Genomic DNA, 52,317 nt, shown 5'->3' on the forward strand with positions numbered 1-52,317 from the left:
TCCCCATGTGAGAAGTTCCAGGACAGCAGTTACTTACAGGCCTCCTTCACACCCTTGAGTAAAGACCAGACGAGTCCCCGGTTCTATAGAGGCCAACTATATGCTAGCAGGCATTGTTATTCCAGTCGCCTATGAGTAGGCCACGCAGACAAAATACACAATATACAGTTAAATTTTAATTTCACGTAAACCACATAAAAAAATTTAGTATAAGGTGGCTGAGTCGATTGAACATCTGACTCTTGATTTCAGCTCAGGTCATGATCTCATGGTTTGTGAGACTGAGCCCTGCATCGGGCCCTGTGCTGACAGCATGGAGCCTGCTTGGGATTCTCTCTCCCCTCTCTCTCTCTCTCTGCCCCTCTCCTGCTCATGTGTTCGCTCACGCTCTATCTCAAAATAAATAAAATAAACATTAAAAAATGTTATAACTATGTCTCAAATATTACATGGAACATACTTATGCTAAAAAATTGTTTGTCATTTATTTAAAATTCAAATTGAACTGCACATCATGTGTTTTTATTTGCTAAATCTGGCAACCTTACCTGTGAAGTAGATCTGCCATTATATTGAATTATAGACAAGGGCACTCACTAGTGGATGGGTTGCTGTTCTGAATTTCTACTGTAAAAGGGCAGACAGTAGGTGAGAACCAAACTTTAGGCCTTTCCCTCCACCCTACCCTCTCCTTGCCACCTCAGGCTTGGGCTCCAGGCTGCAACTACCCACCTGCCCCTATAATCAGCTCAAGTAACTTCGGGCCCTCCCTGGGCTTTCTCACAGTTTTTGCAATTGTCATTGGTAGTTCTTAGTATCCATGCCTTCCATGTGTTTCTATAATTTCTTAGCATTGATCCTGAGGGAGAGAGACAAACCAGGACCAGCTGGTTGGCCATCTTAGCAGGACCTTGAGTCATGAATTGTTTTTAAAGGACACTGCGTTTATTTATTATGTATATGATTTATTAAAAGATGTTAACATGGAGGGCACCTGGGTGGCCCCAGTTGGTTAAGCATCCAACTCTTGATTTTAGCGTGGGTCACAATCTCATGGTTCATGAGATCGAGCTCCGCATCGGGCTCTGTACTGACAGCACAGACCCTGCTTCGGATTCTCTTTCCTCCTCTCTCTGCCTCTCCCCCCACTCTCTCTCTGTCTCTCAAAATAAATAAAACACATTAAAAAAAGATGTTAATGTGGAAAAAAGGATGAAAGCAAGTAAGTTAAAATAATAATAGTGATCGATTCTAAAAAGTGGGAATTTGGTAATTGCTCTTTTCCTTTTTGTACTTTTCTGCTACATGAAGATAAACATCCTCATTCCTACTCACACATATTTTTTAAATAAAGTAAAAATTAAATTTTACTTTATTTAAAAGTGAAAAATACCATTTTTATTAGATGCTTAATTTATACATTTTCTCTTCTGGTCATTGGTCTCTTTGTATGACCACACCACTGTAATTACTAACGCTTCCTATTCCATGATGCTTTCTAACCCAGCAATTTCTACTCTTTGTGTATTGTTTGCTTTTAATGTTTTCTGGTTATTCTTGAGCATTTTGTTTTATTGTAACTGTTACTGTCAGGTATCCCTAGGTACCTCCAAGTTTTTGTGATGAATGAGAACCCTTTCTTTTCTGTCATATTTTCTAATTACTGAAAGGCAGTGCATGAGAATTACTGATTTCTTTACTCACTTACATCACTAAACTTTATCCTGGTTATAGTGATGACGTTAAATGAGTAAGAAGTAGAACCAGCATCCAAGGAACGACCTGCCCCCTTTCAGAACCTGTCTCTTCGCTGGTGTTAGGGAGGTACGTGCAGTCTTGCCCAGGACTCCAGCTCCATCAGTTCCCCCTCTGGCCACAGGGACAGGTGCAGGAAAGGAGGAACCGACCTGGCATTCCCCCACCACTCCAGCCCTTCCTTGCTTTGCTCGCCCTCTGGTGGGGGTGCAACTACCCTGGGGTGCTGCCTCACCTAGTTGGGGCATCTGCCCCCATCTACCATATGATGACATCAGCTAGTGACATATTCACAGGCTGAGGGCAAACACCAAGCAGTGCTGCCCTTGAGCTTGAGAATCCCAGCCCACATTGGAAGGAAGAGGAATGACTGCTTTTGCCCAAGCTGGCAAGCTTACTGGTCTCTCCTCCCCCAGCTCTGGACTCCATCCAAGCTTTATTTTGCCTTGTCTTTTCCTGAGAGCCCTTACGAGTCTCTAAAGCATTATGTCCTCTACTCAGACTTTTCATTCATTCTTTAGTGATGAGGGAGTGATGAGTGGAATGTGACTGTCTTTAGCCAGTGTTACCCTTGCCTCAGATAGTGTCTTCCAAACCGTATATATGTCCCATGTGACTCAGCAACCCAGCAAAGTTACCCAGCCATACAGTTTAAGATGATCTGTGGCATAACTGGGTTGTAGACGCTGCAAATAATTTTTAAAAAGGCGGATACACATTAAGTTCATGTTGGATTCAATGGAATTGTGTGCTTACCTTTCAAAAAAGCCCCTCTTACTCAGAAGAGAGAGAACACCTCCCCCCCCACACACACACGTGCACACATGCACACACACACACACACACAAACCAGAAGGCAAGGACAATATGTGCAAAGTATGAAGGTGTGTGAGCCATGGCAGATCCACTTTGGAGAGGCCAAGTGGAGGTCGGTTCCTTCAAGGGGGAATTTTTAAAGATGTAGGAAAATCATATTTTAAAACTAAATCCTTAAATACCATGATGTCTAAAGAACCTTATCAGGGTACAGAGTATAGGTACTCATCTTATAGAGACATCAAATGCTTCGAAAACTAAACAAAACAAACAAAATTCCATTTGTTGCAGAATCACACCTTCTAAATCATTCCAGCAAGAATCTACAGAAACCTCACCCCTTCTCTGGAGAGAGGATTTCCCTGTTTACCATCAAAGCACAGAGGCCCTTTGATTCTGAGTTGAATTCTTCTCACTGAGGTTTAAGTGTATTCACTGGTGGCTCAAACAACAACCAAGAAACTGACTGGTCTCCTACCCTGATGTCCTTCCCTGATCCCCACACCTCCCATTTCCCAATTCCCTGCTCATATTCATTAGACTCTGGGCTCACTCCAAGTTGGTCAACTCTTGCTTAATAAACCAGTCCTCACGGGGGAAGGGGAGGAGGGAATGAAAAGCACTTTGGCACATTCCTTTAAAGGAGTTAGTGTCTCTCATTGGCCCCATGGGAGCATATCCAGAATACCTACTGGAGGAAATCACTTGGAGGCCGCTGAGACACCTGCCTGTGAGGTCACACCCCTTTTCAGTCCTTTTCCAGGAAGGGAGGTGACAGCAGTGTCCTGGCTGCATCACACACGGTGCTGGCCCATTCAGTGGAACCTGCTTCATCCCATTGGATTCCAGAAATCTGCCTGGTTTTGCACCCAAGAAGCCCCTCTGCAAAGCTACATATCAATCCATTGCTCTTTGAGTGCACACAAAGAGAGCCAGCTAATTCAGAGTCCTCCGCTGAGTGGCTCCTCAAAGAGATGAATTCTTTTGTAATAATGAGTCATTAATTGGGCCTAAATTTTCACCCCCTGTCTCTGGGCTTTTGAATGTTTACCCCTCTTAAAACAGAGCACAGAGAGATACCCACTCTCCAGTTTACCTTGAGTCAATCACTCCCAGGTTAATGGCTCTCGGTTTCCCGACATCATCATCATTGTCACTGTCCTCATCATCCGTGTGTGCTCACGTGGGGCCCACAGGTCAGCTGGATGTCAGGCAGCCCAGCATGACACACATCATGAGGCAGGGACACCTAGGCCACAGATGGATGCACCATGGGCCCGGCCCTCCAGAGGATGGTGGAAAACACAGTCCCACATCCAGAAGCTCCTGCCCATGGAAAGTCCCAGGTAAATGATGCATCAGAGATGTCTCAGACAGGAACACAGCTTTACAGACAAGGTGGGTGTGTGTTCAACAGATAAATGCAATCCCACCTTAAGTATCCATGGATGGATTCACTCTGTGATTTATCCATGAGAAATGTTAAACCAAGCCAGTTCCCCCAGCCTCTCCCTTCGTGCTCAGGCTGTATCCTCATGTGTGTGTGCCAGAAACGTGGCCTTTGGAGCCAACAGGGAGAGTAAGGCACATGTGAAACCCTCAAGGTCCATCCTGCGATCGATCAGGACACTCACTGTCTGGACCGCATTTTTTTAAATATAATTTAATGTCAACTTGGCTAACATACAAAGTGTACAGTATACTCTTGGTTTTGGGGGTAGATTCCCGTGATTCATCACTTACATACAACACCCAGTGCTCATCCCAACAAGTGCCCTCCTCAATGCCCATCAGCCATCTTCCCCTCTCCCCCACCCCCCATCAACCCTCAGTTTATTCTCAGTTTTTAAGAGTCTTCTATGGTTTGCTTCCCTCCCTCTCTGTCTGTAACTATTTTTCCCATCCCCTTCCCCCACGGACTGCATATTTTAAATTCTGTTATATGGCATCTAAGACGACTTTCACTGTGCCATATGTGTCCATCTTACCTTTCTCACAGCCCGAATTAAAATATTGTCTCCTGGTTTTGCAAGTTATCCCAAGAGGTCAAAATTTTATTTAAAAAATATAAACAGGGGCGCCTGGGTGGCTCAGTCGGTTAAGCCTCCGACTTCAGCTCAGGTCACGATCTCACGGTCGTGCGTTCGAGCCCCACGTCGGGCTCTGGGCTGATGGCTCAGAGCCTGGAGCCTGCTTCCGATTCTGTGTCTCCCTCTCTCTCTTCCCCTCCCCCGTTCATGCTCTGTCTCTCTCTGTCTCAAAAATAAATAAACGTTAAAAAAAATTTTTTAAAATATAAACAGAATGAAGATATTGTCTCCTGGTTTTGCAAGTTATCCCAAGAGGCTAAAATTTTATTTAAAAAATATAAACAGATTGAAGATATTGTCTCCTGGTTTTGCAAGTTATTCCAAGAGGGTAAAACTTTATAAAACAATATAAAAAGAATGATCTTCCTTGAAGCCCAGCAGGCCCCTGGGGGTGAGAAGCATACAGAACAAGGACTATATGTTTGGCACACAGGGAGCATTGTGGCCCAAGCTCTGTGTGGGGGGCAGGAGACAACAGTCTCAGCTCCAGCTTTACTCTCAATTCTTTATGGGACTCTGGGCCTCACTCTCCTTATCCAGAAATAGAGAACCTCTTTAAGGTGCACTTTGTGAGCTTTTCTGGAGCTGAAGGTGAAGAGCAAGGGCCTGGGATCTCAACCCCAGATCACACCTGGCCTCTGAGGAGGACGTGTCCCTACCAGGTGTCTCTGAGCTCCCCATGCACATGCTGCACCTACTCGTATGCATATGGTAACCCTCTGTCATAATGGTTTATTTCCCTGAAACAGTGCTGATGATGGCGCCTCCTTCACGGTCCTTTTCCAGGACCTCACACATCGTGGGTCCCCATGAAGATTTGTTGAACGAATAAATGAGCAAATGAACAGATGTATGTTGTATGAAGTCTCCAGTCAGTAGTGCCTCCCAGGGATCACTCGGGGTAAGAGAATGACACTAGAAAGCAAGAAGGAGGGAAGAGCTTCTGTAATGTCCAAGTTTATGAGATACAAAGGTGATGCCAAGCCCGGTATGGCTTCTGGCTGCTACTGCCCAGCAGATTACACACACCCCAGACCTCAATGGGCACCCCCGAGCCCTGGAAGGAGCCAGAGGATGGTGTCAACAGCCTCCTGCCATGCACCAGTATCACCCAGACCACCCAGCCTATGTCCACAGGCCAAGGCTGCAAGCCATGTCCATCTTGCCGGGGTCTCTAGGTATCGAGTTCTCTGTTCACAGAGGCCCAGGAAGAGCTACAGGGGTATTCCTTTTGTCCCCCACTTTCCTCTCGCAATAGTGTCCCTGTTTGGAGGCTCCTCTTCAGCACCAGCCAGAGAGACTTGGTGAAGCACCCTGATCCTGGGAACAAATGAAGCCATTAAAGTGGTCGGAGGCAGCTGGCCAAGACACACCTGAAGCCGTTCTTGTCTAAATCCCTTCACCTGCTTTCTGTGGGGGCCCACGGCGGGGGGGTGGGGGCCCTTGAGACGCTGGCATCACACCACTCCCTCCCTCCAGGAGGGGCCCCAAGTATGCTTCCCAGGCAACAGGTGATTTTTGCACTGGCTATGATGTGAGGGAAGCTCCAGGCAAATGTGAGCGTCCAAAGGAATCAGAATTCCAGCCTGGGTACCAAATGGCTGCATGGCTTTTGACAGTTCTTGCCCTGGGTTTCCTTCCTCATCTCTAAGGTTCCTTCAGGCCTCAAATGCCTGACTCTGCCCCTTCATGTCACTTCTCTACCCAGATGCACCCAACTGCCGCCATGTTGCATCTAGACCGTTGTTTTGTGAACATTCTTAAGACATGTGTGTCCATGTGTCCATGCTTTGCATGTCTGTTGGATGTGCCTGAAGAACTTGATTGTGGAGGGAAGGGGGCTGATCCATCTTCTCTCAGCCACAAGCTTGAATGAAAAGAACACCCCATTTTCTTGCTAAAATTGACAGAAGGGGACTTGAGGGCTGCCTGCCCACCTGCACAAGGCTATGCATCTGCCCATCAAACCACAGCCTGGTTATGTTGGCAGAAGGGAGCAGGTCAAATGAGGTTTTGTCCCAAGTGGATGTCCCAAGTCATGAATCTTGGTGATTTCTTAAGATTGACTGCCACATGCAGTGCCCTTTGGAGAGCAATTATTGCCACTGAATGCAGGAGCAAAGGGAGCCGTGGGGTGGAGGGTCTGACCACCTTAGAGGCAGGTCAGGTGGTGCCTCTTAGAGGTACCAAACATGAAGGAAGTCAGCTGCCCTGGCATGCATGAATAGCTAAGGTGGGAAAGTGTTCCTGCTTGCTTTGTCTCAGGCACTGCGACAACAGAATTATCTTTTCTCCTCTCAGCCCCTGGGGGCTGTAACTGGCAGAGCCACCTGTGACTGCCCCTGCAGCCTCAGCTCCCCTGTCTGCCTCAGTGTATACTCCAGGAAGAAGCGATTGTGCCTGCTTTGTTCACTGATGTACCTCCCATGCATCCGGCACGTAGTAGGTACAGGGAGCATCTGGCACGTGGTAGGGACTAATAAATAGTCATTAACTAAAGGTGAGACTCCCCAAGATAGTGGGAGTGGTCCATCCCAGTGTATTGAGCCATGGGGGCTGGGTGGCTTGGGGCCTGGGTCCTCTGATACTGTACGCAAGGACTTGGCTCTGTGCATCAAAACAGTCTGCCCTAAGGAATGACTTAATCCTCTCTGTCCCCATGCAGCCTGCCCTTCTCTGACCTTGGCCTGGTTGGAAGCCAAAGCTCCTTGGGGTGCCCCTCTCCCCACTCCTTTGGCCTTGGGAGGCCTGCCTCCATGTCTTCCTCTCCTTCTCTACCCAACTCCACAGCCCAGGTTGCCACCCCAGCCCAGTCTCCTTGAAATTCACCACAGCCAAGGGCCTCCGTGTCACCCAGGGGATGGGAGAGACCACCCTGAGCAGGATGGGCAGGGAACAGGGAAATCAAAGAGTTTGGCCTCCCAACCTGGGGCACCAGAGCACACACCATAGCTCTTGATCCAGCACTCCCAAAACTTCAAGAAAATTCCTCCGGACAGACCCAGTAACATTGAGTTGGAGAGACCCTGGAGAATCACAGAACAGAGACAAATATGTAGCTCTTCTCTGAACTAGAGAACCTAGGGGAGCCTGGGCAGTTCAGCGTCTGACTCTTGATTTCGGCTCAGGTCATAGTCTCATGGTCATGAGATCAAGCCCTGTGTCGGGCTCTGTGCTGACAGAGTGGAGCCTGCTTGGGATTCTCTCTACCCCCCCCACCCCTCTCTTTCAAAATAAACTTTAAAAATAAAAATAAAAATTAAAAAACTAGACAACCTAGCTTGGGTGAACTTCTGCCACATTCCATTTAGGGTGCTAGGAGGCAAGTTGGGGAGAAAGAAAAATACCCTTAACCCTCAGAGGTAAACCAGCCCCCAGATCACCAGAAAACCATAGCAGTGGAAAAATACACTGACCTGCAAGCCAAGCACAGAAGGTCTCAGGAAACAGGCATAAAGGGGTCAGTACTTGGGTGCAGTTTATCTGAGAAGCCTTCTTGGGGGTGAGTTTTGGGTGGAATTATAAACGAAGTGAAAATCAAAACAGAAAACTTCCCTTGGCAGAAAGGAAAGAAGACAGTATTAATAGTCTCAAGTTCTGAGGCTTTAAAGGGGACAGTGACGCAGGCCGTCAGGGAGTCCGGGGTGTCCTAGGTATTCATGTCAATGTTGTTCACTGGGGAAAAATGTCACACTGAAGGTCAAAGGTCATAGACAAGGGAGTGAACCAGGAAGAGAAGTGAAAGACTTATCCATTTCCTTCTATGTCACCAAAGTCAGTGAGCGAGACAGTCCAGCTCTGGAAACAACAGTCTGAGTAGAAAAATTAGAGAGAGGAGGAAGAGAAAGAAGTGGGCAGCCCTGGATGAGAGGCAAATGGAAACAAAATGTGAGGGCAATGCCTGGGAATAGGGCTCCCAGGAGAGAGCATGGGGAAGAAAGGAATGATCCAGGAAGGAAGGCAGATAGGAGTCAGCTCCCACACAGGAAGCGTGATGGGAAAAAGCAGTGGTGGGACCTGTTCCCATGGGCATGGGCTAGGCACTCCCTAAGCCCTGACCCTCCACCGGCCTTTGTTCCATGGAAAGCTCTAGCTCTGAAGGGCTTACTCAGCACAGGTCAGGAAACAAATGCCTCTTCTCTGGGAGAAAAATTATCATGCAATGAATACAGAAAACAAAGACAATTATTTTTTCCGCCCCAGATGCGTGCACCACCCGGCTGGGACCTAGGCACACTGGCAACCAGGTGAGAGAGCGCCTATGCTCCTCTTGCCCTGTATCAACAAAAGCTATGATTCATAGGTTCCCTGTGGAAACTGAGACTCTCAAACAATCTCTTGATGGAGGCGAGCCTCCCCCCCACCCCTCCCGCCTCAGCCCCAAGGAGGAAATAGCTCAGAGAACAGAGAGCCACCGCTCCAAGTGCCAAGCTGCCATTCCAGGCAGGTGAGAGTCTGCCAAGCCATCATCCCATGCGTGTCTCTGGAAGGACACTTGTGTGGGAAGATCATGGAATCTGGATCTGCTTCTCCATAGCTAGGCACCACAGGTTCTGCTCGATTTACCATTCAGGGGCTCAGTTTCAAGCAGACTGAATGCATTTCGGTTCCTCTCTCACTGTGCTATCTCTCAAAACCACTTCAAGTAGCAAGAAGCCAGCAAGATCAAAGAAAATCGAACAGTTTCTCTGTCTGGCTTCCCCCTGCGGTAGAGGCAGGGAGATGAGGCACAGGAAAGGAGGAGATAAGGAGCTTGGAGACTTCCTATTGGTTTAGACTGACGGGGAGGTGCAGCTCGGTCAACAAGATGAACAGGGGAAACAACACAGGTGTCTTGGGCCCCCTCCACACTGCAACCACTGGAGCTCTTCTGGTGAAGATTGAGTGCCAGGGAGCAGGGGCCAGTCTGGGAGGCTTCTGGAATAAGGCAGCCTCAGACAGAGCTGGGGGGGGGGGGTAGAGCTTTATAAACACCTTTATTGAAAAAGCACCTTTTTATACATTAATGTGCTTCAGTTCTGTCTTCCCAGCAGGACCACGGGCCTGTTACTAAAGAAAAAGAATGTATATTGTGTTCCTTTTGAATCCCCACCAGAATTGCCATGGGATGGGCTCTCCTCTCATCTGTGCTTGATGGTCCCAGAGGGAGAGAAGACTCACCAAGCATTCACTCAGCATTTGCACGCCCCTAGGCCTTGCAGAAGCTGTTTTCGCACATGAATCCTCATCACAGACCCCACTTCACAGACACCAGCACTGAGGCTCGGAGGAGGTTCGTGACTGGCCCAGGGTGTCACAACTAGTAAGTGGCGGGCCGGGATTCAAACCTATCTCGGTCCACCCACAACCTTCCCCAGCAGACAGAGGGTCTGTTCCCCAGAGCACCATAATGGAACAGACAGGACGTACGTGTGCGTGCACGCACAAGCTCCTGCTCCAGAAGGTCAGGTGTGACCTGCACAATGGAGAGGGCAGCTTCTGAGGAAAAGAAAGGGGCAATCAAAACCGGGTGCCTTCCCAAGAAAGATGTGTGCAGTGGGCCTTTCAGGACCTGGAAGGCCAGCTGCGGGAGGGGGCGCAGGCGGTACTTCCCGAGGAAACGCTCAGGAACAGGACACCGGGCCAAGGAAGAAGGCCTGGGAAACGGGGAAGGGGAATCGCAGTCACTTGTTTTGACACACAATGTTTGCACAGGAGGGAGTGGGTCCCAGGCCTAAGAAAGCGGTTTAGAAATGAGGTGGTGTTTTTAAAGCCCATTAGGAGATGCATGATTAGGACATGACTGAAAGCAATTAGCGTGCCTCTCATTCGTCTGCTGATCAAGTTGCGACTGGAAAGCAGTTTCCACGTGGGGGAGGGATGCCAGGGGAACCAACCAGTGGCCTTGCCGGCGTTTCCGAGGGGCGCTGAGGGTGAGCTCAGGGTTGGCGAATGCCTGGGGGATGCCATCAGAGGCCTCCATCAGCAGTGCCCGCCCCTCCCCGAGACCCATAAAAGCCCGGGCGGCCCGGGGAGCCCCAGATGCCCGGTCTCTTCCATCCCCCTTCACGCGCACCCGTGTCGGGAGCTCTCGTTGCCAGCCTCGCTCAGCCACCATGTCCAGGCAGTCCAGCATCACCTTCCAGACCGGCAGCCGCAGGGGCTTCAGCACAGCCTCGGCCACCACCCCTGCCACCGGCCGCTCCCGCTTCAGCTCCATCTCCGTGGCCCGCTCCACGGGAGGCAGCACGGGGCTGGGAAGAATGAGCAGCGCTGGGGCAGGCTTCGGGAGCCGCAGCCTCTACAACCTGGGGGGCACCAGGCGGGTCTCCATCGGGGGGTGCGGCGGCAGCTTCCGGAGTGGCTTTGGTGGCAGGGCCGGCAGCGGGTTTGGGGTCGCCAGTGGATTTGGCAATGGGGGCGGAGCCGGAGGAGGCTATGGGGCCTCGGGCTTCCCCGTCTGCCCCCCTGGAGGCATCCAAGAGGTCACTGTCAACCAGAGCCTCCTGACTCCCCTCAACCTACAAATCGACCCCTCCATCCAGCGGGTGCGAAAAGAGGAGCGGGAACAGATCAAGACCCTCAACAACAAGTTCGCCTCCTTCATCGACAAGGTGAGGGGGGGGCGCTGCATCTGTGCCATTGGGTCCGGGTAGCAGGAACTCTTGGACAGGCCCCCACCAGCACACCCTATGGAAGAGCCGTCCGCTGGACAGGTCCCGTGCGAGTGGGGCCAGATCACCCCACAGGTCCTTGTGGAAATTTCCCTCATCCTCCCTGGGAGCCACCTGGCTGGTTCAGCCAACTCTGAAGGAAGAGTTAACTTGTTCTCCACGTGAAGTTTCCACTGAGCAAACTAACCTAACCCAGAGCAAGTGTTGTCCAGACCCTCAACCCAAGAGTAGAGTCTCCCCAAAGAGACCTCTGAGCTGAGCACACCAGTTCTATGGAAGCCCCAGAGAACTGTGGGGGTAGCTTCAAGGGCTCTCTCATTTCCTTTTGGAGATGTCAATTATATAGCTGACAGATGGGTATCAGGTAAAAAGCATATTTTTCTTCTCTCCCTTATTAACTGGAGGGTCTGGCTCTGCCTCCCCAGTTTCTCAAGATTTCCTGCTCCCTCCCTGCAGGTGCGGTTCCTGGAGCAGCAGAACAAGGTCTTGGAGACCAAGTGGGAGCTCCTCCAAGAGCAGGGCTCCAAGACGGTGAGGCAGAACCTGGAGCCCTTCTTTGAGGCCTACATCAATGACCTCCGCCGGCAGCTGGACAGCGTCACCACTGAGAGGGGCAGGCTGGACGCTGAGCTGAGGAATATGCAGGATATTGTGGAAGATTTCAAAGTCAGGTAAGTGGGAGATGGGCTCCTGGTCACACACAGTCATCCCAGGGCTCCTTTTTATAAGGACCAGCTGGGTGCAAAGGAGCCAATGCCAGTGCCAGCAGGGTGATTTGGAACCTGCAGTCAATATCCCGTGAGATGAAGACAGCATGGTGTGGGATAACAAATGGACTCCCATCTCATGCATCACTATTAACAAGAAGTCTATTTTAATCTGTCCACATGACCTCAAAGGGATGTGTGCATCATCAAACACAACATTGCTACTCTGGAAAGCATAATACTATTTCACAGCCAGCATATTCTTTAGTTCTGCTGGATGTGGGCTCTACTATTGAAATGGTGCATTTCCAGGGCAAACGCTTTTGAGTGTAAACAAGGCGATCCTCCTGGGGGAGGCAAAAGTTCACTGGCCATCATCCAGGCTGCAGTACTTGAGGTATCCAACAAAAAGGGATGATCCTCCCTAACCCTTTAGCTGGCTTACCCTTGGCTTCCGAGGTGGAGCTACTACTCTACTTACTAAAAGCATACTACTTACACAGCTGCTCTGAGGTTTGGTGAAGATTCATCAGAATCTTCCAGAAGTTTCCTGAACAGACAAATTTTACCTCATAAAATTAATTTTTTTTTTCTTTCAGAGAGAGAACAAGCAGGGGAGGGGGCAAAGGGAGAGAGGAGAGAGAATCTTAAGCCCGACGCGGGGCTCCATCCCACAACCCTGGGATCGTGATCTGAACTGAAATCAAGAGTCAGATGCTCAACTGACTAAGCCACTCAGGCACCCCTACCCCACAAATTGTTTTTAAATATTGGAATTGTGCATCTCTAAGACGATGGAGTTGCATAAGTACACATTTCTGTTCCTGTAAGTTCCATGCTCACCTTCTAGTCTTACAAAAGAAAGAAGAAAAAAAACTTCTGGCAGAAGAAATGATTTCCCCTTTTATAGAAGGAGAAATAGAGGTTAAGTGAATCACCCGAAGTCACACACAGGTCAGTGGAAGAGCTGGAAAGGCTTTGAGGTCTCTGAACTCTTGCTACACCAGAAGCAAGGGAAGATTTCAGCCTGGAAGAATTCAACCGAACACTTGCTCAACATCACGCCTCCTCTTCTCTGTGCTTACAGGTACGAGGATGAAATTAACAAGCGCACCACTGCTGAGAATGAGTTTGTGGCCCTGAAGAAGGTAGGTGGAAAAGTCTCTCAAAGGAGAAGATTCGAAACTGAATCTTGGAGTGTGGGGTGACTCAACCCTTGGGACTCCCAAGAAATGTCCCATAACCCTTGACAGTATCTGGAGAGCTCAAACCTGCCAAAAGGCTCCCTCTGTATTTATGGTCCCACTGACCCTGCTTGGGTTTCTGTGAGCTCAGGGAACTCAAGCTCCCATTCTCTGCAGTCGCCCACCCCAACCCCAAACCCCAGACTCAGAGTTTGCTAAAATTCAACCTGGAAGGGCCAGGGAGGAGTCCGTCCAACTTCTTCTGGACTCACTGCTTGGGGCCGTGGTGTCAGAGAAGGATCCTGTGCTGTTGTTCTAGGATGTGGACTCAGCCTACATGAACAAGGTGGAACTGGAGGCCAAGGTCAATTCTCTGACAGATGAGATCAACTTCTTACGGATGCTCTTTGAGGCGGTAAGAGCCTGCAAATGTTTTTGTCCCTCCTAGGTCTGGAGCCTGGAAAGAAAAAGATGCTGCAGACAATGTTATCTATATAGGGACTCCACCCAGCATCTTGCCCAGATACTCTAAGATGGGGCTGGGGTGATCATGGGGACCTGGGAGAACTGCTTGAAATCTTGCCACCTTAAACCCTACTCCAGCTCCAAGGCTTCAAACCTCCACCCCATAGCATAGCAAGGAGGGAGTGCCAATTCTCGAATCCCAAGTCCCTGGGTAGCATTCCCACAGAATTAAGACCACCTCTCCCTCTCCCCTCCCAAAAAAGTTCAAAAATGCCAACTGCCCCTCAGCTCATTGGTCAGGGTGCTTCTTGCCCTCTGAAGATGCCTCATTCTCAGCACTGCCACTGTGAAGGCAGAGACCTGGGTCTTTAAAGGGGAGAGAGAAGTAGAGAGGGATGAAGTCACATTGTATGGGGGGCAACAGGGTCCTAAACCTCACTCTATCCTAAAGAAACATTTTATGCTGGCATATCAATCAACATGTCATATTCAGCTTAGTATAATTTGGACCAGAGAACACTGAGCCACCCTTCATGCCCAAGGAAAACACACAGGTAGGGGTCTTGGGAAGCTATGCTGGGGGACACACCCCCATCACACTGATCTGTGACCCAGAAACTTCTCAGCGATTGGCATAGGAGTCCATAAATAGCTGTGAGTGCCCAGGGAAGGGTTGGAAGAATCCCTGCCAGGGATGCCAAAGAAAGGATTCTTGACCTAGATGGGTAGTCAATTGTGTGATTTCAAGATCCCTCCTTTTCATGCCTTGGTGACGCTGAGTTTACTGCTCTGCAGGAGCTGTCCCAGATGCAGACCCAGGTCAGTGACACATCTGTGGTCCTGTCCATGGACAACAACCGCAGCCTTGACCTGGACAGCATCATCGCTGAGGTCAAGGCTCAGTATGAGGACATTGCCAACCGCAGCCGGGCCGAGGCTGAGTCCTGGTACCAGACCAAGGTGAGTGTGGGCACCTCTATGATAGGTTCCGGGACTAGTATTATCAGAAGCCCCAAATAAGCATGTAACTATTAGCCACAAACCTCGGGAAATACATGAGCATTTCTGTTCATTTCAACATGGCAGATGTGTCTGGTGCTATGCAAAGTCAACTTGAAATGCGTATGGAAACCCAACCATACACATTAATATGTGGCCAGGCAATGTTGAGTGCTCAGGACAGCCATCGTCCCCACGTCACTTATGATTTTGTTGGGGCTGGGTGAGACTCTGAAACAACCAAGAAATAGTCATAAAGCTATTTCTAAATGGCTTATTCATTCGACACATGTATGTCAAGTAGGGTTACAGAGTTGTAACTAAATAAACTGCAAACAGTTTATTTTTGGTGTGAGAGACCATGAAGTAAATGGAAGGGGGGGCGTCAAGAAAGGGAAAAGACCATGTTAATAAAAAGCCTCCAAGAAGAGGTGGGTCTTCAGTCCATTTGGAAGCATCCAGGGACAATAGCTTACCAAGGACGGAGATGGTATTTAAGGCTGAATAAGCAGTCCTGTGGGGCTAGAAGGCAGAAATGGGCACTTAGCCAAGCAAGAGAGGTTGTATCAGGAAGAGGGGTGTGGGGATGACCATGGAGAGCTACTGTCCAAAGTCACAGATGGCCAGAAGGTTTGGCTTTGGAGGGTGTGGTAGACTGGATAGTCCAATCCATGAGATCAGCTCCCTGACAAATCCAGACCCCTTTCAGACTCAGGAGCTCACTTGCATGTGGCATTCCATCTTTTGCCACGCTCAGTGCACTGCCTTAGCCCCTATCCTTGCAACATGGTAGGAAGGAAGGAAGAGGGTGTCAGGTGCCACGTGTGCACAGAGTGGAGGCAGAGACAGACAGTGAGTGGAGGTGGGATGCGCTTAAGCTGAAATTCATAGTAGCTGATTTACAGTGAACAATGCTCTTTGGGGGCGGGGCCTGTTGTTCCCTTTAACTGTGTATATCTAGAAACAGAGCAGCTGGGCCACTCAGCGCTTTCAAAGCCAGACAGATCTTCCTTCCAGCAGGGACTCTTCTTCCTTGGTAAAGGTGTGGGCAAGAGACAGGGGGCGTTTGTTTCTCCTAAATGACTGCATCCTGTATATGCACCACCAGATGGGGAGCTCCCTCAGATGCGGGATTTTGTTACAAAGTCTTCAGAACTGTGCCCCCCAGCCCGGCTCCATCCAACACGGATTCCCTGCAGCACACCCCTGCTCCCCCAGCACTGACATCTGGAGGGCTACCAAAATTCATGGTCACATTGGTCTGGATGTATGCCCCTTGACTGAAAGCCCCAAGGACAGTGACCAAGTCACCTTCCCACTCCTACAGTTCACCATGCTCTTTCCTGCTGTAGGGTCTTCACACAGGCTATTTCCCCTGTCTGGAATGTTTTCTCCCCAGCCTGTGACTTAGGTCACCCCTTCCCATCTTCCAACACGCAGCCGGAGCACCTCCATCTTTGGAAGGACTTCCCTGGGCCCATCCCCACAACTTCCATATCTGGGTCAGATTCCTTTGTTACACTCCCCTGTTCACTTCCTAAGGGGAACTTATCCCAATTTGGAAATATCAACTCAATAATATGCTAATTTATTTAAGGTCTATCTCCCCCAATAAACTCTAAGCAAGGATCTGATTATGCTGTCTTTGATATTCCCAGAGCCTAGCACATGCCTGGCAAGTAGATGTGCCTAAGAAGTAGCACCTCAGTGAATGAGCGAGGGAATGTGTGAATGATTAGTGAATGGGTGGGCCTGCTGGTGGCACTGAGAGCCAGGCTGTGCACACAGGGAGTGCCCAGCCCAGGCGTCCGATGCAGTGACTGAGTCTGCTCTAATTCCATCAGTACGAGGAGCTGCAGGTCACAGCAGGCCGGCACGGGGATGATCTCCGCAACACCAAGCAAGAGATCTCGGAGATGAACCGGATGATCCAGAGGCTGAGAGCCGAGATCGACAGCGTCAAGAAGCAGGTGGAGTTTGGGCAGAGCCAAGAGCTCCTTGCACACTCATTTCTCCTGGGTCGTTCTGCCATGCTTCCAGGACCCCTGCCCAAGAAGCACTGCACCTCCAGGGGCTGTCAGTAAAGCTCACGGCTTCCTCCTTTTCTTATAGTGTTCCAGCCTGCAAACGGCCATTGCTGACGCAGAACAGCGTGGAGAGCTGGCCCTCAAGGATGCGCGAGCCAAGCTAGTAGAGCTGGAGGAGGCCCTGCAGAAGGCCAAGCAGGACATGGCCCGGCTGCTGCGGGAGTACCAGGAGCTCATGAACGTGAAGCTGGCCCTGGATGTGGAGATTGCCACCTACCGCAAGCTGCTGGAGGGCGAGGAATGCAGGTGGGGGGCTATGCACCTGCTCTATTCCAGCTGCCGGAGCATTTCTAGGGGCTCGGGTTGCTGTGGCCCCCTTCCCTCCTGGAAAAGGGAGCAAAATGCAGGTGGAACTGGACTATGAGAAAGAAAAAGAAAACAGGCATAATTTCTTTCCAGGCCAGTAAATCATTATTTTAAGTACAACTGCTTTGGGCACCCTGTAGAAATCTAGGATCTGATCAGGTCCTAGGTAATCAAATTCTATCAAAGGAGAATTTGGGTTATGTGGCAGGTCTGGATATGTGGTATGAAAGGCTCTGGGCTGAGAATAAATTGTCCCGGGATCTGGGTGTACAGACCTACCACAAACTAGCTGCATAACCTTAGGGAAGTTAGTATCCCTTCCCTGGTCCTCAGTTTATTCAGTGATGGAATAAAGAGGCCAAACCATCAGAGCCCCAAAGCTCGGTGGGACCTTTGCGCTCTGCCGATTACCAGCTGTGTGACCGAAGGCAGATTACTTTACCATTCCATTCCTCACCTGTAAAATGAGGACAACCATGGTTTCTATCTCGTACGTTATTCAGAGGGTTGAAACAAGGAAATGCACATAAAGTTCTTGGAACAATGCATGGTACATAGTAAGTGTTGAGAAAATCTTAGCAATCAATCAGTTTAGTGGCCGGAGATACGGCTTTGGACCCAAATGAGTCTGGCTTCAAAACTGGGCAACTTTGTCAGCTTCTCTGTGCTTCCATTTCCCTATCCATCAAACTGAGATCATAATACCTACTTAATGGGGTCACTAAGAGAATTAAACAGCATAATGTAGGTAACAGGTCCTTTTAATGTTCTAAGTATGTGTTTATGAATGAATGCCAGTTCTGTCCTTAGCATGGTAAAGCAAAATTACTCTAGTTGCTACAATAATAGGCTGATTATTGTTATTGTTATGTTTATGACTCAGACTCTTCTCCACACCTATAATCACTTCAGCACTGCCCAGTGCATGACAACAGTCCATTGTTGAGAGAAAAATCTCCTTGTTCCTTAACAAGCCCTGCCTTTCCAACTGACCCTAGTGTATGATTAGCTTTAATTTTCTCCAGGTGTCTACCTAGTTTGAACCAAAAAAATGTGTCTTTGAGATTACAGGGTTTACTCCTAAGAACCTCAAACTCCACATTATTTCATTCATTAGATTATTGTTTTCAATACTACTAGTATTTAAATAATTTCAACCTCCATTACTTCTGCAATAAAAATAATAAAGGGTTCTTGAATGCGCTTAATTGCAGAAATGTTGTTTCAAATGCCCACAAGCTGCTGGACGTAATAGTAACCTTCCTTCTCCCCCTTCCTCCCAACCAGGCTGAGTGGTGAGGGTGTTTCTCCAGTTAACATCTGTGAGTATGACATCCTCTCACGTCATTCGGTGTGCATGTGGTTGGGGACAGGCATCGTGTGGGAGGGTGGAGGGCGTGCATGTGGCATTGGAGGGGAGCCCACGAATCAGGTTCATTTTGAGGTCTGAGGTCTTAACTTCTTTAAAATGAGAGCCATATTGGGAGTCTTTTTTTTTTAAGAGAAAGTGTGTGTGAGCATGCAAGGTGGGGAGGGGAGGAGAGAGCAAGACAGAGGGTCCAAAGCGGGCTCCCCACTGACATCAGAGAGCCCAGTGTGGGGCTGAACTCCAGAACCATGAGTTAATGACCTGAGCTGAAACCAAGAGTCAGATACTTAACGGTTTGAGCCACTCAGGCGCCCCTGCAATTTTTTTTTATACTTATTTATTTTTGAGACAGAGAGAGACAGAGCATGAACGGGGAGGGCCAGAGAGAGAGGGAGACACAGAATCTGAAACAGGCTCCAGGCTCTGAGCTGTCAGCAGAGAGCCCGACGCAGGGCTCGAACTCACGGACCGTGAGATCATGACCTGAGCCGAAGTCGGACGCTTAACTGACTGAGCCACCCAGGCGCCCCTGCAATTTTTTTTTTAAGAGAGAATCTTTGATGTCCCAAGTCTAACCTCTTTGCAAGTGAAAGACACCACAGAGAGGGTGATAGGAGGTTTGCTGGAACTCTTCTGCATGGGTTTAGAAAACACACAGCTTCCACCCGCCACCTCCCGGGATTCCACACCTTTCTTGCTGGGGGTGCAGGTCTAGCTCAGAGATGAGCATTTAGCACAGACGGAATTTATGAAACCCTGGTCTGCCCTTGGCCCTCAAAGGGAGCCTTCGCACTGGGTCCAAGGTCCTTGCTGTAAGGCAGCCCCTTTCCGGAACAGTGTAGAGAGAAGCCCTACCACTCAGTTATGCTCCGCAGAGGATAAACGACAGAAGGTTACCAAGGTTTTCCAAGGTAGCGAGAGCACATAAGACAGGGCATTTGGGTGCCACTGCTCAGGAACAAGGAAGGGTGTTGGCAAGCTGGAATGGCCCGGCAGTGTGAAGAACACTCATTCACAGAGCTCAGTGCTGGCATTGTGAGGCTAACAGACATGACTTTCACAGTGTACGAGTGAGTTTGGTTTTCATTGATGCGGGATTCACAAAAGCACTGATTATTGTAACCGATGATTCTAGAAGCCAGAGCCCTCTGAACTACCCAGGTGTGCTCCCTCACTGATACCCTTGGCTAGTGGCTCCAGAGACCCCCAAAGCCAGTTTTGGGGATGAATGGTGTAACCTCTAAAGTTTCTTTTCTCTTGAAAGCACCTGAAAGTGTTTGTTATCTAGGGCTGCAGCACAGTACCACAAACTGGGTGGCTTAAAACAGAAATGTAGGGTCTCATGGTTCTAGAGACTAGCAATTCAAAGCAGAGGTGTCAACAAGGCCTTGCTCCCTCTGACACTTGGAGGGGACTCCTTCCTCACCTCTTCCTAGCTTCCAGAGGTGGCTGTCAACTCTTGGTGTTCCTTGCCCTGCATCATTCTGATTGCTGTCTCTGTGATCACCTGACCCTTTCTCTATGTGTCTGTCTTCACGTGGATGCCTTTCCTCTTCTTAGAAGGACACCAGTCATACTGGGGTAGGGCCCTCCCTAATGATTTTCTCTTAACTTGATTCTGTCTGCAAGGTCCCATTTCCATATAAGGTTTCATTCACAGCCATTGGGGTTAAGATTTCAACACATTTTTGTGGAAGACACAACTCATTCTATAGCAGAGTCCATTTTTATTTTAGTTTCCCTTCTGAAGAGCCCCAGATAGGGTACTGAATATTGAAGGTGATTGGGTGGTTATAAAAGTTAGGAAAAGACAGGTTGGGGGTAGAATGGGAGCAGAGTTGGCCAGCCAGTGGCTCATCTGTCCCTCAGTCTATCAAGATGACTCCAGCCCCACTCTGGGATTCAGGGTGTGGGGGCTGGGGACACTAAGGGAGGCATGTACATGCCGTTGAGAAGGAAAGGAGACACCAGAGCCAGGCCCACGGAGAGAGACGGGGACAGAGCCACAGGCGAGTGTGATGGGATAGCGGCCTGGAGGACAGAAGTCTCCATTAAGTTCTGGAAGGAAGCGAGGCACCAAAGTAGCAGAGGGGAGGCAGGAAGCCATTCCAGACTGGAAGGCTGCCTGGCATTACAGCCCAGGGAAAACCGGGCTGAGCACAGGACAGAGATCTCACCAAGTGGGCAGGGAATAAAGCAGCCGCCTGACCAGACAACCCTATCCCCACCCCCACCCCCCACCCCACCCCCCACCCACAGACTTAAGGGCACAGGCCCTGACACCCTAGGTGTCTTCTCTCCTGTCCTTGATTCTAACTATGTCTCCTCTCCTCTGGCAGCTGTGGTCACCTCCACCGTTTCCAGCGGCTACAGCGGTGGTAGCAGCACTGGAGGTGGAAGCCTGGGTCTAGGTGGGGGCAGCGGCTACTCCTTCACCACCAGCACCGGGCACAACTTGGGTGCAGGCCTGGGTGGCTCCAGCTTCAGTACCAGTAGCAGCCGGAGCCTCGGGGGCAGTGGCTCCAGTGTCAAGTTTGTCTCCACCACATCCTCCAGCCGGAAGAGCTACAAGCATTAAGTGCAGCCACCTCGCTTCCTCACCCCTGCCCTGAAGCCTGCCTGCTTGCAGACCTGGCCTGCCTGCACTCGTAGACAGGATACCTGGGTCCTTCTCCTTCTTCTCCCCTTCCACAAGGCCTGCCCGTGCTGCTGGGAAGGAAGCCTGGTGCCCTGGCTAAACCCCATTCCCCAACTTAAGCCAGCCTCTGCCCTCCTGGCAGTCCCCACAGTGCTCCTGTCCCCTCCCTGTGCCACTGCCCGCCCTCCTTCAAGATTCATATTCAGCTTATCATGCAGAAACCTCCCCCGCTTCAGCTCCTCCTTCCTTCTCCCTACCTTCCAGTTGCAGAGTTAGGGAGTCAGTGTTTTCCAGGCCATCTCAATGCCAGGTTGTCAGCCCCACCTGTCTCATGGTGCTTATGAGCTGCCTGCTGGGAGTGAGACACATTCCCTCCCTGGAATGTGTCTATTAAATGCATGTGGAATGTGTTCGGTGTCCAGCCCTCTGTTTGGAATGGGGATGCAGTCCCCAGTGCACATCAGACCCTCCCCATTTCCCTCAGAATGGAGAATGCTGGACTCGGGAGATGGGAGGGATGGAGGGGGCACCAACTGCTGGCTAGACTCCTTCCTGGTCTTTCTGCCCACTTCCTCTGGCCTCATGCTGGGATGCCTTCCTTGAGAAGCCCAAGCCCCTGGGCAGAAGCTGTGTCCATCCTCCCTACTCTGTATGTCATTCAAGGTGATACTATCCCCTCCCAAAACCAGACTGTTTTCTGAGGACACTGACGTAGGGTGGGCGGCCCAGCCCTCCTCCAGCAAAGGGGCTGATTGTTCCCTGACAGCTTCAAACTTGCAGACCTGAGCAGAGAAATAACAGGCCAGGAGAGGAGTTAAAAGTCAGCCCTGGGGGCAATGCTTTCACCAAGCAGGGGAGCCATTTAGGCCCATAATTGCAGGCAGCAGTGAGACATCCAGGATGTCTAACCCACATTCCTGAGTTTAGTCTGCTGAACCCCTCCCATAAGGCCTGAGCCCGGCATCACCCAGACTAGGGACAGCCCATGTGGGCTCAGAGGAAGTGGGCTCCAGGCTCAGGACCACGCGAAGGACTGGTGGGAGCTAGGAACTGGGAGTCTGAACCACAATCAATGAGGGTGCAGTGCAAGAAGTTAAGTGGCAGGAGGGGAGAGGCCATGAACCAAGACAAGAGAAGACGAGTCTAAAACCAGGGGCTAAATAAAATCAGGAAGGGCTGGGAGGGATGGCAGGAAGAAGAGAAATGACTCTGAGGGCAATTGTTAAATGTCCCTGGTCCTCACGGACGAGAGAAGACAAGGGGACAGGAATGTGGCAAGAAATCCTGTGCCTGCTACCCTCAGATAAGCCATCTCTCTTCCACCAGTGTCAGGTGCAAAGATCCAGAGTAACCTGCTGTCAGACCACTGCACCCTAACATCGGCTCAGCAGGCATGAGCCACGTGACCTCAGCCAAGTTTCTCAATGACTCTATGCAGCTTCATGAGCAAAACAAGAATAATAACGGCTACCCCTGGTGCTGCATGGTGATTAAATGAGAAGACAGGTGTAAAGCAGCCACCTCTAGCAGCTGCTCAATACACATTGGCAATTATTACTCTTGTCATCCACACTCACAAGGTTATTATGAGAATCAAGTGACATAACGCTGGCAATGACCAACCACGTGGCCTGGCACAAATGGAATCCTCAGTAAAGGAGGTTTCTTTTCCTTTCCCAGTGACAGGAAGGGCCTAATCAAGTTCAGAGTCTAAGACCTGGGAATCCAAAGAGAGGAGCAGCTGGGAAAGAGTGGGAGTGTCTGCAGCGTGAGCCTGAGAACCTGGGTGGGTGGGGGGCTCAGGACCTGGTCCTGAGCAGGACCTGGACCAGGCCTGGTCCTGCCCTGGGTAGGGTGTTCCCCATGATGATTAGGGGGCAGGAAGATGGGCTGTGACCAGACATGCCATTGAGATGAACTCAACAGAGTGGTCTTTGATCTTCTCTGGCCAAGCCCAGTTCTCGAAAGGCATAAAAGTGAAGGAGAGCCTGGGACAGCTAGACTTGGAAGGCTCCTCGTTCCTTTGATACTTTCGCTCCTCTGCCTCTTTGGCACCAGCTCCCACCATGACCCAACGATCTTCTGTCACCATCAAGTCAGGAGGCACTCGGAACTTCAGTGCTTCCTCGGCCAGCCTCCTCCCAGGCTGCCGGCCCAGCTTCAGCTCTGTCTCTGTCTCCCAGGGTGGAAAGAGCTTTGGGGGTGGCTTTGGGGGTGGCTTCGGGACCAGGAGCCTCCACAACTTTGGAGGCAGCAAGAGAATCTCCATCAGTGGAGGCTACCGCTCCAACCGGGCCAGCGGTGGGGGCGCTGGCTATGGGCTGGGTCTCGGAGGCATGGGCTACAGGGTTGGGGGAGCCTTCGGTGGGTATGGATTTGGAGCCGGGATGATGCCTGGCTCTGGGGGCATCCAGGAGGTCACCGTCAACCAAAGCCTCCTGACCCCCCTCCACCTGGAGATAGATCCCTCTCTCCAGCGGGTACGAAAGGAGGAGAGGGAACAGATCAAGACCCTCAACAACAAGTTTGCCTCCTTCATTGACAAGGTGAGAGGCAAGTGGTCCCCACTGGGAAAGTTGCTGGTACCCAGGGTATGTGTCTTTTCTGTGCTTTTCTGAGGTCTACTGTGACTTGCCCAGGACCTGTGATCCTGGGGGCTGGGGAGACTGCCGGCCAGATGAAGGAGGGAGTGATTTCCCACCCTGTTGTGGTGGGAGCAGAAAAATGTTCATCTCTGCACTCTAGAGCTGTCTGACCTACTGCAAGGACATTGTTCTTTTGATGGATAATGAATGTGTACTTGGCTTAAAATTAGACAGCAAAAATGGATCGTTTTGAAGGGAAAAGGACAAAGGAAAGAAAGGTTATGAGTTCAGCTCATGGAAGTGGGCTGGGGTCACTTTATCCTGTGCAGTTAATAGAGGCAGTTCCTCCTGTGGTGGCCTCCCTGGTGATTTGGGTATGTCTGTGACTGGCGAGGGGCCGGCTTTCCCACTTTTCTTCTGGTGAGAGCTAAGCTGTGATATCAGCCCTGAGTGCACCCTGCTGGATGCCTGGACTCTTAGGGGTTTCCCCAGGTCCAGGGAAAGAAGCTATTTTGTTTTGCACCACCACTGGTTTACATCTGAGCTGGTTGCTTTTGTTTGGGAAGAAGCCGTTCAAGGGTCTGGAAAGAAGAGTGCCAGACTCTTCCAGCCCAGGCTCTACTGCTAGGAGAACGTTCCCTAACTTCTTGGGCCTCAGTTGGGTTGGACAGACAGACTCCAAGGTGACTGTGCAGGTCTAACAGGCTATGAAATGCTTCATCATATGGTCCCATATCTAACCAAAGGGACTGTTGAAGCAGTGCTTCTTGAGTTTTATCACCCATCCCAGCCCACTTGGCCTGGGGTTTGCACCAAAAGATGTGAGATTTCCAGGAGGCCGGCTCTTAAGGGAACCGTGGGCCCTCCTTTTCTTGGTTTATCTGGAGGATAGTGGAGAAAAAGGGATGTGCTATGGAGGGACTTGGAGTCAGGATTGCCCTCTGGCCTGTGATAAAGGAAGAGAAAGGTGGGAAGGGGAAGTAGGGTGTTTGTTAGAGGCTCTCTGTAGGCACACTGCCATCTTCTCTGTTTGGGAGGCTCCTCTGTTCTCTTCATTCTGAGACTGCGTGTCATTCCAGCTGCTCCCAAAGGAAGGACTTTGTTTAGCGAGAAAGTATTCACATATTCACAGGACTGCCTCCCAGACAAAGGAGCAGATGAGTGCAACTTAAGAAAACCAAATAAGTAGCACAAGACTACAAGGGACCTAGGTTCAGAGGGGGCTTGGCAAGGCCACACAGCTGGCTGTCGACATGGCTGGGATTGTGCCCAGTTCCCCTTAACGCGACGTTAGAGTGACCCATTTCAGCATTCTTGGACTGTATGGGCAACTGAGTTCAGATTCTAGATCTAGAGAAATCACGTAAGAAAGGAAGTGGACAGATTACACTTTCTGCCAAGAACCTCCTGCCCATTTAAGGGGAATCAAAATCCCACCCAGGAACATGGTGGTGGAGTGTTCTTTCCTTCAGCTACCACACATCAGCATGATTTGGTGTATATGGATGATTTCTAGCCTCTCTGGTCCTGGTCTTACTTCTCCCATCTCCAAACCAAGCCACCACCTGCCTCCCAGGCCATTGCACCAACATTTGGGTGGCTTTTGACATTCCAGGCTCCTTCCAGAATGAAGAAGAGGAGCCTGCTACCTGGACTCCAAGGTCTTTCAGGGCCTCTCTGCACTGTTGGTGGGTCCTGTATCCCAGAGCCCTCTGGGGAGGCTGCACAAGGCAGCCCTCACAGTTTCTCTCCTCTGGCTGGGACAGGTACGGTTCCTGGAGCAGCAGAACAAGGTCCTGGAGACCAAATGGAGCCTCCTGCAGGAGCATAAAACCACCAGGGCCAATATCGAGCCCATGTTTGAAGCCTACATCAGCAACCTGAGGCGGCAGCTGGACTGCCTGGGTGGAGAGCGGGCACGGCTAGAGACGGAGCTCAAGAACATGCAGGATGTGGTGGAAGACTTCAAGAACAAGTGAGTGGACCCTCCACCAGCTTCTGGGAGGTCCCTGCTCTGAGGCTCCTGGGAGGCCCTGCTCTCTAGAAGTGTCCAGCCCAGCAGAGAAAGGGGACACAGGCTCAGGGCAGTGAGATGGAATCAGAAAAAGCAAGGGGACCCTGTGGTCAAGAATGTTGAGGCTCTGGGGAGGGGTGGGGCTATAGAGGGTGGTAACTGACATGGTCACAAACAGCAGGATTTGAACAACAATCTGGTAAAGTCTGCAGACAGGAAAGTAAGGCTCTGAGAGAGCAACTATTTCATCCAATGTGATACAAGTGGCAACTCATGAGTTAGGACTTAAACCTCTAGAATCTCACCATCACATTTGTTCCACTTAGTCCCACGGCTAACTTGCACAATGTTTGGGCATCCACCCCAATCCTGGCCAAGACCAGGATCAAAGCAAGAGGAGACCTATCTTCTGCCTCCTCCACGGAACCACACACACACACACACACACACACACACACACCCCACTAAACATGATGGCATGCTCATGCCTATACATTCAAGCAGCTCCTTATTTTTATTGATTTCATTTATTTCTGATGTTCTTTGTCCACACAAAATAAGTAATTTCATAAGCAGTTTCGGTTACGCTTTGTATAATGTAATGAGAGTTCAGGTCTGAACTGAGTTGAAATGGTAGCCACTACCCGCATGCAGCTATTTTAATTTAAATTAATTAAAATTAAATAAAATTTGAATTTAGCTCCTCAGTCACACTAGCCACATCTCAAGTGCTCAGTTGCCACACGTGGCTAACGGGCCCCGTAGCAGATGCAGATATAGAGCATCTCTATCGTCGCAGAAAGTTCTACTGGACAGCACTATAGACTCTAGAGTCAGTGGATTTAGAATCTTGGCTCAACTGCTTACTAACTGAATGACCTCAGACTCTCTGAACCCAGGTCCTTTGTCTGTTAAAGAGGATATTAATAGTGCCCACCTCATAGGGATTGAGAATATTATATCAAAACTTGCATATGAAATACTTGGTAGGGTGACCAGTGCCTGGCACATAGTAAGTGTTAACTATTTTTATTATAGAGATGATTAGGTATGTAATGATGCAGACATAGGCAAGAGAAGCAATTGTAGATGGCTAATTTATAACATGTATGCAAACACGAGGTAACCGTGTTTCAGTCCAAGAAGGCTTCCCGGAGGAGGAGATAGAAAGGTGGAGAAGGAAAGAGACACAGGGGAAAACTACTGGGGCGGGCGGGCTGGGGATCTGTTGAAGAGCATGCTCCCGGCTGGTGGACAGCCATGTTCCTATGGCAGGAATCTAAGAGGCACATGAAGGGAGAGTGACTGTGAGCTGGAAAACACAGAAGACAAGGACAGTTGCGTGGAGTTAGGTGAAGAAAACATGTTCAGGGGCACCTGGGTGGCTCAGTCGGTTGGGCAACTGACCTCGGCTCAGGTCATGATCTCACAGTTTGTGGGTTGGAGCCCCATGTCGGGCTCTGTGCTGACAGCTCAGAACCTGGAGACTGCTTTGGATTCTGTGTCTCCCTCTCTGCCCCTCCCCTGCTCGTTCTCTGTCTCTCAAAAATAAATAAACGTTAAAAAATTAAAAAAAAAAAAGAAAACATGTTCAGATTTAATTAAAAGGCAGCACGAGGAAGCAATAAGGAAAACCACAACAGTTCTCCCAGAGGACTTGGGAGAAGGCATAGTATTGGAAATTCAACGGCAGGAAAGAGCTTCCCTCAGATCCTACTGGACAGCTGAGGCAACATCAAAGCGGGGAGATTCTGGTTATATACATAAGGCGGGATTGTGCTTGGTGGTTTTAAAAAAATAAGGACAAGCCATTCAAAGATGAGAAAAAACCTCTGAGAGGTTAAGTGACCTGCCCCTGGTGACTCAGCTGGTAGGTGGAGGAGATAAAGCCCCAACCCCAGCTGCCCAGAGCTGCTAAAAAGGGTGGGGTTCACTGATGCTCAGGAGGGTTGGGAGGAAAAGGATCACCTAGAGCAGAAGGGGAGCTTCCTTCCCAGAGGCCAGTGTCCCCAGGGGGCGGGGCGAGTGGGGCTGCTCTCGAGGGCCAAACTGAAGAATGAGAAACCTGGGCAGCTGCTGGTGGGAGGGACTGCTTCCTCTCCATGGTTCAGTGCAACTAAGAACAGAGCGGCAAGGCCACATGAGGGCAACACAGGCCACAGGAGCCAGCCAAGGCCTGGGACTGTCTGCCCTGGGTCAGACCATCCTCTCTGTTCTCTTCTGTTTGGCTTGGGGCAATACCAAGGGGGTGAAAAAGGAGGCATGCTGGCCCCTTTATGCAGCCTCAGCCCTCTAAAGATCAGAGCCCTGAGAAATGCAATCTCAGGAGGAATGAGGGGGTGACTCTGCTTCATTGTTGTTTTGGGTTTGAGTTTTGTTTGGGCAGAGGTGGTTGTGTGATTGATTTGGGATGGGAGTGGGACATGTGTAACACAGGAGCTATGCTTCAGTAGCACGTTCTCCATGTCCGTTCTGGAGACCCACACTATCTACCCACCTACAGCCCCCACTGTTTGACCTCACTCCCAGAACCCTGCTCCTAACACCAATCCACTTTTTTTAATTGATTTATAATTAGTATACAATATTACATTAGTTTCAGGTATACAACATGTTAATTCCATATTTTTATATGTTACAAAATGGTCACCTTGACAACCCACTTCTTGATCCTTCCCGCAGGTACGAAGAAGAAATCAACAGGCGCACGGTAGCAGAGAACGAGTTTGTGGTGCTCAAGAAGGTAAGGGGACAGGGTTTCTCCCTCCTGGCGCTGAAGCCCAGGTAGCCCCTTCTGGGAGTGACAGCTGCCACTGAAGCCAGTGGCCTTACAAGTTTTAATCTGTGCAACTAATTTTTGAAGCAGGTTTTACTTCATTTTTTAATGTTTTTTAAAGAGAGGGAGAGATTTTGTGTGGTGTGCACACTCATGGTTGCGTGTGCACGCACGTGTGAGTGAGGGAGAGGCAGAGAGAAAGGGAGAGAGAATCTCAAACAGGCTCCATGCTGTCAGCGCAGAGCCAGATGTAGGGATCAATCCGACCAACTGTGAGATCACGACCCGAGCCAAAATTAAGAGCCAGACCCTTAACCAACTGAGCCACCCAGGGGCCCCAAAGCAGGTCCTACTTTAGAAATGAGAAAACTCAGGCTCAGGCAGGTTAAGTAAGTTGCCCAAGTTTACCCAGATCATCAGCAGTGAGTCAGGATCTGGGACTCCAAAGTCCCAGCTGTAAATCATGACACCAGCTCCTCCCCATGTGGAGTCCCTGTGGGGAGAAACAAGCAAAATGGACCCTGTGCTGAGCTGAGTCTCCAGGACATCAAGTCAGGCTCAGGAGGACAGGGGCAGGACAGGGATCAGCTCCATGGAGTTATGGATCTTCCTGCTCAGCGGGGGCAGGCAGAGGGAAGGGATACCAGCCAGAGCAGGGAGAATGGAGCAGCGGTGTGTAAGGTGCAGGGAGCTGCTGAGAGTGTGAGGAAGGGGGGAGGCCACGGAGGGCGTGGGGAGAGGCTGAGAGAGCCCAGAGGCAGCAGAGGCCCAAGGAGCCAGGATGGAGTTGACCTGATCACATGCAGGTGACAAAAGATATCTGTTCATGTGGCACCAGCTGATGAGTGAGTGGGCATTCCCCAAGAGCCCTGGTCCCCACAGAGTATGGGCCCTCCTGCAAGTTCCACTCCATATCCTGGAACAAAGAAACACCCTCATCCCCGGAAGATGAACTTCTCCAGCCTAACTCCCAGTCAGAGAGGCTGGCTGACCCACGAAGGATGGGATTCAGAGTGACAGCATGTTCTGTGCCCAGGACGTGGACGCTGCCTACATGAACAAGGTGGAGTTGGAGGCCAAGGTGGATGCCTTAATGGATGAAATCAACTTCCTGAGAGCTTTCTATGATGCGGTAAGCAGTGCCAGGTGCTCTCCCCACAAGCGTTGGAGGCTGGGGTCCTGGGCTGGGCACAGAGCCTGACACCTCCTTCCTTCATCTCCTCTCTGCCCTCCACCCCATCCCTGGGCTGGAATTCATGGAACAGATGCTGCCTTCCCTACTAAGGAACAAAATGAGGTTCCCTAGGGCAGCTGGGGGCTCAGATGAGGTGAGAAATTCCACCTTGACCATTTGGACCAAACATGTCTGTTGGTCAGACAAAAAATCCCTATCATTGAATTATACGTGATTTCCACAGACATATCTGAGCAGCCAGGCTCACCCAGTCCAGCTCAGACTTATCAGCTACTCTTCCTAGAGAGGCTGTAGGGTGATGCAATTTCACAAACCAGGTGGCAATTAATGAGCCCTTGGGTGCTTCTAGAAGCACACAACACAACTGCCTGGTTCTTCTGAAGACACATGTTGTCATGCACTGCTGTATGCCAGATACTGTTCTAGGGGCTACAGGGGCAGTGCTGAGCAGACACAACAAGGCGCCTACATTTTTTGGAGCTTCTGTTACAGTAAGAGAGACAGGCAGCACAGAGAGGATCGAAAACTATACCATTTAAGGCATAGCAGGGGCAATGGAAAGAAACAACAAGGAACCGTAGAAAGTAGGAGGTGGGTGATAGTTGAAGAGAAACTGAAGAACTGAGGATCAAAGAATGCCAAGAGGAGGCCATGGTGGCTGGAGGAGAGTGAGTGAGGTAGAGTGGTAGAGATGGGGTCAGTGATGTCAAGGCAGGGGTGCAGGGTGCATTGTGTGCCTCCAAGTGGGCCTGGTAAGGACCCGTGATATGCCTGTGCATTGCATATGTTTGGTGCCCAACAGAAGTTGGTCATGTTCTGGGAGCAGAAACATGGGGTCCATGTATTTGGACAGGCTCAATGACCACCCTGCAGCCCACATAAGGCAAAAAGGCATCATTTTTCTCTTTTTTTTACTCACTTCAATGCTGACAGCTGCAAGCATGTGGGCTGAGACCTCCTGAGCTAGGTCAGCTATCAGAAAACTACTTGGGAAAAACAGATTGTGAAACAACAATGAAATAATAATTTCTTAAAGCAGGAAATACATGAGCGGGGAGAATGGAGCAGTGGCGCTGTTTAATAAACAAAGGAAAGGAATAGTTTCACTTAGATTTCTGCTTTGGACCGATGACTTTCAGGTTTCAAAGTGTGTCAGAATCTTCTAGACATCTTGTTAAAACACCAGTTCTGATTCAGTAAGTCTAGGGTGGGACCCAAAATGTTGCACTTTGAGCAAGTTCCCAGGTGCTGCTGCTGCTGCTGCTGCTGCTGCTGCTGGTCTGAGGATCCCATTTTGGGAACCACCACCTTAGATGATCCTGGAAAGTGATCGTTAGCAAACTGATTGTGGTTTACCTTTTCAAAAATCGTGTTATGTGGATATGAGTTGATTTAATCCTCACGGAAAGCATATGAAGCAATTCTAGGATGAGCCCCTCTGAGACTCAGAGAAGCCATCTAACCTGCTTGGCAGACCTGAGACTCGAATGTGTTGTTCCGGTGCCCTTTCAGCTGTCTCGAGCTGATTTCCATTTCCCATCCCTGAAGGGAGGAAGGAGCCAAGTTGGGAAACAGGATTGAGATGCAGCAGAGTTTCTGGCTCCTCCTGACTCAGTGTTCTGTCATGAGAGGATTTCTTTATCTGGTGTGAAAGGCTGTGTTTTCTCAGAACATGAGACATCCTGGCACTGACAGGTCACAGCAAGGTGCACTCCCTTGATAGTGGGAGTGACTTCTGGAGGATGCTGGCTAGAGTTACTGTGAGGCTGCTCTCTGTCTGCAGATGAGGTGATGATAAGGCTATGGCATAAACTCAGCCATCTCCCTAATGTCCCTCCCATCCCTTCGGGTCTAAACAAGGTGCTGCACCCCAACAGTGCAAGTGAGGTCCTTGATGCCGGGGTCTGTTCCCCTGGCCACCATCTCCCAACACACACACCCTGCTTCAGCTCTTTATTTTGTCCCCCAACACAGGAGCTGGCTCAGCTTCAGGCCCAGATCTCAGAAACCTCCGTGGTGCTGTCCATGGACAACAACCGCAAGCTGGACCTGGACAGCATCATCTCTGAGGTCAAGGCCCAGTATGAGGACATCGCCAACCGCAGCCGGGCCGAGGCCGAGTCCTGGTACCAGATCAAGGTGAGGGGTCAAGGCCAAGTCCATGAAATAATCTTAGAGAACTGGGATTTCAAAGGCGAATTAGGTCAACAGCCTTGTCCTCTCAGGTGTCCCAGTCTGATGGGGTCAAAGGGATAGGCGTTCAGCCTGGGGCTGTCCCTCCATCAGGAGCACCCCTTGGGCAGCACTGTCAGGACCTGAGGGAACAGCCAGATGAAGGCAGGAGGCAGTCAGTCCTCTTCCAGGGAGGAGGATAGACACACTTCCAATGCCCTGTGGAGGACAGCAAGGGACAGCTGGATGGTACCACCCATCAGCGCCAGCAGGAGCAAGACAGGCAAGATGGGAACAAGAGCAAGGCCTAGTCTCCTGGATCCAGAGAAGAGAGGTTCAGCTGGCAGTGGCTGAGGGACTGGGAGCAAAGGCTGGACATGGGCTACACAATAAGATCTTCCAGGTTAGAGCTGGGTGGGGGTCACAAATGTGAAAAAAGCTTTAAAATCAGAGAGTGACAAGCACCCCTGTATGCTGCCGAGCTTCTGAGGATAAGACCTCTGATGTGGAGGGTCTTCCAGGCACAGACAGGAAGGGTCCAGCTGTGGGCTGGAGCCCGCGGACATGGAGAGTGAAGGACAGAGCCAAGAGACCATGCAGATGGAATTAGATGGAAAGTAGCAGTGGGGGCAAATGGAGGCACCGCCAAGCAGTGTGCTGGAAGCTGTTGGGCCCTGAGAAGCCACGGCCATGCTTTCTCTGGCCTGACGGCCCCTGCCTCTTGACTCCCCTGCCCCCAGTATGAGGAGCTGCAGCGGTCTGCTGGCCGCCACGGGGACGACCTCCGCACCACCAAGATGGAGATCTCCGAGCTGAACCGTGTGATGCAGAGACTGCGCTCTGAGATTGATAACCTGAAGAAACAGGTAAAGCTGAGCTCCCAGAGGACAGTCTATTCATGTACCTGCCCGCCTGGGCCTGGTCCCAATTCAGCCCATGCACAGAGAAGCCTCCCCAGATACGTGACTGCCCAGGAATGTAACTGTGCAGTCTTCCACCACTCCGGGGATGTTGGGCCCCCCTCTAGGGAAGAGTCTGTCCTCTGGGGGCATACAAGACAAAACTATCCAGAGAAGTGTGGCATTGGAAAGGACCCCCCCGCCAAATCATTTTATCCATTATAGCTAAGTCTCAGATTATCCAAGGAGGACAGAGATGGCTCTCATTTTTATTTTTTATTTTAATTTAATGTTTATTTATTTTTGAAAGAGAGAGATAGAGCATGAGTGGGGGAGGGCAAGAGAGAGAGGGAGACACAGAATCCAAAGCAGGTCCCAGGCTCTGAGCTGTCAGTACAGAGTCCAACACGGGGCTCGAACTCACAAACCACAAGATCATGATCTGAGCCAAAGTCGGACACTAAACCGACTGAGCCACCCAGATGCCCCAATTATTTTTAAAGATGATGAGGCTCCCACCTCCTTTCCATGAAATCCATTTCAGGAAATCCTCCCATATTTTTAACCTAAAACACACATCTTACTGCACTGTCTGTGGGCGAGCTCACAAACCCCTGTGTGCTCCTGGCAGTGTACCACGCTCCAGAACGCAATCGCTGATGCCGAGCAGCGTGGGGAGCTGGCCCTCAAGGACGCCAAGCACAAGCTGGCCGAGCTGGAGGACGCCCTTCAAAAGGCCAAGCAGGACATGGCCCGGCAGCTGCGGGAGTACCAGGAGCTCATGAACGTCAAGCTGGCCCTGGACATCGAGATCGCCACCTACCGCAAGCTGCTGGAGGGCGAGGAGTGCAGGTGAGAGGCTCAAACAGATGCCACTAGGGCAACAAACACCACAGACACCAAGAGCCCTACAGTGTCGGCCCCAGACAGAAAGTGCAAGGGCAGAAACGAGGTTAAAATGCAGCTGCTCCCCAGAGGCACCCTGCAGTCTCAGCCATTCCCATAGTTCCTTTTGGACCCACGGCAGAGGGTCAAGGAGACAGGTGTCGGGGAGAGGTGGCCCACGACTACCTAGAAGGCCATAAGCAGAGCCGTTCCAGCCCACACCCATGACAAATGACGCCACACAGTCGTTGAACCTCAGGGGCTCTGTGTTTGCCCAGAGATACCTACAATCTGACTGTCCCTTTCTAGTGAACACATGTCCTTCCCCATTTCTCTATGTACTTTCCCTTGGTCTGTCTTCTAGATTTCCCTCATGGATTCATATTAGCTAGATGAACAAAAGGCTTGCTAAGCACAGGGCCTGGCACACAGAAAGCACTCCGTGCTGACAGCTATAAATGCAAAGAGCCCAGGGTTCTTCAGCTTCTCAGCAAATTAAAATGTCTCTCTCTCTTCCCCCCTGCAACAGACTCACTGGGGAAGGTGTCGGACCTGTGAACATCTGTGAGTAAATGTCTTGGGATAATAGAAAAGTGGGAGTCAAAACAGAAAGCAATAGCATCAGTACCAGGGATTTGGTGATAGATGTGGGCAGGGATGCCTTTAAGACCCTCTCAAGGGCTCTGTGAAGACCCCTTTCTTCTTTGGCCTTTCCTTTCTGTGGGGTCAAGAGAGACCTGTGGTGATACCTCACCCCCCAGGGCCTGTCCCAGTGTGGTCACGTGTCCACAGGAAGGACTCTACTGTGGTCTCAGAGGACCTGAGCTACAGGACAGGACAGACAACTCGCAGAGTGGTGGCTTAGCTAGTTCTGGCAGGAAATCAAATGCACCCAGCTAACAAGAGGCTACTAAGCTGGTTAAATGGAAGGAGGCATATCTAGAATTGAAGCAAATTCACCAAACAAGTAGAGCAGTGACTGACCCGGCTTGGCCTCGGCTCGCAGAGGGGAGAGCAGGAAGAATCATCTCACGGAATAGTCCAGCAGGGTGAGGGGACATTCAGGGAGCACTGAGTCCTGGGCACGAGAATTAGAGTCTCCTTGGGCCCCGTGTGGCTCAGACCACCAAGGGAGGCCAGAAAGCCAGGCTGGGGAGAGCTCAAACCCAGCTGATAACAGGGACGGGTTTGCTTCACCTGGAGAAATGGACACACAGAGGGGAGGTCAAAGAGGCATCTTCAAATGTTTGACAGGCGGTGGAGAGCCACATCCCAAGGTAGTGAGCTCCCCATCACTGAACATATTTGAGCAGGTACTACAAACCATTGACTTTCAGTGATGTGGCATAGGTGATTCCAACTGGGGGAGGTGCATCTGGATGGCCTTTGGGCCTGTTCCAGTGGGGAGCTTAGGATCCCGCCTAGGAGAGGAGAACTCGTGCTCCATCCAATAGGAGAGGCCCGTGGAGAGGAGGAAGGAGCACAGAGCAGGTGTGACCCTGGGCATGCTGCCTGATGTCTCTGCACCTCCGTTTTTCCTCTGTGGCACGGAGGCGATGGGAGTAATAGTGTCCTCTCGGGCACGTTGAGATCAACGTGCTCACAGCTGTGAAGGTGCTCTGAAAACTGCGCAGTCCCTCAATTGGAATGCTCAGTGTGGAGCAGCGTGTGACGGGGACAGTGAGTCCGTGCCCGCCCTCTCTGACCCCTGCCCCGGGTCCGAGGAGTCTCCTGTTCCCTAAGAAAGCACCGCAGGAGGGAGCCCACCTGGGCTGAGAGCCAGGGAGGGGGGTCTTGGGGACTCGGAGGAGAGTGCCAGCGTGCCCTGTGCCTTCTCTCCACAGCTGTGGTCTCCTCCACCGGAGGCACAGGCTACAGTGCAGGTGGCGGTGGCCTCTGTGTGGCCGGAGGCGGCTACAGCAGCAGCCTGGGCTACGGCGGGGGAGGCGGCTTTAGCTCCACCAGTGGCCGCAGCATGAGTGGCAGCAGCTCCAGCATGCGTATCATCTCCAAGACGTCATCCACCAAGAAGAGTTACAGGAGCTAAAGGGCCCCGCCAGCCTCGGCTACCCCCTCAAGGTCCCCAATGCCCAACCCTAAGGCCTGCCGCTTTGCTGATGCTCCATGCACACAATCAACAGCCAGAGGCGAGGGGAGTGGTCTGTGAGTTCTAAGGTCACCTTGCCCATCCCTCTGTCTCAAGGAGGTACTCCCCTTGCTCCTCATCCCAGAGCCCTCCAAAGTCCCCAGGCATCCAATCCAACTAACGCTGACTCAACTGCTCTGTGCCAAGACCCAGGCTAGGACTTTGCCCGTCGGTGGCTTCCAGAGCAAGGATGAAGAAGTAGGGTCTTCCTCTCCCCATCCAAGCCGAGTCCACTGCACCCATACTCCTTTATGGGGGAGGGGTGAGTTTAGGATTGACCTTGGTACCCCCAAAGAAGTTGAGTGTAATCTCGGCCAGAGTTCACACGTGTGTGCTCTCTCACCGCACACAGAACCGTCTCCTGCATGCCCCCCTCACACCAGGAAATGTTGCCAACCTGGCCGGCATATTGTGTCCTCACCTCCTGCCTTCTTGTCCCCACCCAGCCACCAGCCACTTCCCCTGACAACTCCCACCATCAGAATATTGGAATAAGAAATCAACACCACACAAAACATTACCAACTCAATTATTCATGCTAGAATAGAATAATTTTATCAAGAACCCAAAAGTTCTCCATGGCCTAGGACTATGTTCCATGATCGTTCCTAGCCAAATGCCTTCAAATCAGCCTCATTGAAGCCAATATTAGAATTACTGCCCCACACAGAACCACCCTGCTGCTGAGTGGGAGGGAGGCAGGCTCACGCCAGGCTGTGGGAAGGCAGCGAGGCAGAAGGTGCACCAGGTAAGGGAGTCCAGTTGGCCTGTGTTAGAACTGCCCTGGGAGAATCCCCCTGCAGAATAATCCTCCGGGCTCAGGAGTCTTTCTCCATCCTCTGTGGTAGCCATGTCCCTTTTCTGGAAAGTTCTCTTTCCTGCTTACTTTTCTCTTTCCACCTTCTCATCCACCCTCCCTCCTTATTCTCCTCCTTCCCCACCATATGTGACTCCTCTCCCGGTCCCTCCTCTCCGCCCCTTTCTTTTCTCCCTCTCCCACTCATCCGTTTGGCAATAGATCTCCTGCTCCCTCTCTCCTGACCTTTCTTTCTCTATCTCCCTGTCTCTGAAATATCTACAGTGTGGATTTTCCTGTCCCCAGCCTTGGCTGCAACCACAACTCTTAAGGCAATCCACCAAACCCCCTGCCCCACAGGGAAGACCTAAGAGGGCAGACACGGGAGAGGGGCAGTCCTCCCCCTGTGTCTTTCCTCACTCTCAGAGGATGCTTGCTCGGCCTGTGAAGGAAGCAGAGGTAGGGGAACAGTGAAAGAGGGGAACCACGTAGGCACAGAGATCTTTCCCTACTTGAAGAACTGTGAGCCTTCCCAATACCTGCCACGTATTCAAGACCAAAATGCATTCCAAAAGCAGGCAGGGACTGGCTGCCAGCTGTAGACATGAAGACAGGAGAGAAAAAAGTCACCCCGCTCTGATCGTCTCAAACCCTTCTGAACTGCCTGCTCCCCATGCCTGCCTGTTTCCTAAAATTGCTTCAATAAAGTGTCACCGAGCTCTCTAGGTCTTGGTGGAGTCTGCATCCTATCTCACATTCTGGGCAACATTGGACCTGGTGTTATCCTGGAGCACTTGCCTTCCACCCACAACAAATCCAGGGAAGCATCCTACTCTCTGTTCCCAAGCTCTGGTCCTGGGCTCCAGGGAACCCAACGCATCATGGCAACATACTCTGGTCTACCTAGGGGTGGAGGGGGAAGGCTCTCCAGTCTGGCTTCTTGGTGTCTCCAGCACTGTCTCCTGGGCCCACCTCTGGGACTCTTACCCGAGGGTGGAATGGGAATCCCCTTTTTCTGACATCATGCAACAAGACCCACCCCACCCCACCTCTGCCTCCCACCATTGCCCACAGCCCCTTGTTATACCCCTGACATCCCCAAGCCCTGCTTGCCCTCCCCAGCACTCTAGGACCCAAAGTTAAGACTATGAAAAAAGGAACTGTGTGAAATGTCACAGTTAAACCAAAACTGTGGGGTCCCAATCTCCTAATTTACAGGTGGAACCAAGAAGTCATAGGCATATTGGCAGGAGCTTGCATTCTTTTTTTAAATGTTTATTTATCGTGAGAGAGAGAGCACATGTGGGGAAGAGACACAGAGAGAAGGAGAGAGAAAATCCCAAGCAGACTCCATGCTGTCAACACAGAGCTCCCATGAGGGGCTTGAACTCACAAACTGAGATCATGACCTGAACCGAAATCAAGAGTGGGACACTTAATTGACTGAGCCACCCAGGTGCCCCAGGAGACCCCCATTCTTAACCAGGCTTCTCTCCACCAGAGCAGCAGAGCATGGTGATGTCAGAAAGAATAGGATCGAATCCCTGCCTACCACAGATAAGCTGTGTGGTTTGGGGTACTTTAATTAAGTCCTTTAATCACTCGGCTCCTTACTTTCCTCATCAGTAAAGCAGAAACTGCTTCACGACGTCATCATACAATTAAATGAGATAATGGATGTAAGGCTTATGGTGGTCCCAGCACACAGTAAGCACCCAATAAGTTGCTATTATTATTGTTGGCTTGATTTTGACCTGGAGAACAGCCAGTGAGGGAGGGAAAGACAGCTGGCCCCAGCGGAGGTCTCACTGATGGAACTGACAGAAAGGGAGGAAGGAAGAGAATCGGGGGGCATTTCAAACATCTCCAAAGAGCTGTGACCTGGGTGCTGGGGAGAAAGCCTGTATCCCGCATCCACCTGAACAATTCCTGAGGGCAACAAATGTCCCCAGAAATGTCCTCAGGCCAGAACAGACTCTGGTCTACCTCAGGGAGGCCAGGGATGGGGTGAGGAGAAAAGGCAAAAGAGTAGTGACACAATAGTATTGATCTGATGGTTGACCACAATGCGTCCTTGAGGGCCCAGAGATTCTTGGGGAGAGCATCCCTTCCTCTCCCCTCCTCAAGCACAAAACATCTCCTCTGGAGTCCCCTGTAGGCTTTTTTTTTTTTTTTAACTAAATGGGCCCAAAGACAAGAGTCAATGTCAGGAGCCCTCGTGGCACTGAGTCGGAACCAGTACCCACCTGGCCTGAGCCTGTTTGTGGAGGCTTCCCCCACCCCAAATCCTCCCTCCCAGAAAGCCTCTAGGATCACCTAGGAGCCCATGATGAGCCTTGCACATGAGCAGAGAAGCAGAAAAGCAGCCTTGGGGAAATAGAGCATCCCCAAGCATAGTTAATTTGGCCTCTAGTCCTGGGGCAACCGGAGGGTATAATTCATCCCCCACATATACCATGAAGTGACGTAAAGTCCCAACTCTCCCTTTCCTTGAGGCTGAGACACCCAATATGCCCACCGTCTGTCTGGCTGGCCCCTTTCATCACCCCCATAAACGAGGAAAGGGGACACCAGCACTGCCCACTGGCTCCCTCCCTTTGCTCTCTGCTACCCTAATTATCCACCTTGGTACTTAGCTGCTGCCAACAGCCCAAGCTTATAAACCTGTTAATGGTGGTTTGGGCTTTGACCCTGCCCAGCCCTCCATCTCCCACCAAATAAAAGGGCAGAAGCTGGGCTGACTTGGTAACTCGCACCACCCGCTCTCTGGGCCAGCCACCTTTCTGCCTCTGTCCCGCCATGTCGTGCCGCTCCTTCCAGCAGGGTTCCAGGTGTGGCAGCCGGAGCTTCAGCTCGTGCTCAGCTGTCCTTCCCCGGATGGTCACCCACTACGCAGTGAGCCAGGGGCCGTGCCGGCCCGGGGGTGGGGGGGGCCTCCGTGCCCTGGGCTGTCTGGGCTCCCGGAGTCTGTGCAACGTGGGCTTCGGGAGGCCCCGGGTTGCCTCCAGGTGTGGCCTGCCTGGCTTCGGCTACCGCACGGGGGCCGCCTGTGGGCCCTCAGCCTGCATCGCCCCCGTCACCATCAACGAGAGCCTGCTGGTCCCGCTCGAGCTGGAGATCGACCCGGCCGTGCAGAGGGTGAAGAGGGATGAGAAGGAGCAGATCAAGTGCCTGAATAGCCGCTTTGCATCCTTCATCAACAAGGTAATAGGCAGGCCCCACACTCTGGGGCTGTGGGATGCAGAGAGCACCTTGTGTCAGGTCCAGGCAGGCAGGGACAGACCGGTGATGGAGAAGCCACAGTTGATTGATTGGCTCTCCTGAACTGTATGACCGCTAATCGTTGAAAGCTGCTTAGATCAGGCTCAGCACTAGACATCTCTGCCTGCTCGCTCGTTCTTTTTTCACGATGTCATTTCTGTCTCTGAATATTATCTGGTAACATCACCAAGGCTGCCTGAGGTCAGACTACAAGAGGAACTTCCAAACAATGACAGATACTGAAAAGAAAAACCAAGGAGGTAGATGAGGCTTTAACAATAGAGCCACCTTCTGGGGCACGTGGGTGGCCCAGTCGGTTAACCATCTGACTTCGCCTTAGGGCATGATCTCCCAGTTCATGGGTTCAAGCCCCATCCTGGGCTCTGTGCTGACAGCTCCGAGCCTGGAGCCTGCTTTGGATTCTGTGTCTCACTCTCTTTCTGTCCCTCCCCTGCTCACACTCTGTGTGTGTGTCTCTCTCTCACACTCTCTCTTAAAAATAAATAAACATAAAATTTACGAAAAATACAAGAGAGCTGTCCTCTGAGTGCCTGAGCTGGCGCGAGACCCTTGGGCCTGGATTTACCACCAGCAAAGGCCCAGGGTGAGGAGAAGACGGAGAAGTCAGAGCTGGGAACACAGGGAGCTAGCTGTCACCAAAGCCTTGTCTCTTTCGTCCTCAAAGCCACAGCTCTAGAAGACTACAGGGAATAATGGTGTGCTGCCTTTGAAAGGCACTGAACTGACCAAGTGGAAGTTCATGCAGCTGCCTCCGTACCTGTCCGCATACCCCAGGGAGGCTCTCGGGATGACGATACATGCCAGGGGCTGAGCCAGCGTTTCTGCTGACCCCAACGTGTAGGGCAAAGAATCCTGGGTCAGCAGTCGGGAGGCCAGGGCCCTGGTGTCGGCCCTACTCCCACCTGACCCCCTGAGGCCCCGTGCAAACCTCTCACTTCCCAGCCTCAGGGCCCTTGCTGCCCAGCAGGGAAGGGGGCCGTGATGGTGGAGAATCAAAGGTGGTAATACACATAAAAGTGCTCCAAAAAGAAACTTATTTCAGTAAATGGGAACTGTTACACTTACAATTTTATCTTTAAAGCTCCTTAGGTTCTGGGCTCTGAGCTTCAGCAACATCACTCTACCTTCTGTAGGTCCGGTGACCAGAAGTAGGGCAACATTTCTTCCTCTGCAGGTTTCTTTTGAGGATTGGATGCCGTGTTCCCTCTGCCAATGGCTAATGGGGTGGCAGTGATCAGCTCACCCAGCTCCTACTAATCTTGGTTTCCAAGCCACCGAAAGGGAGAAGCTGAGCCAGCAGATCTCCCCATTGCTGTGACAGGGACACTTTTTGGATGCAGCCATGCAGGGTGCAGCAGAGTCGGGGAAAAGAGCTTAGAGCCCTAGAACGAAGCCTTTAATCTGACCTCCCTGAGTGCCCCTGGGCTGTGACCAAAGAAAGCCTGAACTCCGAAGCATAATGTCACCAGCTGACATTAGTAGGAAGATTTCTGAAGTGCTTCCCATATACAATACCAAGCAGGAAGCTTAGGACCAGGATGTCTCAGCCAAGGTTACCAGGCTAGTGGGAGATAGGCAGGCAGGGCTGGAAGGGGGACCTGTCCCAGGCCTCTTGGGACAGTAGCCCTCCCATGACAATATGCAACCCCTGGGTGGAAGGTGGGGGGGGGTGTCCCATAAGCTCCCCGAGGCAGGGGAGAGATGGAGATATGCTGTGGTGCCAGTCTACGCGGAGAGCCTCATCTGAAAATGTTAGCACACTGGCAGCAGTGTGTTGGGAGTAAGAGCACACGCTGATCCCACCGCCCATCCACCCCACCACCACCGCTTACTCTCTCCCAGCCGTGGTCCCCAGGCTCCCTGCTCTCCAGTGATAGCCTGTTCTTGACTACAGGTGCGATTCCTGGAGCAGAAGAACAAGCTGCTGGAGACCAAGTGGAACTTCATGCAGCAACAGAGGTGCTGCCAGAGCAATATAGAGCCCATCTTTGAGAACTACATCAGCACCCTGCGGAGGCAGCTGGACTTTGTGGCGGGGGACCGGGCCAGGCTAGAGTCAGAGCTCGGCAGCCTGCAGGACGCGCTGGAAAGCTACAAGAAAAAGTGAGTATGGCCCACTTTCACCCTGCCAGGGGACCTGGAGCAAGCTACATAAACCACCTGGGCCTCAGTTTCCCCATCCACAAGATGAGAAGCCTAAAGCTTAGTTGATTAGGTGGAGGAACAGTGCAGTGGGTAAGACAGGCAGGGCATTTAGACACGGCAGAAGCTCTGAAATGTGTTTGCCTTCACCACCCTTCCCGCCACCTTCCCTCAGTTAGGCCCTCCTCACGTCTATGTGATACAAGCTCTTTCTCCTGCCTTCTTCCCGCGTTTCAGGGCTCTGTTCTACCACTCGTCCTGCCTTATCTTCCATCAGTCCCCATTCAGATCCGGAACTACTTCTTATTCCCCGAACAGGCCCCCAAACCCTCTTCCCTCCAAACTTTTCCTCCCGCTGTCCCTTCCCCCTGATAGGCCCCTCTCGGCATCTCTTCGGACCACATCCAAGCTAACGCAGCCCACAGTTCCTCTCACTCCCCGACGCTCAGCTCCCGGACTTCCTGCCCACAGCTGGAAGCCACCACCCATCGGGGCTCCACGTCCCCAGTTCTTGTGGTCAAGGTTATGTAGACCTGCTACACTCGCCCTCCCTGAGGGCAGCTCCTGGCCTGACTCACAGGAGAAGGCAGCTGAGAAGCAGATGTTAATTAAGGGTTTGCAGGCTACTAGGTCCAATGCCCGCAAGAGGCTTGAGGCCCAGATAAACTGCCTCACGGGTCCTAGGTGGGTCTATCCAGGTCTAGGGTCCCATGGGACCACATGTTGGGTGGAGGGGGGTTGAGAGAGACACATTTCCATAGACAAGAGGCGGTGAAAATACGCTCAGAGCAATGGTTCCTAAGGGATGTGGATCAGTGGAACGGAGCCACATGGGGGACACTTGTGCTACAAGTGTCAGTCATATGCTTACTTGGTGCCAGATGCTGTGCTGATCTGGCTCCTTCCCTCATGATACCCCAGTCCGGCACAGATCCCCATGCACCCCCACCCACAGCAACAACAGGGTACAAGGCAGAAAGAGAGAGGAATACCCAGAGAGTGAGAGAGCAGGCAGGGCCCAGGGAAGCTTCCCAGAGAAGGTGCCATTTGCTTGGGGCCTTGATGAAGTTTCATTCCAGTTGGGTCTTCCAAAATGGGAGTCCAAAGTAGACCCTAGGGAAGGGGAAGGGACAGGAGCAGGTGATAGGAGGACCAGAGTGTGCCAAGTGACACAGGACAACTCAAGCAGACTGTGACAGGTGGGACATGGCAAGGCCAGCCCTCTCAGCAGGAGCAGTGCCTTTCTCGGTGGGTAAGACACAAGATGGTCAGGAGACATGGTTTGCATCACAGGATGAAGACTTTGGATTGGGAAGGTGGGGAAGCATAGGAGGAGTTAAATGGTGTTAACTCACAGCAGCTCTATGAGGCCGCACAAGTGTTCCTCTCTTGCTGTACGTGATGAATGAGAGGCACCAAGAGGCCAAGTCCCTTACCCCAAATCACATGACTAGCACCTGACTGAGCTGGGGCTCACACCCAGGCAGCAGACTCCAGCTTCCGGTGGCCGTGCTAAGGCCAAGCTCTGCCACCAAAAGGAAGGATGGGCGTCAGGAAGCAACGTGAAGCTTTTAATGGATCAGTGTCGCTCATCAGACTGAGTCATTCCAGCCAGACTGAACCTAACCCTGATTCCACTGCCCAGGGGGGCACTGAGTGGGCGAGGAGCTCTCTGGGAGCCTAGAGGAAAAGGTCAGGCTGTCTCTCCAGCTCTGGTAAGTGGGTCATTGCTACCTCTGCAAATGAGCTGCAGGTAGAGGCCAGGCTCCGAACTCTCCTGGAGGGGAGGGGCCCCGGGTCGGCTGCAATTTCAGTGACTGTAGCCAACCCTCAGAACAACTGAGAGAGGACAGCAGAACCAGCAGCAGACAGCCCAGTCTGCACCACCTTCCCAGAGGAAACAACTCTGGGACAAAGTGGGCTTCCTTAGCAGCAAGACAGAATGCAGGTAGCCTTAAGAAGGACTTCCCAGAAGATGACTGATCATAGGAACAGGCTACTGGGGAGCAGGGAAGGAAGTAAACATGCAAAGTGGCTAAAAAGAGGCTATGATAACAACCATCTGTTCTGAGTGGCTGGAAGAGCCAGAGGTGTCCAGTGACAGGGACTGGACCTGGCGGTTCCTTAGGGGATTAAGCCAGTGGAGGCAGATCTGTCCCAAAGTCCCCCTCCCTCAGGCTGGATGCCCAGGCGGCTTCCAAACGGCCCCAAGACAGACTAAAACATTTCTTCCTGCTCACCCGCCAGGTACGAAGAGGAACTCTCCTTGCGGCCTTGTGCTGAGAACGAGTTTGTCGCCTTGAAGAAGGTGAGGGAGGGCGGCACAGGGAGAGAGAAGGCCCCCGGAGCTGGCCCAGCCGGCCTTGCCACACTCGGCCCCTGACCGTGTCCAAACATGCCTGCAGCCCACCCACCCACCCCCAACAGGGTCTCTCATCCCTCAGCCCCCGGGGGCCATCCCCAGTGACCCTGGGAAAGAGGAAGGCCAGCCCCCACCCACTTCTTGCAGAAGGGCAGAGATTGACCTGGCCTCCACCTCCCAACTCATGGGGGCCCAACCTGGCTAAGGGTTGTGTCTACACCTGCCCAAGAAGCTGGAGATATGGCGAATGCCAAATCAAAAGCAAAACAAGAACTCTGCCTCTAACCACAAAAGATAAAAACAATAGTGATGGTTTTTCAGACAGATGCCTAGGTACTTTATGGCCCATGCCCTGCACGGTGGGCTTTGAGAAGCTGCATTCAGGGCTCCTTCAAAATGCACTCCCTCAAATCCTTCACCCTCAGGGTGCCGGGCCCAGGCATGGGGTCCTGGGACTGGGACCCCTCCCCCTATCCTTGGCTCTGTCCCCTTTTCACTTCCACGTGGGCCTACACATGGATCCCACACTGCCACCAGCTTGCCTGGGAGGTGGCCCAGTTGGTGGACGGGGTGGCCTTCGCATGTTCCCCCGGCCCCAGGTTATGGCTGTCACTGCTCTGGCTGCAGGACGTGGACACAGCCTTCCTGATAAAGGCTGATCTGGAGACCAACGTGGAGGCTCTGCTCCAGGAGATCGACTTCCTGAAAGGCCTGTATGAGGAGGTACCCACAGCCCCGCTGCCCGCAGGTGCTCAGTCGGGGCCAGTTCCATGGGCAGGACAGAGTAGGGGAGCTCCAGCAGGGACGGCACCGGGCTAGCTGACTCCAAAGTAAGATGGGGAGGAATCAAGCAGACAGCTTATGAGACCCCCAGAAGACACAGGGCCGAGACCTTGGCTCTTAGGTCTACGTAACTAGAAGGGGAACAAGGAACACGTCGGTGATAGAAGGCTCGGGACAGCCTTTCAAAGGGCTGTGCAAATCTGCTATGGGAGGATCAGAGTTGCTTCCACCTCTCCCCCGCCCCCACCTTTATCCTCAAAACGCTCACACATTCCCATCTGGGGCCCCTACCCCCAGGAGATCTACCTGCTGCAGTCTCAGATCTCAGAGACCTCCGTCACCGTGAAGATGGACAACAGCCGGGATCTGGATGTGAATGGCATCGTGGCTGAGATCAAGGCCCAGTATGACGACATCGCCAGCCGCAGCAAAGCTGAAGCCGAGGCCTGGTACCAGAGCCGGGTGAGGCCCAGGCAGGGCGAGGCCGGGGGTGGGGCTGGGGGACCCCAGACCCCCTCTCCCCCAGGAAGTGAGTGAGGAGATAATGAAGGCAGAGGGAATCCCATAAACCCAGTTCCTGTTGTTCCTGCCAGGCCCCAGGCCAGGGCCCTGCAGAGCGTGTGGGAGGGGACCCCACAGACAGCCCAGGCCTGTCATCAGGGTGTCAGCGCACCCCAGCTTTACCCACCCACGGACCTACTGCAATGTTCCTCTAAGCAGCATTCAAGAAACGCTAATTGGCAATGACTGCAAAGAGGGGCTGTGGGCACTAATGGCAGGGCAGGAGCCGTCATTAAGGCGGCCCCAGACTTAGGGAATTAGGGGCTGGCTGGGAGGGAAGGGGATGCCCCCAAGGGCAACTTGACTCCACAAATATTTTCATGTCTTTCTCACCTGCCCTGTCTGAGAAAGGCACCACGCACTCATTCACTCATTTATTCATGTAGTAACTTTATTGCCATGCACTGCTCTAGATGCTGGATTCCAGCAGAGAACAGAATAGACAGCAATCCCTGCCTTCATGTCACATTCATCCCAGAGGCAGGGGCGGGGTGGCGGGTGCAGACAAGAAATGAGGTGAGTAAGTACAGTGGATGTACGTTAGATGGTGATGTGTGCCATGGCGTTACTGAGGCACGTGGCACCAGGATGATGCTAAGAGTCACACCATCCCTGTCCTCAAAGAGGTTACAGAAATAGACCATCCACAGGTGACACGGAGGCTCTATGTTGCCATCAGGAACACAAGCTCCTTCTAGCTTTTTATGCTGCCACCCTTAACATGGCTTTAATCCTCACTGTTGCCTCATGTCCCAAGAAGGCTGCCGTAGTGCTAACTTCACATGTTCATTCCAAGGAGGAAAAAGCACACAGCAAAAGAAGCATGCTGAATGAGTCATCTCTCACTTTAAACAGCTTTCCTGAAAGTATTACCCATAGAATTGATTATGAAAGGGCCAAGAAATACTCTCTTAACTGGGCTCACTGCCACCCCAAACAAAAGGAGAGTTCTGCTTGAAGAAGAGGAGAGTGGATATTTTTTAGACAGCTGCGGGCTTTGTCACAACAGCCAAACAACAAAAGAGCCAAAAGAGAGTGATATGTGCTTATCACTTGTTTTGCCTTCTCTATGCAAAATGCTCCCATCCATTATGTGCAGAAAATCTAAAGTTGGCTGCTTTTTTAATCTATAGGTGTAGTCGATAAGACATTATTCAGAAATTGAATTCAGAGTTGCATAGGTTTAAAAAAAAAATGTTAAGCCAAAGTAGGAAGTAATATTGCATTTCGTCTTCAATTGTTTTGAAGGAGAATAGACAAAAGTACTCACCTTGGTGGTCTGTCCTCACTCCCAGATGTGTTAGGCATCCCAGGCTGAGCACAGAAACCCCTTCTCAGGTCCAGAGGGAAATCTAATAGGGAAGGAGCCCTCAGCAGACCCCCGGGGTGGGGGGAAGATGAGCCACAGAACAGCTAAAGAGAGAAAAGGAGAGCTTGGAGAAGCATTTAATAAGGCTGAAGGTTCAAGGCTGGGGAAGGAAATAAGGAGAAGCCCAGAAAAGGGCCAGAAATGGAAAAAGGAATGGGGGAGAGAGCAAGCATAAGAATCCAGAGAGCCCTGAGCTAGGAAACCACTGGAGAGACTCAGGACAGTGAGAAGGGGGGCTGTGAGGCGCTACAGGGTGGGTGTTGTGGCATTCTGACCTCCCCGGTCCCGGCAGTATGAGGAGCTGCGGCTGACAGCGGGGACCCACTGTGACAATCTCCGCAACCGTAAGAACGAGATCCTGGAAATGAACAAGCTGATCCAGCGGCTTCAGCAAGAAACTGAGACCGTGAAAGCCCAGGTGAGGCCAGAAAGATCTTGTTTCCAGACCCCCGTTAGAGGCTGCCCTGCTGGCTGGTCGGGGGGGCGGGGTGGGGGGGGGGTGGGTCCACTCTCCCTGGGAGCATCTCAAAGAGGCCATGAACTTGTGCCACCCTCGCTTAAGAGGGAACAAGCCCTTTCCATGAAAGCTGACCGACAGCAGGAACAGCCTCGGGAAACAGCGAGTTCCCAGCATAGGCTAGGCAGCCTTTGGTCACAGATGAAATAGCAAGGGTGCTTCACTAGATGGGGGCTTAGAAAAGATGCTCGCCATGGCCCCTCCCTACCCAAAGTCTCCAGTCCTAGGATCCTACAATTCATGACTCCCAGGAGTCCATACACGTGGCCCCACTCCATTCTCCTAGGCTGGTGAAGACCAGCCAGACACTCCAAATCTATTAGCCTCTAAGAATTCGCTCGGATATCCTTGAGGTGTTATAGATGGAACTGGCCCCAGTTCTCTGGAGTTCAGCTGTCACAATCCTAAGACGAAATGCACAGCAGCTGTGAATCTGGCACATCACCATGACTGAGAAGGAAACCTCCCTCCTCCTCCTGTGTGTCCCTTTTACTGTCACATTACTCCCACATGCATGAAGTTGCTCTCACAGCCAATTCAGCCACCCCAGCTAGTGCCCAACAGTTCCATTCAACTCTGACACTACCTACCTGGAGAGAGGGTCAGATCCCACAGGGTTAGGGCTCAGTCCCACACAACTGCCCTTGTTTCAGATGCTGATTGTGGGTCCAGGTTGTCCCCTGTGCTTCTGATCCATCAGCTGTAACTCGGAGGTTCCCATGACCCCCTCTTCAGGTTCCATTCATTTGCTAGAGTGGCTCACAGAACTCAAGAAAACAGCTTGCTTATGTTTAGCAGTTGGTATAAAAGGATATGACAAAGAATACAGATGAACATCCAGAGGGAAGAGACGCACAGGGCAAGGGAGGGAGGTGGGAAGGATCCAGAGCTTCTGTGCTCCTCTCTGGGCACGTGATGCTCCCTATACCTCCTCACGTACACCAACCTGGAAGCTGCGTGAACCCCATACTTCGGGGACTTTTATGGAAGCCTCCTCTCGTAAGCATGATCCATTATTAACTGCATTTCCAACCCCTCTCCCTTCTCCAGTGAAGGCAGGGGGGAGTGGGGCTGGAAATTCTAAGCTTCTAATCATGGCTTGGTCTTTCTGGTGACCAACCCCCTATCCAGGAGCCATCCAGGACCCACCCAGAGTCACCTCATTAGAACAAAAGACATTGCTCTCATCCAGGAATTCCAAGGGACTCGGGAATTCTGTGTCAGAACCAAGGGTCAAAGACCAAGTATTAGAACAAAGGATGTTCCTAATGCTCTTATCACATGGGAAATTGCGAGGATTTAGGAGTTTTGCACCAGGAACTGGGGCAGAGACCAATATACATATGTTTTATTATCTCACAATGGCCATGTTCTCCCTGTCCTTCCAAAAGTCAGCCTCAGGCTCCAGGGGCCCCCAGTAACGCCTTTCTGTGCCCGCTCCCCCAGCGCTGCAAGCTGGAGGCCGCGGTGACCCAGGCAGAGCAGCAGGGCGAGGCGGCCCTCAGTGACGCCAAGTGCAAGCTGGCAGGGCTGGAAGAGGCCTTGCAGAAGGCCAAGCAGGACATGGCCTGCCTGCTCAAGGAGTACCAGGAGGTGATGAACTCCAAGCTGGGCCTGGACATCGAGATCGCCACCTACAGGCGGCTGCTGGAGGGCGAGGAGCACAGGTTAGTCAAGGCGAAGCACCGTGGACTACGTGTTCCCCCGCCCTCTGGTCGCTGGGGCTACGATTGCGCGTCCTGCTAGTCAGGGAACATCCGAGACAGTGCATAATCCACAGGCCCTTCTCCTTAACATAGTCCACAGTGGGGGCAGGAGAGGGGTGCCCCACATTCATTGACTTTGTTCTCTGTGATGCAGTGACCTTGTGCCTTCTTCTTTCCACTCCAGGCTGTGTGAAGGCATTGGGCCGGTGAATATCTGTGAGTAGACCAGCACTCCTGTGGAGCTCTGGGGTTGTGGGGGCTGATCAACCCAACAAGGACAGACCACTGTCCTGCCCAGACTTCAGAGTGCTTCCCCCACCCCCAAGGAAGGGCTCTGTCTGCCAGGAGCTCCTGGGTGGACAGAAGCTCTACTTCAGGACTGTCCAAGTCTTCGGGAGTCAGAAGTAGGAGCTGATATGCAGCAGGGCCTCGGTGCTTTGGGACCCAGACGCTGCCAGGAACCATCATGACAAGGAGACGCCTCTATGGAGGAAATAGTTCTGAAGCAGGCTCAGACAAGTAGAAACTGACAGCATGAAGTGGAGGCCAAGGCTTTGGGAAACAAGGAGAGGCAGAAGGGGGGCAGAAGGGGAAGAGGCAGAAGGCTAAGCACTTTTTATGGCTAGAGTGGGAAGTCGGTGGCTGGCACGGGGGTGTCCTTATTGGTGAGTGGCAGCAGGTGGGGAGCATGGCCTGGTCTAGGGCAACGCCCTTCCAGCCACCCAGTGCAGGACCCTGAGCATCCTTCTCTGTTCCCACAGCCGTGAGCAGCTCCAAAGGCGCGGTCCTCTACGAGCCGTGTGTGGTCAACACACCCGTGCTGAGGACCGAATACTGCCCGGGGGGCACCAGTGTCCTCAAGAGCAGCGGGGGCTGCAGCGTCGTGGGCACCGGTGAACTCTACATCCCCTGCGAGCCCCAGGGGCTACTGGGCTGTGTGAGCGGGAGGAGTTCTGGCATGAAGCTGGGGGCTGGGTGCGGCTCCTCCCACCACAAGTGTTAGCATTGCCCCAGAAGCTGCAAGCCCAGTGACAGGGCGCTAGCCCCCAGCCTGGATGTTGTCCACCGATCAGCTGAAGACAAGGATATTCCTAAACCCCTTCCTGTATTGAACACACGTTTCCCTCCTGTTTTCACACTGGAAGCCGCCCCTTGGGTATCTTTAAGGGTCACCTTTCACTTGGCTATGTGCAGAACCTGAGCTAGGCCTTGGGGGTGGACACATAAAAGTTCTGCTTTGTGGACTATCCCCTGGAAGATTCCCTACAAAGCCAGTCTCCCACCCCCTATCCCTGGAACTTCCCCACCTCCCTTACCTCTGGCTCTCACGCACTTAAGAAAAGAGAACTTCTTTTAACCCCCAGCTAACACATGCACTGTCGCAATTATCAAAAAGAGGCACCCCCAAATCTCCCATTCTGAATTCCAAAGCCAAGTGCCAGCATTTCAGGATCACTCCAGACCTGTCAACGGTCCTCTCTGGTACACAGAATCAAGAGGGGGTTCTTTAGGGCAGTAGATTTACCTGCCCGTGTGTGCTAAACTCACACTATGAAAATACATTTTTTTCCTGAACCACATCGGCAGCTGATGGGCAGGGAAATGTCTAGAACAAGGGCAAGGGAACAAGGAATACTTACTAGACGGAGAGAGTCAAGACCTCTTGACTCGACAAGAGTCAAGGACAAGCCCTTCCCCCACCTTCTGTATATAGCCCTCCCCCCCACCACCCCATCTACCTCCAGTCCTGCTCCTTCTCCCCTTAGGTCCTCTTGCTTTGGGTCTGTTATAAATGTGTTTTCCTGGCTACGGTGATGTGGGGCTGCCCAGAAACTTGGAGGCTTTGGCTCAGGGGCTGTCACAAGGGGTTGTGCTGACCCCCTCTCCCCAGAGGCCCCTAGTGCTGCATCAGGCAGTAGCATCACCCATCTAGGGAGACACCACCTCTGCCATGAGCCTCTGGGTTTGTCTGTTCCCAATAAATGGACTGTTCACAGGCGGCAGGAATCAGGATTATTCCCTTTGCCCTGTGGGGTACAAGAAGGCTGAAGGGGAACCAATGAGCAGCCTTTGGGGTCTGGGTGCTGGGAGGCTTGGGAGTGGGAACCAAGGCTATTATACAAACGGAAAAGCTACCTATGAATAATTTGCGAGTAGCCTGTGGAATAAAGGTGGATCCACACAAATCACATTTAAAACCGGCATATCCCACCCCTATAGGCTGTGAGTCACTTGCCTTGTTGAAAACCATGGCCTTGTGCACATAGGCTTCCTCACCACATGGTCGCCTGCACACCTCCTAGAGAAAGCCTGTGGGCCCCTATCATAGCTACACTCAGTGGCCTCCAAGCCTTGGGCTCTGTGCCCCGCCCCATCCTGAACCAGTCTCTGTGCAGATCAAGTGATGGCCTGGGGACAGCAGTGCGGATGGGCAGCAGCCCACCCAGTGGGGAGGACCGCCTAGTCTCCTCTCCCTCCTAAGGAGCCCTAAGACCCGGAGCTGAGGCTTGGTGTTAGCATTTCCACCCTCTGTGGGGCCCCCAAACCCTTCCTGCTGACTCACTCATGCCCTGGAACAATCCCCCCACCACAATCCCCTCTCCTGAGTGTTAGGGTGCAGCTGCCCTTTCCCCACAGCCCCATGCAGAGCATCTATTCTGTGCCAACCCCTGCATTAGAAGCTGGTGATACAGAGGTGACTAAGACACTCTCTTAACCCTGGAGGGACTCTTGACCTCATTGAGGAGTCATAGATAATGAGAGGCAACGAGCATGGAAACAAGAAAAGACAACTAATGATCATGCCCAGAAAGGGGGTCAAGAGAGACGTTCACAGAGAAGATTGTAAGGATAGAGCCTGGGTGAAAGCGTAGGGCAGCATATTCAAGAGAACACGTTCATTCACTTTTTCATTCCTTCAATACACACTTAGGAATCACCTGCTATGGGTCAGGCCACCCAGGGGTGCTGGTGACACGGTGATGAGCAAGACAGCTCCAGTCAGGGTTGACTTACTCAGCAGACAGGGTAGATACAGTTCCTAGAGCCCACAGCAGGG

At 51.7% G+C, this 52,317-nt stretch overlaps 3 protein-coding genes across 3 annotated transcripts; all 3 read left to right on the forward strand.

Moving 5' to 3' along the window:
• The first annotated feature begins 10,667 nt into the window (after window positions 1-10,667).
• LOC109249142 (keratin, type II cytoskeletal 75) lies at window positions 10,668-21,479 on the forward strand. The gene is made up of 9 exons (XM_019419437.2): window positions 10,668-11,254; window positions 11,771-11,985; window positions 13,109-13,169; window positions 13,525-13,620; window positions 14,466-14,630; window positions 16,514-16,639; window positions 16,782-17,002; window positions 18,350-18,384; window positions 20,771-21,479. The coding sequence occupies exons 1-9, from the start codon at window positions 10,757-10,759 to the stop codon at window positions 21,007-21,009; spliced, it is 1,656 nt and encodes a 551-aa protein (XP_019274982.2). The 5' UTR covers window positions 10,668-10,756; the 3' UTR covers window positions 21,010-21,479.
• A 1,506-nt stretch (window positions 21,480-22,985) lies between these two features.
• On the forward strand, window positions 22,986-37,264 carry LOC109249158 (keratin, type II cytoskeletal 5-like). The gene is made up of 9 exons (XM_019419456.2): window positions 22,986-23,615; window positions 25,421-25,629; window positions 28,351-28,411; window positions 29,481-29,576; window positions 31,614-31,778; window positions 32,552-32,677; window positions 33,342-33,562; window positions 34,125-34,159; window positions 35,440-37,264. Exons 1-9 carry the CDS (start codon window positions 23,136-23,138, stop codon window positions 35,640-35,642), a joined length of 1,596 nt encoding a protein of 531 aa, XP_019275001.2. The 5' UTR covers window positions 22,986-23,135; the 3' UTR covers window positions 35,643-37,264.
• Window positions 37,265-39,299: 2,035 nt separating this feature from the next.
• KRT82 (keratin 82) lies at window positions 39,300-51,258 on the forward strand. Its single transcript, XM_019419444.2, has 9 exons — window positions 39,300-39,741; window positions 41,714-41,922; window positions 44,209-44,269; window positions 44,951-45,046; window positions 45,404-45,568; window positions 47,329-47,454; window positions 49,000-49,220; window positions 49,444-49,475; window positions 50,021-51,258. Exons 1-9 carry the CDS (start codon window positions 39,337-39,339, stop codon window positions 50,260-50,262), a joined length of 1,557 nt encoding a protein of 518 aa, XP_019274989.2. The 5' UTR covers window positions 39,300-39,336; the 3' UTR covers window positions 50,263-51,258.
• Window positions 51,259-52,317: the final 1,059 nt, after the last annotated feature.

Source organism: Panthera pardus, unplaced genomic scaffold, assembly GCF_024362965.1.
Source record: "Panthera pardus isolate Hobbes unplaced genomic scaffold, ASM2436296v1 HiC_scaffold_6, whole genome shotgun sequence".
Taxonomy (NCBI): Eukaryota; Metazoa; Chordata; class Mammalia; order Carnivora; family Felidae; genus Panthera; species Panthera pardus.

Excerpts from the sequence above, each read along its gene's own strand:
- LOC109249142 (XM_019419437.2), top strand. The coding sequence starts at position 10,757 with ATGTCCAGGCAGTCCAGCATCACCTTCCAGACCGGCAGCCGCAGGGGC. Across the intron at positions 11,255-11,770 it reads TCGCCTCCTTCATCGACAAG|GTGCGGTTCCTGGAGCAGCA; the intron begins GTGAGGGGGGGG and ends CCCTCCCTGCAG. Across the intron at positions 16,640-16,781 it reads TCGACAGCGTCAAGAAGCAG|TGTTCCAGCCTGCAAACGGC; the intron begins GTGGAGTTTGGG and ends CTTTTCTTATAG.
- LOC109249158 (XM_019419456.2), top strand. The coding sequence starts at position 23,136 with ATGACCCAACGATCTTCTGTCACCATCAAGTCAGGAGGCACTCGGAAC. Across the intron at positions 31,779-32,551 it reads AGTCCTGGTACCAGATCAAG|TATGAGGAGCTGCAGCGGTC; the intron begins GTGAGGGGTCAA and ends CCCTGCCCCCAG. Across the intron at positions 33,563-34,124 it reads CTGGAGGGCGAGGAGTGCAG|ACTCACTGGGGAAGGTGTCG; the intron begins GTGAGAGGCTCA and ends CCCCTGCAACAG.
- KRT82 (XM_019419444.2), top strand. The coding sequence starts at position 39,337 with ATGTCGTGCCGCTCCTTCCAGCAGGGTTCCAGGTGTGGCAGCCGGAGC. Across the intron at positions 41,923-44,208 it reads CTGGAAAGCTACAAGAAAAA|GTACGAAGAGGAACTCTCCT; the intron begins GTGAGTATGGCC and ends CTCACCCGCCAG. Across the intron at positions 49,221-49,443 it reads CTGGAGGGCGAGGAGCACAG|GCTGTGTGAAGGCATTGGGC; the intron begins GTTAGTCAAGGC and ends TTTCCACTCCAG.